Genomic DNA, 72,089 nt, shown 5'->3' on the forward strand with positions numbered 1-72,089 from the left:
CCCTGAAACCTATGGTTTTTTCAGTGAATATATGTATATATAAAACCCTTGATGGATTGATGGATCGAAAGCAGCAAGGTTAGGGATGCAATACTCACACACAGTCATTCACTGCAATTAAAATCTGGATATGGAACATAGCCGACTATGGCCGTGACATTTTACCTCTTTTATATACCAGCAGGTTTGACCTGCCAAAATTTAATGAAGGGTGAAGGCTTTATTAGTAATTACCCGGTGCAATAAACAACACACGACTCACAATTCAGACCCTTTTGCAAACGGGGATTTGCACAGGGGTCAGAAAATCCCAAATCACTCATAAACGTACTGTATTTACCATAACATGTACATTTGATGCACCAAGCACCAAAATCTACATGATATTCCCCAAAAACTTGAAATATGTGTTAATGATCAAATCAAATTAGTTCCTAACTCCTTGGTGTCGGATTTTTATCAGAAGAGATGACTCGGGTCTCTCGTAAACAGGCCCCATATTTACTACTGCGAAATAGTATATAGCATCGCCCTCCCTTTTCTTGTGCCTGGAAAGGACACAAATGAAAAATTACATTACCAACATGTCAAATGCCTATCTCAGTGGCTCAGGTGGTAAGAAAGCCTTAACTTTCAGTTTAAATAGCCAGGCAAAGGGAAGGGAGAAAGCCCCAGTAGACAGGAGAATAATAAGTATCGAAAGAAATAATGAAACAAATGAATAGAAAAAGTGCGAGGAATTACTACTGTGGCTGACATGTTGTGGACCCACTAGAAAGGTGCACAGAATAACATTAGGATTTTCTGGGGTCTGATGTGCGTTGGAGGTAAGTTGCTATTGCAATGGCCCACCCTGTTAGCTCATGGCAAAGAGTGGCAGGAACAGACCTGTGCATATGGACCGTAGAAAGAATGTCTACTTCCAGGGCCGGACTGGGAACCAAAACCGGCCCTGGCAAAGTGCTCGGCCGGCCACCCCGGGGCTTGGGGGGGGCCGCCGAGCTCGTTGCCAGAGCCGGTTTTCGGCCGATTTTGTTACTGGGCCGATTTTGCAGCTATGCTGCAAAAACGGCCCTGTAACAAAAACGGCCCCCAGGGGCCCAAAACCGGCCCCCACCCATCCGGCGCACCGGGGGATTGCCCGGTGTCTGCTACGGCCAGTCCGGCCCTGTCTACTTCCTGCAAACAGCAGCCAGAAAACTGCCAATTCATATGAGACACAAGACCCACATTCACGTATATGCCATGGTAAGAGACACACTACCTACTAGAGAAACCAGCAGTGAAGAAGAAAGGAAACACTGCCCACTAGAGAAGCCGGTTGTGAAGATGAAGAGAAACACTGCCTACTAGGGAAACCAGTAGACAAGAGAAGGGAAACACTGCCTATTAGAGAGTCCAACAGTGAAGAGGAAGGGAAACACTACCTACTAGAGAAACTAGTGGAGAAGATGAAGGGAAACACAGCCCACTAGTGAAACCAGTAGAGAAGAGGAAGAGAAGCATTGCCCACTAGAGAAACCAGCAGAGTAGAGGAAGCAAAACGCTGCCTACAAGAGAAACCAGCAGAGGAAAGAAAGGGAAACACTATTTGAGAAACCAGAAGATAGAAGGAAGGGAAACACTGCCAAATAGAGAAACCAGCAGTGAAGATGAAGGGAAACACAGCCCGCTAGTGAAACCAGTAGAAAAGAAGAAGGGAAACATTGCCTCCTAGAGAAACCAGCAGTGAAGAGGAAAGGAAACACTGCCCACTCACTGCATAATTTATAAAATATTAAGTGCCAGAGCTCTGACCAGGAGGCCACTGCAGTTTGTACCACCCATCACCCTTGTCATCACTGCCAAAATAACTACTAACCATCTCTCTCGCATGTAAATGCAACAATTTAGATTATTACAGGTCCCCAAAGCTAAAGGAATGGCTGCGGAGGCAGGTATGAGCAATTTTTATGTATATTGTATTCCTAAACTACTGTTGTTCTAAGTATGGTGTTGACAATTAGGTGCCAGTGCCTAGCACCAGAAATCAATTAAGTGCCAGTGCTGAGCACCGGAAAGCACCGGCTCAAATTAAGCACTGTGTCCACTAGAGAAACCAGCAGAGAAGAGGAAGCAAAACCCTGCCTACAAGAGAAATCAGCTGACAAAAGGAAGGGAAACACTGCCCGCTAAAGAAACCAGTAGTGAAGATGAAGGGAAACACTGCCCACTAGAGAAACCAGTAGAGAAGAGGATGGGAAACACTACTAGAGAAACCAACAGAGAAGAGGAAGGGAACACTGCCTACTAGAAACACCAACAGGGAAGAGGAAGGGAAACACTGCCCAATAGAGAAACCAGTAGAGAACAGTAAGGGAAACACAGCCTACTAGAGAAACCAGTAGAGAAGTGGAAGAGAAACACTGCTAGACAAACCAGTGGTGAAGAGGAAGGAAAACGCTACCTACTAGAAAAACTAGCAGTGAAGAGGAATGGAAACACTGCCTACCAGAAACCAGTAGAGAAGAGGAAGGGAAACACAGCCTACTAAAGAAACCAGTAGAAAAGCGGAAGGGAAACACTGCATACAAGAAAAACTAACAGAGAAGAGGAAGGAAAACACTGCCCACAAGAGAAACCAACAGAGAAGAGGAAGGGAAACACTCCCCGCTTGAGAAACCAGTAGAGAAGAGAAATGGAAAAAACTGCATACTAGAGAAACCAGTAGTGAAGAGGAAGGGAGAAACTGCCAGCTAGTGAAACCAACAGAGAAGAGGAAGGGAAACACTGCCCACTAAAGAAACTAGTAGAGAAGAGGAAGTGAAACGCTGCATACTAAAGAAACCAGTAGTGAAGAGGAAAAGAAACACTGCCTCCTAGAGAAACCAACACCAAAGAGGAAGGGAAACACTGCCCGCTAGATAAACCAGTAGAGAAGAGGAAGAGAAACACTGCCCACTATTGAAACTAATAGAGATGGCCTGCCTACTGAAAAACACGCAGAGAAGTGGAAGAGAAACACTGCTAGAGAAACCAGTGGTGAAGAGGAAGGAAACACTACCTACTAGAAAAACTAGCAGTGAAGAGGAATTGAAACACTGCCTACTAGAAACCAGTAGAGAAGAGGAAGGGTAACACAGCCTTCTAGAGAAACCAGTAGAGAAGAGGAAGGGACACACTGCCCACTAGAGAAACCAACAGAAAAGAGGAAGGGAAACACTGCCCACTAGAGAAACAAGTAGAGAAGAGGTAGAGAAACACTGCCTGCTAGAGACACCAACAGAGAAAAGGAAGTGAAACACTTCCCTCTAGATAAACCAGTAGAGAGGAGGAAGGGAAACAGTGCCCGCTAGAGAAACCATTAGAGAAGAGGAATAGAAACACTGCCTGCTAGACAAACCAGCAGAGAAGAGGAAGGGAAACACTGCCCGCTAGACAAAGCAACAGAGAAGAGGAAGGGAAACACTACCCGCTAGAGAAACCAACAGAGAAGAGGAAGGGAACACTGCCCGCTAGAGAAACCAGTAGAGAAGAGGAAGGGCAACACTGCCTACTAGAGAAACCACCAGAGAAGAGGAAGGGAATCACTGCCTACTAGAGAACCCAAAAGAGAAGGGGAAGAAAAGAATACTGCCTATTAGAGACACCAACAGAGAAGAGGAAGGGAAACATTGCCTACTAGAGAAACCAACAGAGGAGGGGAAGGGAAACACTGCCTACTAGAGAAACCTGCAGAGAAGGGGAAGGAAAACACTGCCTACTAGAGAAACCAGTAGTGAAGAGGAAGGGAAACAGTAGTGAAGAGAAAGGGAAAAACTGCCTGCTAGAGAAACCAGTCGAGAAGAGCAAGGGAAAAACAGCCTACTAGAGAAACCAGCAGTGAAGAGGAATGGAAACACTGCCTACTGGAGAAATCAACAAAGAATAGGAAGGGAAAGACTACTAGAGAAACCAGTAGTGAAGAGGAAGGGAAACAGTGCCTACTAGAGAAACCAGCAATGAAGAGGAAGGGAAACACTGCCTACTAGAGAATCCAGCAGAAACGAGGAAGGGAAACACTTGCCACTAGAGAAACCAGAGGTGAACCTCACACAAAAGTATCTACATAAACCAAGTGTTAAGATAGAGCTTTTTTTTTTTAGTTCAAAGTAGATATTCTCACTCCAAAGCTGGATGCAAGGGTGTACTTCACTCTAAAGAAGATTGTAAAATCCAGAAGCGAGCATGTTTTAGTAATAACCCGTAATTGTGAGTCATTTTATGCACATTTTGATAATTTCCACAAGGGAAACTACACAAATTGTGCCCAGACCAAATATCAATATGCCTGGAGTACTAAAATGCTATACACTAGGATGCTACTGAATGTATGCATTGGTGTAATAAGATCACTAGGGACTGCAGTAGGAGAGGCTCCATGAACTATAGTACTAAGAACATTAGGTACTAGAATCCTAAAAACACTCTGAACTTAAGTAAAAACAACACTGTATGGGGGCATTGTGAAGACTATCGACTGAAGCGCTAAAGTCTGCATGAACTGAAATAATGTCACTAGGTACTGGAGTATTATAGATAGTTTAACTGAGAGTAGTAAAAACACTAGTGACAAAAATATTAAAGGCACAATAACTGGAGTAATAACATAATGAACTGTAATACTAAGAACATTAGATATTGGAGTACTATAAGCTTGAGTAATATTAACTGTGTGGGGTACTCTGTACACTATGGACTGAAGCACTGAAGCGTACATGAACTAAAGTAATATTAACTATAGGTACTTGAGTTGCATAACTGGTATGAACTATAGCAGTAAGAACACTAGTGACTGGAATCCAAAAAGCACAAGAGCTGGAGTAATAACACTATTCACTGGAGTATGAGGCACACGACAACACTTCAATGCCAGCAGCTTTCTCTTCCTTGGATACTTCAACTTTTACCTAGAAGACTACACTGACTCAAGCTCTACAACCCTTTATAGAAAAGCTTGCAACCATGGCCTCACCTAGCCCTTAACAGAACACAGCCACACCTCCAGACATGAACCAGATTTTATTCTCAATCAGCAGCATCACTTTCGACAAACCAGCAACTATGGCCTGGACCGACCATGCCCTCATCAGTTTCAGCATACCTATCCCACACCACCATAGACCTACATCCACTGGAACCACCCGCAGCAGCTGTAAAGGCATTGCAGAAAAGTTGTGGGCTGCCACCACTCTGCACACTGGCCCAAGCACACCACCAATTAGCCAAAAGCCATGAAGGACCTCAACAGCTGGATGACCGCATGGTCCAACACACTGGCTCTCTTCAAGTGCAACCCAATGGCAAGACCCACATCACAGGCCAGCTGGCTCACAGATGAGCTCAGGCTGATGAACCTACACTGCAAACAACAGCAGGGTAAACAGAAAACAAGTCAAACACCACATATAAAAACATTTTCTATTAAGCCTTCGGACACTATCACCAGCAGATATGGAACACCGAGCACACATTTCTTGCAATTCGCATTGACACCTGCTAATAACAGCAAATAGATATTTGCCATCATCAAAAATGTCACTGTGCCTCCTGATGCCCCCAGCAACATCTCCCCCTCACAAGACATTTGCAACAATCTCTTGGAATTCCTCTGTAACAAAATCACCTCCACATTTGGCAACTTTGACCCTCAACTAGACCCTTTCGTTGTCAAAACTCAACTTCCCATCACAGCCGGAGAACGAACCCCGCCCTCGTGGCCCACCATCACCACTGCCGATATCGTTCTTAGCATGAAGGTCATCCTCTGACCCCGCCACTCTATCAGGAAAGAACTCCTACTGATCAGCAAAGCACGAATACCCATCTTCAATGCCTTGATCGACTCAGTCACATCCCCAGACACTAGCAAACATGCTGCTGTAATGCCCCTGCCGCTTACCCAGCCACATTTTTTAACTACAGACACATCTCCCTTTGGTCTATACCCCTCAAAGATCTTAAAGATACTAATCAACTGATCCCTCACCAACCACCCCAGCAACCACCATCTCATTGACACCAAATCGTCCAGATTCAGGCCTAACAACAGTACAGAAACAGAACAGTGCTTGTTGCCATCACAAACGATATCCGCATGATCCTTGATAGAGAAGCCCTCATTCCCCTGGACCTCTCTGCAGCATTTGACACAGTCTCACATCCCATCCTCATCAGGCGCCTGCGTGAGATTGGCATTCAAGGACCTTCTCTCTGTTAGCCTGGCACCTTACTCCTTGGAAGCCTGCAAAGTTACCTGCAGAGTGCTTCAAAGTCATTGCTCAGCCCTACTTTTTTCAATGTTTTCAAGATCTCTGTAGTCAACGTCATCCGCACACACTACAGCAACATCCTCACCTATGGCACAGTCACTCAAGGCATTACACAACTTAGGCTTCATCTACTCGAACAGTCACATCTCCTTCTATCAACCAACCAGATACCTCTGCTCTGCAAGTCTCCTACTCGCACACATCCCACGCAGACACAGAACAAGATCAGGGATGGCCATTGTCTTACATCGCATCTAAGGCAGGGAATGGCCTCCCGCACCACACCCTCTTTTTTTATAATTCAACAAGAAACTGAAGAGCTGGCTATTCAATTAACCGACCTATCATAGGCAGGGCTAGGCACACACACCTGATCAGCACCAGGATACCCTTGGAGGTGATAGTGCGCTTTACAAACACACACCATAAATAACACAATTGAATGAAGTACTAAAGCTCTTTTAACTGGAGTACTACGAACACTAAGAACTGGGTTACTAAAGGCATAATAACTGGAGTAACAACACTATGTACTCAAGTATGGGTGATACTACAACACTGCAAACTGGAATGTAAATAAACACTATTGATTGAAGTACTAAAGGTCTGTGAATTGGAGTACTATGAATGCTAGGGTCTAGATGGCCGCGGTACACCACGCCGCGAAGCCACAGGTGACCTGACCTTGCCTTGGCCACGCCCCCGTCAATGGAGGCTCACAACGGGAAAGTTACGGATGAAGTAGAGTGAAGCTGCTATGCGGCGATTTCATTCTCACCTCTTTCCCTCTTGCATTTAGTCCCGTTTTTTTTTTTGGGTTAAAAGATTTTTCTTACCCATAACGGAGGCTACAAAGTAAATGGAGAAGCCAGGGAGATTTGCTTCATGCAGGTTCACCGAAAAGGACGTGCGGGGAGCGGAGGTGAAGAGGCTGTTGCTACTGCTGCCGTAAAATGGGGAGAGAAGGATTCCAGCCTTCAGCCTTCTGCTGGACAATCGGTCACACTCTTGGAGGCCTACAGTAAGATTATACAGATATATGAAGCCCATTTGCAGGATTATCCTATAAACTAAAACAATCTGGTGGTACAGTGGTGCCTTCTGGGAGCTGGAGTCCTGGATAGCTTTCAGGGAGTTCTGACTGCATTTTTGAGGCAGACCGGGGCAGCTCCAGGGATATCAAGGCTATTTGGCATAAGGAGAAATAATCAGTCTCAAGGAGTGATAAGGCTTTAACCCTTTCTGGAGGACTATTAGGAGGAATTTTGGGAAAAGGCTTGGAGCCAAGTACTTTGACAGTGAGCCCCTAGTTATTCTTTGGACTGCTCCTTTCTGTGTGGGGTAAGATACTTTTGTGAAGCAGGTACACACGCTTCTTGTTGAAACAGCAGTTTATTAGTAGAATAGTACAGACCCCTGGGACACCTCTGCTTACAAGTCCAACTGCAACTCCTCTGCCACCGTTTACCAGCAGATGAAAGGATGTTGCTAGGGGACCACAGTATTCCAATTCATCATGACATCATGACAACCATGGTAACTAATACAAAGCAAGCTATGTAAAATACAACACATCTCCCCTCTTTATAATAAAATAAAAAATAAAAAAACTATGTACATACGTAATCTTTATACCTTGTAGGCATTGTACGTTGTCTTACATTTGTTCTGATAAAACTATGTACATACGTAATCTTTATACCTTGTAGGCATTGTACGTTGTCTTACATTCGTTCTGACCTTAGCAACAGGCAATCCAACAAGATCAGTATTAACTCTGCATGCAACAATATTTTGTTGAGTACTTGGAGGCATGACAATTTCAGTGTCAGAACATGGTGATACCTTCCTAGTGTTCCACCAATTTCCATCATCCAACTTAACACTGTTACCCTTAACAACAATAATCTTTTTGGGAGAAGACCATTTAGGCCGACCCTTTTTAGCCTTGTCTCCAACAAATACTCTCACAAACATTCCTTGCATGAAACAACGTTTTGGCTTCACAATGTTTTCATTAAAACGATCACAATAATTTTTCTGATATTTTTCCACTCTACTTCGCATTTCCTCTAAGTTTGCATTGTATATCCCCGCTCTATTCATCCAAGGTGGAACAGCCACAGAGCAAGGAATCCTTCCCTTAAGTAGAGAAAAAGGCGTTTCCCTAGTCACAGAATGCGGAGTAGTGCGGTACGACCACAACATGTCCTTTACACACTGCCTCCATAACTCATTGTTTTTGCATGCCAATTGAATACATTCAACCAGTACTCTGTTGAAACGCTCCACCAACCCGTTTCCCCTTGGATGATAGACTGGCGTGGTGGTGTGTCTGATTCCCCACTTCCTCAGAAAACTCTCAAATTCTTCCGATATGAATTGGGGTCCATTATCTGTAACTAGTTCAGTGGGGCAACCTTCCCTTCTAAAAATGTCTTCACAAAATGAAATAACACTTGCAGCCTTGACCTCTTTAACAAAGGCAACTTCTGGCCACTTTGAAAAATAATCTACCATAACTATGGCAAATCTCTCTGATGCATTTAAGATATCGAAAGGTCCACATATATCGATGGCTAATTTATCCCATGAACCTTTAGGCATGGGTGACGCACTTATAGAAGTTTCTTGAGAAGAATGAGTCTTGTCGCTACACGCACAAGCCATGCAATCTCGAACAAAACGCTCAATTTGCACATCCATACCAGGCCACCAAAAATCTACTCTAATCCTTCTCTTCATGGCTGACATACCCCCATGCCCTTCATGCATGATATTTAGTAATCTGTTTCTTAATCTCTCAGGGACCACTAATCTATTACCTCTCCTAAGTGTACCTTCTATCACATTCAACTCCGACCATATCAATTTGAAAGAATTAAGATCCTTATGTACCTTCCATCCTTGTTCACCACTTAAGGCTTTTATAACCATGCCCAGTACAACATCTTCCTCCATGGCCTTCTTCCACTCAACTTCACTGATGGCTGTACACACATCCTTAATTTCGGCAACCATCCATTCATCATCTTCCTCCTCATCTGTATTTTCTAACGGTAATCTAGATATGCAATCTGCATTTACATTCCTTGCACCCGGAATATATTTCACATCAAAAGCATATTCTTGCAAACGGTATAACCCTTTGGCTATTCTGGGAGTGGCCTTGCTTGCACCTCTGGTGGAGAAAAGATCTATCAAAGGTTTGTGGTCAGTATGTAATTGGAACTTAGTTCCCCACACAAATGTCCTGAAATACTGTATGCCCCACCAACATGCTAAAGCTTCTTTCTCGATGGTTGAATAAGAGTGTTCTGCCCCTTTTAGTGTGCGGGACGCAAACGCCACTACCCTTTCTTGTCCCTTCCGAGCAAAACACAGCACTGAGACCGCCCTCATCGCAGCAACAGACGACATTCGAACTCTACTGGACAATGGAGACACAGTCGCCCTCATCCTCCTCGACCTCTCTGCTGCATTCGACACAGTCTGCCACAGCACCCTTCTACAACGCCTCAATAACATCGGAATCCAAGGAAAAGCTCTTAAATGGATCACCTCGTTCCTCACCGGAAGAACCCAGAGAGTCCGCCTTCCTCCATTCAAGTCCGAGGCCTCTGAAGTCATCTGCGGCGTACCTCAAGGATCCTCACTCAGTCCCACCCTCTTCAACGTATACATGAGCCCCCTCGCGGCCATCGCCCGCCAACACAACCTCAACATCATCTCTTACGCGGATGACACTCAAATGATCCTTTCTCTCACCAAGGACCCCAGCACCGCCAAAACTAACCTACACGAAGGAATGAAAGAAGTCGCCGAATGGATGAAACAAAGCCGTCTGAAACTGAACTCAGACAAAACAGAAGTCCTCATCTTAGGTACATCCCCCTCTGCTTGGGACGACTCCTGGTGGCCGGAAGCCCTCGGAAAAGCACCCATCCCGACAGACCACGCACGGAACCTTGGCGTCATCCTGGACTCTTCACTCTCAATGAACAGACAAGTCAGCGCCGTATCCTCTTCCTGCTTCAACATTCTTCGCATGCTCAGAAAAACATTTCGCTGGATCCCCTCCAAAACAAGGAAAACAGTCACCCACGCTCTGGTCACGAGCCGACTGGACTACGGAAACACCCTCTACGCAGGTACCACCGCTAAACTCCAGAAGAAACTCCAACGAATCCAAAACGCCTCAGCCAGGCTCATACTAGACATCCCACGCAACGAACACATCTCTGGTCACCTTAAAGACCTCCACTGGCTACCCGTCAATAAGAGGATCACTTTCCGACTGCTTACCCACGCACACAAATCACTCTACGACATCGGACCAGATTGCCTCAACTCTCGACTGTCCTTCTACACCCCCTCCCGCCAACTACGTTCTTCCAGCCAAGCCTTCGCCACTGTACCTCGCATCAACAAGACCACCATGGGAGGCAGATCCTTTTCATACCTGGCTGCTAAAACATGGAACTCACTCCCCGCTTACCTTCGCCTCACCCAGAACCACCTAGCGTTCAGAAAGCAGCTTAAAACGTGGATATTTGACAAATAACCCTCCTCCCCTTCCTAAGCGCCTTGAAACCCTCTGGGTATGTAGTGCGCTATACAAATTTTATGACTTGACTTGACTTGACTTGAATTAGTACCGCACCTAACCCATTATTACTGGCATCGGTAGTGATGATAGTTTGGTCATTAGGGTCAAATGGCCTTAATGACACAGCATTTATGATGCATTTCTTGATAGAAACAAAGTTTTGTTGACAAGCATCAGTCCACTCGAATTTGACACCCTTCTTCATCAAGTTCCTAAGCTCTTGTACCTTGTCAGAAAAATGGTGAACAAATTTCGAGTAGTACTCTGCTAACCCCAAGAATGACCTGAGTTGATCTCTATCTCTTGGGGCGGGAGCCTTTTCAATGGCTTCAATCAAACTACGTTTTGGTTTTACACCCTCACTGGACAAAGTATGACCAAGATACTCCACTTCCTTGACACCAAATTTACATTTTTCTAACGCAATAGTGAGACCAGCCTCAGAAAGTCTGATGAGAACCTCTTCCAAGATCAAATCATGATTGTTTACATCACTCCCCCATACCAACACATCATCTTGAAAAACCACTACATTTTTAAGACCAGTTAATATTGATTGCATAACCCTTTGGAAAACGGCTGAAGCGGACGCTAACCCAAATGGCATGCGCTTAAACTGAAAAGCTCCTTCTGGAGTAATGAAAGAAGTGATGTGCTTTGAATCTTCGTGTAATAGTATTTGGTGGTATGCATTAGACAGGTCTAAAGTGGTGAAATATGTTCCCCCCTTGATAGTAGCTAACATTTCATTTATTCGTGGGAGCGGATACCGATCTATCCATATGTTATCATTTACATCTCTCAAATCAATACACATCCTAATATTGCCATTAGGTTTCCGGGCCAAAACAATTGGACTTAGCCATTCGGACGCCTCAATACGTTCAATAATATCTTCATTGCACAATCTGACCAACTCATTTTTAAGTTTTTCTCTTAAAACCAAAGGTACATTTCTTACCTTATGTACTTTGGGGGTAGCATCTGCTTTCAAAATGATTTTGTGTTTGAACTTTTTCAAACATCCTAATTTTTCACTGAATAATTTTGGAAATGTATTAACCCATTTGGAAGTTGTACTTGGTGAGGTTAGCAAGACTTGTTGAGGATGGTTAGGGTTCAAAATTATATTGAGTGCTCTCTGTTCCTTCCACCCCAAAAGAGATCTTCCTTGTTTTACTACAAACAATTTTGCTGTAATCTTCCTGTCTAAGAAACGCATCTCAGTTTCTATACAACCTAACACAGGAAGCTTTTCACCACAATACCCCTCTGGAATAACATCAGTGGACTGCAATTCATTCAAATCACCACCTAAACCTTCCCAAATAAACTTGTCTATGATAGTAAATGGGGAACAAGAATCTGCCCATACGTGTACATCCTTGTTCTTAATTTTGATGATGCATTTAGGAGGACGATAACTATCTTGTTTGTTAGTTTCACATTTGAGAACTTGACTTGACTCAATAACCATAACTTCAATATCCTCATTCTCACCCTCACTATCATAGAATAACTCCTCCTTATGAGGCATATCATCTTGAACTAATGCATTTACAGACTTAGATGTCGCAGAAGAACTAACACTTCTACACCATCTTGCAAAATGTCCTAACCTCTTGCATTTATGGCACCTTGTTTTAATTGCAGGACAATAGGTAGCATCTGCTGTGTGTTTCGGGCTTCCACACCTATAACAAACTTTAGGTTTAAATCTCACACCTTCTGGTCTGTTGGAAGATATAGGTTTGACTTCTACTTTTTTTGTATTCCTTTTTATGTTATGTATAGTATCATCTTCTTTTACTATTTTTGGGGAAGGTGTATTTAACTCTTTTACATATCTGGAAGTGTTTTCCATCCGTTTGGCTACCGACAATGTTTTATCTAAAGAGGGATCCTTTAAACCTAATAACTTTTCCTGTATTTTTAAATTAGACATTCTGTTAATAAGTTGGTCCCTAATTAGATCATCCCTCATATCATTAAATTTACACGTAACAGCCAGCATTCTCAAATTTGCTACATATTGTTCAATAGTTTCTCCTGCCGCCTGTACCCGTGAGAAAAACTTGTGTCTCTCCACCACTACACTGACTTTTTTTCCAAAGTTCTCCTCCAATGCTTTTAACGCAATTTCAAAAATGTCAATGTTACTGTCTCCAGAAGCTTCACTATCGGCGCTGGTTTCAGTCACAATGGCTTCCATTGCAGGTAATGTTTTCAAAACATTTCTTCCCTCCAAGCCTAAAAATTGTTTTAAAATTGCTAATTTTCTTTTTGAAACGTAATCGTCACCCCCAATCGCTTCTAAATAAGTTTCAAAAGTTTCCTTCCAGTGCTCCCATAACATGCATGGTTCACCAGGACTTGGTAGAAAATAAGGTGGTGCTGGAATCACTTGTGACGACATTGTTCACACCGTGTTGTGATGGATTTCCGATAAAATTTGAGTGATGCTAGGTTCCTTTTTTTTAAAATAAATATATAATATATTTATTAAATTTTTGCTTGTTGGAATAAAAAAAAAATTATGACATGTGCGTAAATAATAATTTCAAATGATGTGAAAATAAAATTTCTTTTAAATTCCTTTCCTTCCCTTTAAAACTGGATGCATAGCATTGGATCTTAGTCCTTTGTTAGTGTTCTTGCTCTAGAAACGAGAGAAATAACCATAGTCCCTCTTTTGTCTTTTTTTTTTTTTACACAGGATCCTTTGCGAAGCAGGACAAACACTCCAGTGGCTTCAAACGAAGAGAAACAAAAAGAATGTCGCTGCACGAACACTCCAGGTAAGTGCACGCTTGTTTCAATTCAAATAATGCTGATTGACCACTCGTGTGCGCACGTACGAAACAACATCTTTCGGTAGGATGAACTCCTCGATGTTACACAATGCCGCTTGTGGGACGCAACACCGCAAAAACCCTTGTTGCACTCTCACCAATCCTTCGACAGCACACCAGATACGGACATGCAGGCCAGCGCGTCAGCGCAGCACAAATCAAGCGAAACGCCCGAATTCAATAGCGGTGCAGCGCTGCTTGGTTAAAAGGCATAACACGTAGCTCCTCACAGAGTAACAGCTTGGCAATGCGATGTAAACGCAGGAAAGGTCTGTTGCTAAGCGCGCAAAATCACACCGTTATTTGTTAAAACGTGCCACATGCAGGATATCCATTAGCAAATTGAAAATATAAGGCAACAGTCATAGATGCTAGCTCTATCAACGATAAAGAGCTCTTAGTGTCACTAGAAACCAAACAAATAATAATCCAGGGGTCACTCACGGTCCGAATAAATTTTTTTAAAGCTGAATATAGACAATGCTTCCTTGTTGGGTTGCTTCCACGCTCGTCGCCAGTTTTGTGAAGCAGGTACACACGCTTCTTGTTGAAACAGCAGTTTATTAGTAGAATAGTACAGACCCCTGGGACACCTCTGCTTACAAGTCCAACTGCAACTCCTCTGCCACCGTTTACCAGCAGATGAAAGGATGTTGCTAGGGGACCACAGTATTCCAATTCATCATGACATCATGACAACCATGGTAACTAATACAAAGCAAGCTATGTAAAATACAACAGATACCTGCGGGGGAGTTGTGTGGGTTATACAGCGCAGATATCGGGGGAAATCTGCAAACACGCCCCAAAGTCAAAAACTGCATGTTACTTGCCAAAGAGACAAGAGAGCTAGCCCGCCTGGCGAATAAGCAAAATTTGTCTAAACTAATGGACCAGGACTCAACATTTGAGAGCTCGGATGAAGAGATTGAGGTGTGCTTGGGCCAGGTTGACAGTTCAGATAGAATTGGCAAAGATGAAAATATAAATATCGCTCAAACTGCACTGTCCTCGCAGCAGAAAAGCGATGCAGATAACAGGAAGAAAAAAAAGAAACAACCAAAGAAACTAGAGAAGCAAAACAATTTCCGGTATTTTTGAAGAAAGTGCTAGTATGTCAATCTCCCCCTTCCCCGGCTTCGGCTGTAGCTTTGGCCCCAGTTTCGGCCTCCACCAAAAGTTTTTTTGGAGTGCATGCGGCCAATTCAGGTTCATCATCCAACGTAGCGGAAGCTGTGAATTCCATGAGTCAAAAGGGGCCACAAGATAATCTAAATGCCATCCTCGAACAGGAATCAACTTTAGAAAATGCAAAAGGATTATCGCAACAGCAGCAGGGTGGAATCAATAATAACGTGTCTTTCCTGGCTCCACAACCACCTAGTAAGCCGCTATTTTCCCCACCTCCTTCACACCCTGAAAATTGTACTCGAGAGTCTTCATCAGAGGTGGAATCAATTTCAATTATGGGGCGATGGGAACTCAGCCGGTAGCCATATTAGATACCTCAACCTTCCTGCCTGATCTTAACTCCATTACAGAACCAACTAGAGAATTGCAGATGAATATAAAGGATATGCTAAACTTAATCCTACAAGAAATCCGGGATCTTAAACAAAATCAAAAAGCGGAGTTGACCTCCCTTCATTAAAGGCTAGATAAAATGGAGGAGGTAATGCTGAATTTTCCCGCAAGACTAAATGATGCAGAAGTCAGAATTTCAACTCTTGAGGATCAAATGGTTATCGTATCTGAAGAAGCAAAGCTAGTGGTCAAAAATAAACAAAACCTGGAAAATAAGTTGGAAGAATTGGAAAATCATTCCAGGAGATCGAACCTCCGCATTGTTGGTATTCCCGAAGGATTGGAAGGCTCACAGCCCCTCCAGTGGATTAACTCCTTCATGAAGCAAAAAAATTGTCCCTGAATTTGTCGGCGATTTAACAATTACCAGAGCCCATCGGGTTCCTGCCCGCCTGTTCCCCAACCTCTCTAATCCACGGACGTTCCTTCTGAACTTCGCAGACTTTCGGGTCAAGCAGATGATCTTGACCAAAGCAATTCAGCAGACAGTTTATTGTCAATGACACTGCGAAATGTCAAATCTTTTCAGATATGACTCGCTGTGGCCACAAAAAGGAGGAAGGAATTTGTAAAACTTCTTCATCTTTTTAAGGCGAACGGGGCACAAGCATCGATTGCTCAGCAATCCAAGCTTAAGGTTCTGGTTAGGGGGAAATTCTTCATGTTCTCTAGTTTAGAAGAATAACAGAACCTTCTTAAAAAAATCTCCCAGGGTCCCCCCACAGTTTAAAGGCTGATGGCCTCTCAACTTATGTTATTATGATAGCTGGGGACCTCAGGGTTAGCCTTGAGAGGTTCGAAAATATAAAAATATAAAGGAATGGGGGGGGAAGTATTTTCCAATGAATGTCTATAAAGGAAGGAAGGGGAAGAAGAAGGGGGGGAAAAATAAAGAAAACGAAATTCTTAGGCCTCTAGGACCTTAAAAGCACGATCGATTGATAGCTTGAGGGGATCCGTCGTCATCCCTCCTCCCCCATATTTTTTTTGAGAGAAGGGAGAATAAAAAGAGAAGGAGGGAATAGGAAAAAAAAAAACCCAGAAGGGTCTTAAAGAATACATTTTTTTTATATATATTTCAGTTAGTAGAGGACGGGGGGAAGCCGACGTCAAAGGTTAGGTCACCAGGGTGTAATTCCATGACACTCAACTTAGTAGGGAGGGGGCAATGTGGATGGTGTGGTGCTGGGTTAGGGGTCCACATTTTGGGAGGGGTAAGGGGCAGTGGGGTAGGGAACGCGGGGGGAAAAATGAAGTCCTGGTTAAATTCCTCTGTTCATCAAATTCAATCAGATATGATACTTTAGATGTGGTATTTGACTTTTTTTGTTCATCATTTGCAATTCAATATGTTATTTGAGGTGTGGTACTTGAGTGTGAAGTGGTGTTATAGTGGGCAAGTAGGTACTATGGCAAGTAAAGAAGTATTTAAGGTTGTTTCATTTAATGTAAATGGTCTTATTAATGGGAAAAAGATGCGGGCAATCGAAATGTGGATCAAAACTGAAAATCGGTCTGTTATATTATTACAAGAGACACATATCTCTACTAGTCGACTGTCTGATTTCTCTATGTTTAGATCATGGGCCTCCTATCGGGGTTTTTCCTCGTCCACTGCTTCACATAGAGGGACAGCCATATTTTTTAATAAGAATCTACAGGCCGAGGTAGTGAAATTTGAAACAGATCGAGATGGTCGTTGGTGTTGGATAACATGCACCTTCAAACAAATGTCTCCACCAATCACATTTGTGAATTTCTATGCACCTATTGAAGATCAGTCACAAGTTTATGAAGACTTGTTTCAGTCCTTAATCCTGGTCTTAGGTTACATCATAATGGGGGGTGATTTTAATATTCTTATGAACCCCCTAATTGATTGTTCAGGGTCAAGGAAAAGGCAGATGAAACCTAGATCTTTTAAAATAGTACAGCAATATAGCGCAACATTAAACTTACATGATCCTTGGCGGGTGGCTTTTCCTTCTAAGAAATCCTTTTCGTGTTGGTCGGGTAGATTTCAATCCTCATCTCGAATTGATTTGTTTTTGGTCTCCAGTAGGCTTTGTTTTAACCATTAGGCATTCCTACCCAATGGCTTTTCTGACCATGCTATGCTGAGTTTACAGATGGGGTAGTTGAAGATGTCAAATGTCCTAAAAGGTGGTCCCTGAACCGGCAATATTTGTTGGAAGAAGACTGGATAGGTTCCATGGCATTGGAGATTAAATGTTTTCTGACACGAAATGTCGAGACGGCATCATTAGCTGTAATATGGGACACACTCAAGGCCTTTTTTCGGGGCTTAGCTATCGGGAAAGAGGCCGACCACATAAAAAAAAGCTAAAAAGGTAAAAAAAGATCTGGAAAATAAAGTTCAAACTTTATATGCTTCTGTTCTGAATAATCCTTCCCCGACAAATCAAGACCTTTTGGTCCAGGCGAAATATGAACTTAGCTCCAACTACTATGCTCAAAGTGAGGTGTTGTTCCAGAAATCTAATCAAAAAATCTACGAGCAGATTAATTTTACTGGCAGGTTCCTAGCGTGGAAGGCTAAGGAACAAGCAGCTTCCAATCTGATTAAAAGATTAAAATGCCCTTTATCATGTACATGTTTCGAAGACCCAGCTAAAATAGCTGAAATAATGGTCCAACATTATGGCTCTATTTATAGCTTCGAGCAAAATGTAGATATGAGTTCTCTAAAAAAACATCTACTCGAGAATGATCTACCAAAACTTTCTGAGACTGAAAATCTCGGTATGGAAGGACCCTTTACGATGGAAGAGCTAGAAGGCGTGATTAAAAATCTGCCATATGGAAAGGCCTGTGGCCCGGATGGACTTCCACCCGAATTTTATAAGGTTGTTTTAAGTTCATTTGCAGAGTTTTTTCTCCAATTATTAAATTTTATGTTAGAAGGTGGCGAGGTGCCAGAATCCTTCCGTCAGGGGAATATAGTGAGTTTTCCAAAGAAAGGGAAAAATATTGAGGATCCAAATTCCTATAGGCCAATAACATTACTTAACTCGGACTACAAGATTTTGACCAAGCTTTTGTCACTTCGATTTATTAAACATGCCGCGAATTTGATACATAGTGACAAAAATGGTTTCATCGCAGGGAGACAATTAGCCACCAATACGCACTATCTTGCGGAAGCTCTTGATTATTTCGAGATACATAAAATACCTGCCTTGGTGATGTTATTAGATGTCGAAAAAGAATTTGATTTAGTGGTATTGCAGACTTTATTTATGATCTTAGACCATTTTGGCATCCCCAGCAAAATCTTGTCCCTGATCCGGCGACTATATGGCAATGCGGAAGCCAATATAATTATTAACACCTTAATAGCTGGTCAGGTTAAAGTGAAACGTGGCACGCGACAGGGATGCCCCTTGTCGCCAGTTCTTTTTGCATTTTTTATTGAGCCCTTGGCGGCTGCAATAAGGAACTGCCCAGTAATTTGTCCCCCAATTCCATCAATGTCAAAACTCAAGCTTTATGCTGACGACATAATGCTTCTGATTAAGCCAGAAATGGAAATCCAAACTAGAGTTTTTCAATTGTTTGAGGCTTTTGAGACATTAGGGGGATATCGCATTAACAAAAATAAAACTGAAATTATTCAATGTGGCGGGGTGATCAGTGATCTATACATAGATATTCGATTTTGTATTAATCCTAACCCGAAAAGATACCTCGGGGTGTATTTTTTGAATTTAGTCTCTGACTTGTACCACTTGAATTATGTGCCATTAATTCGGAAAACTCAAGCTCTGCTGTTGCGCTGGAGCTTTCTTCCCATTTCTATCTTAGGGAGAGTTGCACTTATTAAAATGTCAGTCTTACCTCTTTTTAATTTTTTATTCTCGACTATTCCATGTACTTTATCAAGTTTGTTTTTTACTAAAAAAGAGTCAATGTTTACCACTTTTCTATGGGCAAAGAAATCTTCACGCATTGCACTAAGCACCTTATACGAGAAGGAGGAACAAGGAGGACTAGCGCTTCCAAATCTCAAGGTTTACTATTATGCATATTTTGCACATTATTTATCGAGATTTAAGTCTCCTCCACAAGTACATTTTTTCATCAATAGTTTTATGGATCTTATGCTTAAAGAAAATCAGATTCAATCACCGCTTGCAATTTTTAAATCCCCTAAACTGGTTAGGTACAAGTGCCTCCATTGGGTATTCAAAAAACGACAAGCACTGTTTAAGAGATATTCTATCCCGGCTATTAACTCAGGTATTCTTTTGGCTGGGATATTCCCCTTAGTAGGGATCGCATCCTCTACTGAACTTACGTTAAAATGGGCTATAATAGGATTCCGCCAAGTAGGTGATTTTCTGCAAAATGGTCAATGCATGAAATGTTACAACGAGCTCCGAATGATTTTATTCTATTAGGATCTTATAACATTTTATACAAATTTTTCTCAGATTTAGATATTTCCCAATTGAATAGGTCAAGCCAGTTAGTCAATGATTTACTATTAGTAGCATCCGACAGGAAACCTGGTGAATGGAAACAATGCTTAACCTCGGTTAAGAGTTTGGATCTTGTACAGAAAGCAATCAAAAAATGGTCTGATCAGGAGGATGTTGAAATTTCAATGAATGCTTGGATGACGATTAATAGATTACATTTTAACACACTTAGAGGTGCAAATTGGCGTAGGATGCTTTTTTTCAGTAAATGGCTAGTATATCGCACACCTTTTGTTTGGCAGAAAATGTACCCTAATTATTCAGGTCATTGTTTCAGATGTATAAGTCACCCGGCAGCTAACTGGACTCATACTATGTTACAGTGCTCAAAAATTCAAACATGTTGGGAAGATGTCTTTGGTTTTCTTGCAATTGAATGTGATTTACAATGTTTAAGATATGATAAACTGATCCTTATTGGTTATGACCCAGATCTTCTACTCCCAGACCAGATGGTCAAACTGGTATATATCGCAATGGCAGTAGCTAGATCCCTTTTATTACAGAAATGGCGAACAGATTTAGTCCCCTTACTAATGGAATGGGTCAATAAGATGCGGGCGGTTAAGCGAAGCGAACGCATATACGCTATGAGAATAGGGGGTCTCAAAAAATTCACAAAAATATGGTCTTCCTATTTTGACTAAAAAGTTTTGGGATCCATCATTCTTATCATCCTTATATAAATCGGTGTCTCAAGAACCAGTGAGTTTGGAGGTAGGATTGCGTCTAGTTTTATGTACATGGACATATATCCTTGGGGGATTTTATTGGCGGTTGAGCCCTGGTTTTAGCGATCCTTTCTTAAATCTGTATGTATTTTACTTCTTGTATATGCAATGTGTTTTGAACTTCTTGTTGATATTTTTATTTTTTCAAGTATCAGATGTGTAAAGGTAATTTGCTTTTGGACTTCAATAAAAAAAAAAAAAAAAAATTAAAATTAAAAAATTTAAAAAAAGAATGCTAGGGTCTGAAATGCTATAGGCTCTATGAAGTGCAGTACTATGGAAAATAGGGCCTGGAGTATTAAAAGAGCCCTAGATGAGAGTGTGAAAGGTACTACACTTTAACATATTGAAGGAAAGGAGCGGGAAACTGGACAGACAGACGGGGAAACAGAAAAAAGCCTGGAAAAGGGAAAGAAACCATATAACATACAACCAAAGTCTCTTATTGTAGGAATCTGAAAAGGTATGAGGCAAGTTGGAGAGCAGCAGCAAATAAACAGAAGGCAGCAATCTGCATCACTGAAACACTGAATAACGGATGATGCGGTAGGTACACAAGAAAAAGCACAGAAGAGGCAACAGAGCTTAGCAAGCAGAACTCGAATCAGAAGCATATGGGTCAGGAACAGGCCCATTGTAGCAACAAGGATCCCCCACATACTTCTTCCTAAACACCAACGTAAAGGAAGCAGGCTTGGAGTCTGCATCTGAACAGCCAGAGCTGAAGCAAGAGGACGAATGCAAACTTTATTGGTGCATCTGGGTACAGAGATCGGTTGTACAAAAATAGTTGACAAGCAGTGGAAATTGAATAGGTCTTCCATTTGATTGAGTTAGAGCTATTGGCATTGTAAATGATAATGTTTTTTACCTATGTGTTATGGAGTGTATGTGTATGGTGTGTAGTGGAATTATGTGGGTTTGGATTGGAATTGTTAGTTGTCGAATTGTGCGGTGTGGAATTCGGTGGTGTGGAGTGGATTTGAATAGTGAATTATGTCGCACAGAGAGCAGTGGAATTATGTGGAAAGCAATTACATGATATTGAGTTTACTGGAATTATGTGGAGTGAGATTGTATGTTATGGAGTGTAAATATGTGGAATGGTATTTTATGTTTTGGCGTGGTATGTACCAAAGTTCAATTATGTGGTGTACTGTTGAATTTTGTGGCATGATGTGGAATTCTGTGGTGTGGATTGGATGTATGTGGTGTGTTGTGTAATTGTGTTGTTGAATTGAATTATGTGGTTTGGTGTAGAATTGTGTGCTGTGGTTTGGAAATGTGTCCCAGAATGCATTGCAGCAGCTGGCATTTCCTTGGTGGAAAGTAATATGTCCTGTAGAGATGAATTCTAAAGACAAAGATCATGAAGGAGAAGAAACCAGTTCTTCTCCTACCTGAAGCTGAGCTGATCTACACGTGTGGCCATGTTTTGTTTTAAATATGCAAATTGCGTCGTAAGCCAACCCTGGTCGGCAGATTTGGAACATGGAGCGGTCGACTGTTTCCCAGGTTTCTTTTTCCCAAAGGCAGATTATAAAATAAGCTTTTATAACCTGGCAGGTTGCAGTTACATTTTCATAAGTTTCTACCTCTGTATATCCAGTTTCTGAGACTATGCGAAGGACAGAATGTATGCTTTAGAAATGCCAATGACAACACATGCTCTCTCTGCTCAGCCACATCTCTGCTGAACCTTCTGTTGTGATAGGCCACAGCGAGCCACTTGCTGAAGCTGTGGAGAGCACCATTTGCTGCCACGGGCAGCTTTGAAGTTGTTTATAAGTTGCTTTTTCAGGCAGTGTAGCCTTGTATGCAAATTTAGGTTGTATGCAAATTTCAAAAGAAGCTTTTCTGAAAATAGTGCTCTCATGTGACCTTTGAAGAACAATGCAAAGTGCATATTGTTTCTAACACACTGCTTTCCAAAGCACCTTATATAACTGATAAAGACACTAAAATATTTGCACCAGTAATGAGAGATGGTATTTCAGTCACTATACTATTATACACGGCACTCAGAGCCAGAGGGTTAATTACAAGGACGGGGAGAGGGGGCTCCATGCCACGCTGATGTGCATAAGCAAACAAAAGCGCGCAGCAGCCATATCTAAAGATGAAGCACGGCGTGCCGCTGAGATATGGTGCAGAAACCAAAAGCTGGCCTCTGCCATATGTGAAGATGAAGCACGGCGTGCCGCTGAGATATGGTGCAAAACGCAAAAGCTGGCCTCTGCCATATGTGAAGATGAAGCACGGCGTGCCGCTGAGATATGGTGCAGAAACCAAAAGCTGGCCTCTGCCATATGTGAAGATGAAGCACGGCGTGCCGCTGAGATATGGTGCAAAACGCGAAAGCTGGCCTCTGCCATATGTGAAGATGAAGCACGGCGTGCCGCTGAGATATGGTGCAGAAACCAAAAGCTGGCCTCTGCCATATGTAAAGATTAAGCACGGCCTGCCGCATTGATATGCAGAAGCAAACAAAAGTGAACTAAAGTGAAAACGCAAAGCCCAGCGTGCTGTCTAGATACAGAACTTGGTCCAAGAAAAAACAAGGTAGTCCTCAGAGGAATACCTAACCACTGAAAGCGTAAGGAGACAGTACTTGGACAGTGCTGCATGGCAGGAAAGCGGAAACACAAAGGAGGGAAAAGAGGAACGATTGCCCAGTAGCAAGCAAGGATTTCCGAAGGACAGTGGCACAGACGAATAAAAAGCAATGGCAAGCAGTGGGCGTAGTTTAACTCCACAAACCATCTACAACAGGTCGCTAAGCAACAGCACAAGTGCTGTTACGCTCGACCTAAAAACAATGAAAAAGTTGTGAAACCTACTGGTGTCTCTATAGAATCGCTGTGGTCTGATAAATAGAAAGCTTGAGGCTGAAGAAACAGTCACTACTGGGGGGGGGAGGCGTGTGTGACAATATATTAGAAAGACCAGGGTCACTGTGACTCGTTGCTGAGTGGATCATACCTGAGTCCTATTCTCTGACCTGGGTGGGGGGGGGGGCAGCAAAGGGACTGTGGAATCCTGCGTTTGGTCCTGTGCATTATTCCTCAGTATGGCCTCCATGTTAGCCGGCCAGATCCATCATGCTCAGACACACCTATTATGTGGTCTGTGTCTGCTCTTGTGTTTGCGGCCCACACCCTTCCACCACAAGTCTCTGATCGACAAACCAAGGTCTGGCCCAAAGCTGAGAGGAGATGCTACTTAACGATCACAGCCACTGACTTTGGAACTGGGAACCGGGTTCAAATACCAGCTTTGGCTCAACATCCTGTGATTGTGGGCAAATTACCTCTCAGTCTCAGATTCCCATGACTATTAAAAAAAAAAAACAAGCATCTACGTTTGTGCAATATATTCTTACTATTAGAACTCTGGTGTAGCACCTGGAAAATCAACCTCCCAGAGTAACCGATAGTGAGGGTACCATTACATCTGAGGACCGAGTTAACAGGTATTACAAGTGGGACCCAGACTGTTCCCCAAGAATGGAATTTGATAATCTGATTTCCCTGGACACTCCTCATTTCATACCTGCTCTCTTATCGAGAGAATAGCGGCCTTTTTGGAATTATAGGGGCACCGTAATCAGCCCTTGGAGGAAGAGGAACTGCTGATTGTAGACCAGTGGAGCTTTCATCCACTCCACCAGCACCCAATCACAGGAGCTTTTATCCACTCCACCAGCACCCAATCATAGGAGCGTTTATCCACTCCACCAGCACCCAATCTCAGGAGATTTCGTCCACTCCACCAGCAGCCAATCACAAGAGCTTTTTGTCCACTCCACTAGCACCCAATCACAGGAGCTTTCATCCACTCCACCAGCACGCAATCACAGGAGCTTTCATCCACTCCACCAGCACGCAATCACAGGAGCTTTCATCCACTCCACCAGCACCCAATCACAGGAGCTTTTATCCACTCCACCAGCACCCAATCACCCACTCCACCAGCACCCAATCACAGGAACTTTCATCCACTCCACCAGCACCCAATCACAGGAGCTTTCATCCACTCCACCAGCACCCAATCACAGGTGGCGATCTGCCCACCATAAGGCTGTCAGTACCAGAGCATCAAGAGGCGTCTTTCTTGCTGGGGGCCTGCAGGGTTGGCAGTGACAGACATGGTGTAACCAGGCAGGAGAAATCACCATTGGTTCACAGGTGCGGGGAGAAAGACCCTTGCATGTAGAAACCAGGTTTTTTTTTATTTTCAAAAACACCCACTTTGGCGGTTTGTTATGGAAAAACCCCAAAAGAATGCAAGGGAGACTGTAACATATGAGGATACCATGGCTGAGTTATGTACGAAAGTTTTTTACCAATATGGGCAAGTTGGATTATTTTCTAAATCCTCTTACTACATCAGCAATTTCACGGAAAGAGCTTAAAAAAGAGGGCTTGGTTTTTTTAGAGTCAACAAGAAGTGCTGTGGAGGTCTTAAAACCCACTGTTTTACAACATCAATTAATTTTAACATCTTTTAATATTCAACCCTACTTGATCCATGTCCCAGGTAATTATGATAGATTTTTATTATCCCGTTTTAGATTTGGACTTTTTCATAGATTGGTCAGTTTCCCAACAATCAATGATTGGTCTCATGAATTGTCTCCCTGCCCTTGTGATGAAATCTCCCCCCAAAGTACCATGCATGTTGTATTGTTTTGTAAATGTTATCATCAAGTTAGGCGAACCATTTTATTGTCGTTTTTAAGGGTGATTGGGCATCGGCAATGTCGCCGTGCCATGTATGATATTCAACGCCTGGATAATCATCTTTGTGTTGCAACACTTACGCTGTATCTGAAAAAAGTGAAACTCATCAGGAAAAGGATGATTTTATAATGTATTTTCCTGCAACCCTTGGGTACTATGTAATTTTTAATTGAAGTTTTTATGATTTAATGTTTTCATGTTTTTTCTATGTATACTTTTATGATTGTTGCTTACAATCGAATACAGTTTTTCTGATCTGATCTGATCTGACTGTAACAATATAGAAGCATCGTCTGCATTCCGTTTGGACGACAGTGCATCCTTCAGATCAGTGAATGCTTTTTTGGCAAAGGGGAGCCCCAGTGACAGAGCAGCTACTTACCGTCACACTTCCTACAAGTGTGACAGTTCAGACCATTTCAAGCCCCCGAAGCTTTAAGAATGGCTTGGGCGGTAGGTAATAGTCATTTTTAATATATTCTGAATTAATAATTAACTGCTGATGTAGTAATATCTAATTAACCAGACAGCGCCACCTTGTGGCAGATTGTCACAACCTCCAGTGCTGACAATTAAGTGCTGGTGCCGAGCACCGGAAACCACTGGCTCAAATTAAGCACTGGCAACAATAAACATCTGTTATTACGTGCCAACAGACCGTTTTGGGTGAGCGTACGCTTTACCAAGAAACATGTTATGTTACTTTATGTTATGTTATATTTGTAGAATTCAGCAAAGGGAAAGAATGCTAAGAGACTTTCTTGAAGGAAAGTGAGTGGAAGTAAAAAGCAAGCCATAGAGTCTGTGGCTACCAATAAAAGTGCAGTAATACCTGGTGATCATCATTAGGACAGGTGACTTTGAGGAAAGCTTACACTTGGACAGATAAGAGTTTCCTTGTTGTGCACTGAACACAGTGTAAAATGCATGATACCCAGGTAGAAAAGATTCAAACATAGTGTGCTGCGGAAAGGGAAGGCACTCTGGCCTTTACCAGGCCAGGTGACCTGATCAGGTTCCCAACAGCTGCCGCTGACTCTCGCTGCACGGTTCTGTACACACTGGAGGGGAGTCCCAGGCAAAATGCAGAGCCATAATCCGGACATGAGAATACAAAGGCCACTCTTGTAAGTCACGCACAAGTATTGGGATTGTTTTCAGCAGATAAAGATGCTGGAGGCAGGACGGAGTGCATGGATCGGATTAGCGACTGAGAGATCTGTATCACAGTGCTTTAAATGGGAAAAAATAAGTGCAGGTACTCATTAACATGAGTTAGAGGTGTGGCAAATGGGCGGGGCTAGGGGCCGGGCTAAGGGCAAGATATGATGATACATAATGACTTCTGTACCAGTTGTAGCATATATCAAAAATCATGAGAAATGCGTTTATGTAAACAAATCAGGTTAACTCATTACACAAAATGAAAGCCAAACAGGACGATATGTTAACATCTCCTTGTTTTGTAATATTTGCTGCTTCTTAATGCCATATGTTATTTGTTGTTGTTTGGCACAATACTATATATTCTCAAGCGTGCACACACACAGAGAGCGAAACAAGCTGAGATGAACACAAAAGCATTCCACCCATTCCCTTTAAAATATCTCCTGAGAGTGTCCTGATTCTCTCCCTCTTTCCTCTCTTTTCTCTCACACAAAAATAGGCACACACAGGTCGGCAAGCACACAGACATATAAATATTTATGTTTAAACGATTATTAAATTTAACAAGAAATGCACAGGATTTTTGACTACACAAATTTGTGTTAAAATTTCCAAGCCCATTCATGATTTCAGAACTCAACAAATATCTGGTATTTTTATGTGAAAAAAGTGGCAATCCTAACTTCACCTGTCACCTCACTTCTATACATTCACCCCCCCCCCCCCCTTCCTTCTATGTTCATCTTAATTTACCCTCAACCAAATCCATTTGCCAGTTGTCCTGGAGCTCATTCCTGGAGTGCTGCAGCGACCCCTGCTGTTCATTTCTCGATAGGAAGGGCCAGTACTTAATTTGTAAAAAAAACTAAGTGCCAGGGCTCAAATTCTTATCTCAGAACCTCGTTTTCAGCGCTGCCGAATGCAAGGTTGACATTTGTTTCATCTACCACCAGAAACTCTCTCCCTTTTTATCTCAGTTTTGCAGGTACTTTTCAGTCCTACTTTTTCCCCTAGTCTCTATTTTCTAGTTGTTACCTTCTTGCATCTTTACCCATTTTTGCCTTTCTCTCTCATTCTAACCCAATCCCTACAAATAAGTGCTACTGCGCATCACCTGCAAACACCAGCTAAAATTAAGCACTGGAAATAGGATTTGTGGTGGTAATGTGGGCCTAGACATTGGCTCTCTGGGCCTGTCTTGATTTTTAAATGTAAAAAAAACACGCACATATTTGTTTCCGAGGCTAAGTTGACAATAATTGAAAGTCTTTCTGTGTAGCCGAGCATGTTCAACAAGGCCCGGTACAGGAGGAGGCAGAAACGGACATTCACTGGCAGATTCACAGTGAAGTAAGTGCATCCCAGCGGTCCCATCCAGCCCATCTCCGGCAACAAAGTGCCCACGAGGCTGTCCCAGGAATTAGATATATGCAATGGCCGGTCACCACTGCACAAGACGGCGAAGGAAACAAGAGGTCCAAAGTTAAGGCTCTATTCGTAATTGAAAACAGAAGGCACAGTGATCTTTATCCGCCTACCTACCCTCACCCACTGCGTACATTTCTGTAGCACTCATGACACAGGCAGTGTCTGAGGGGTGAGAAGAACTGTGGGCTCCGCCCTACTGCCGGCTTAGCTGGGAAGACACAGCCCTAGGCCTCTGTGCAATATTTTGTTGCTAGGCGCTAAGCACACAGGCTAGGGTAATGTGCACATTTTCGTGTGTTTGTCATGTTCCTTCATCGTCCTGGGCTTGCTGTTTCGAAGCTTGCCTCGCCCCAGCTGAGTCACGAGCCATCCCCTAGCAATAATTATCCCTATATGCTCGGGCAGGGTGCAGGCCTTTTGACGAAAAGGGTAAAAGTGAAAGCAGCTCGGAAGATGATTTAGGAAAATACATTAACCCTGCTGCGTGCATAACTCTTTGAAAAATGATCTGCACCACAGCTGCCTGCATAAAAGATAGCTACAGTGCCGGCCCTGGAAAATAAGTGCCGGTGCTGAGCACCGGAAACCACAAGCACAAATTAAGCACTGAAGGGCTAACTTTATACCCATGGAGCCAGTACCCAGGTCAGCCATGTTGTCATGCAAAGGCAGTGATTAGTGTTGGAGGGGCACACAAAGGAAAGCAGCCTCTGTGCTGAACAAATAGATGAAAAACAAGCATTGGCATAGCCAATAGGTCTCGCTTTTGGGACCTTATAACTATTTAGTTATGCAGCACAATATCCTTGGTGCAACAACATCAACTGTTGCATGGCTAAACACTTATAAGGTCCCAAAGGCGAGACCTATTGGCTACGACAATGCTTGTTGTGATTGCAATCACAACAGTCCTGGGCCTCTAGTCAAGAATCGCATTATGTAGGCCCACTGATATATCTAGGATGATGTAGATGATACCTCGGATAATCACCAAAAGCTTTATTTTTACGTTTTCAATGCTGCTGCTTATTATTTCTTCTTCACAATTACTTTTGTCCCCTATTCAACCCCAATTCAGTCTCTGGCTCTGAGAGTCTGGTTTATTTTAGCTCCTCACTAACGTTTTGGTGGTCACCTATATTTTATTTATTTAAAACAAATAGAGAAACTTTAAATATTGTGAAAGATTCCCTTGTCCGTAAAACATGTTTACTAGCATCAGAAGGGAAGAGGGAAAACTTCCCCAGGCCCCACATGTGCCATAGGCTGTGGGCGCCAGTGGTATCTGTCATTATAATCGCAGTCTTCTTTATGAAGCATTTCATGCCCATGCTGCCAAGCCCCGCTTGCAGTTGATTGGCTGTGGGCACGAGCGTGCATAAGCCTCCTCTCCCTCGCTCTACACCTCACTCATCCGGGCCCCCCGCCTCTGGCGAGGAAGAGAGAGGGGAGGAATGAGCCTGAAAGGCACTGAGGAAAGGTTCTGGAAAGACGGGTGACTCGAAGGGAGAGACAAAAGGTGTAGAGAGAGAGGTAGAGGGTCGGGAGGTGGAGAGAAAGAGGGTAGTCAAACACAGGAAGTCAGAGAGCTGAGAAAACGAGAGAAGGTAGAGAGAGGAAAGGTAAAGAGACAGATGTGCTGAAGTGCGTTGTATTGGAGAACAGGAGAGTGGGTGGGAAGGGGTGGGGAGAAGCAGGTAGCTGAGAGGCGATGTACAGTGAAAGTCAAAAGGAGAGATCATTAGAGGTAGAAAGGAAACAACCCGGAATAGAAAGGATGAGAGGGAGGTTAGAGTTAAAAAGAGGCCCGATACAGAGAAATGGCTGTGCTATACACAGGGAGGAAAGAGGTGGTCAGGTACATAGAGGATAGATAGAAAGATGAGGCACACAAATATTTCATGGGACAAAAAGAGATGCGGTAGAGAGAGCAGTGACGTAGAGTGAGAGAGAGGATGAGGGTGAAGGTGATGTAGGTAAACCGAGAGGAACAATAAGAAAGGCGAGGTAGGGATAGAGATGAGCGAGTCATTGAACGCTCGAGCCGGGCCGGAGCCTGACCCTTGGCTCTGGCGCAGCTCAAGCCCAAAACGAGCAGAGCTTTCAGGGGAGGCTGTAAGGCTTAGTGACTACAAATCCCGCCAATGTAACATGGGGAGCACGGTCCGAACCCGGCCTGGACTCAGCATCCTGTCAATCCGGCACAGCTCTCCGTTTCATGTTTAAAAAAAAAAAGTGTTAAGTAGTTTGTGCCGAAGCACTCCTATTTCCATGGGAAAGTTCGTGCTATGTGACATAGCTAACAAGTCCGGGAGTGGTGCGCACATACGCACTTTCTAAAAGGATTTATTTTTAAAAAGCATGGCGAAGGTGCATGTGTGCATGCGCGTGCATCCTGCTCTTTTTCAAAGCACATACTCGTGCTTGTGGCACGTGGCTGCGCACTCCCGCAAGCCGTATGCCACCACAAGCACGAGTATGTGCTTTGTAAAAAGAGCTGTACGACAGCTAAAGGTCTCCTATGCAGTGCATGCGCACTGCGTAGGCGAGACCTAATAACGGCTTTGGGGAAGGTAGAGGATTGTGTGGCGCTGCCGCTCACTTTAGCACGGACAGTGCATTTCCCTAAATGGGACAGGATTACTGACTGGCAACCCCAGCCCATGTCACACGCCTGATGGAGGAAGGGGGTGGGGGGACCTTAACACTTTACGGCTAATAGCCGTTGCGCACCTGATCGACAGTGCAGGGTCTGTCTAGACCCTGTCCTGTTGATCACAGCATGACGCAAGGCAAGCCATCTCAGACCCCTGCATTCTGGGGCCATTCAAGTGAGCGCTGCTGGAATCTCCAGCAGCGACTCTGCAAAAGGCCACTGAAGGGCTCAGTGACTTGCAAGCTCCTCCGAAGCAGAGCGGCGTCTGCCCTGAGCTGGAGGGCATACCTAACCGGAACCTGCTGTGCTCTCAATGAGGGTACCGGTACTCTCCCTGACCTAAGAAAAGTGCCGGTACTGAGGGCCAGAAAATTCTGAAGTGCCGGTACTCAGTACCGGTGAGTACCGACCCATTTAAAGCACCGTGTATCCAGAAATAAGCGTATGGTTACCAGTTCAGTGACTGAGTTTGGAGAAGGACTGAGTGACGGGGGCCAAAACCATCAATGACTATCAACCCCCTCACTGGTCACAGACATAAGCTTGGTCCTGTTGAAGTCAGCTTGAGCCCCTTTTAACCCATCCCTGACAGAAAGTGAGACATTTTGGGACGCTGTGAAGGGTGTGGCTCACATCTGGATCACGCTGGATAGTGCTTGTCGTATTGCTAGCATTGTTAAAGACTCTGAAACAGTAGGGTCAGGTAAGGTTTGTTAGCAGCTGGGCATAGGCATTGAACACCACGAGAATCAGGTCAGAGCCCACAAGAGGCGGGAAAGAGTCAAGACTTAAAGAGGGGTGGGGATGAATCATGGGGCCAATCACTCTGAACAGAGCGACTCCAGTTTAAAACGTTTCCTGCGAGACATATAACTGCTAGTCTCTCCATCAGGATGGGTTGGTTGACCACGTCACCCACAGAGAAAGGTGCAAAGAACTGGAATCTGGGGCGTGTCTTTTGTAGTCAGTTCAGCCATGACTGGAGGGGTAGGTGCATTTTTGATAACATGAATAACAGTGGGAACAAGCCCCTAAATAGAGAACCGGTGCAGGGATTATCTGGAGAACTGAATTTCAAATGAGAGCAGACAAGCCATCCCTGAATCTGTGACAATGAGGAACACTTTGATGGTTTCCGGATTTTAGTGAGATTTTGCTGTTTGAGTTCAAGTGATGTTGTCTCAAAGCAATTGTGATGCTTGGATTCTGTAAAGTGTTCACTTTTGCAGGTTTCAGCTCATATGTGATCAATGACAGCTCACTTTTACAATCAGGAGCAGCCCTGATGATAGGGATCAAGAGAGCAGCTTTGTCCCACACTGAGATGCTTTTGCACCTGCAAAGCTGGAGTTTGTACATGGGATTTCCCCCAGAAGGAGCCACCATCAAAGCTCAAACCCATGGTAAGGAGTTTCCCAGCGCAGAGACAGGGGCTGGTTCTTTTTCCAGCCACTCCTGATGTTAACTGAGTTCATAGGAACCAAGTGATTGATGGTGAATGTAATCTGAAAGTAGGTCAGAAATTTGTTTTGGGCAAAGAAGTATGAACACCAGGATAAAAAAAAAAGAGAGAGATAGATAGATAGAGAGAGAGAGAGAGAGAGAGAGAGTGCGAGAGGAGAGAGTAATGACAGATCAAGGTTACTGTCCGTGACTACTTGTACTTTAGGCCGGTGGTGCTACGCCTCCTTGGTTTTCAGCCTGTTAGCATGTTTAGTCTGTTTGTATGCACACTTCAATGTCATGCAGTGCGATCACAGGGGCCTGGCAGCTTAGCACTGCCTGGTGGCTATCTATGCATGTGCACAAACACTGCAGGAAGGTTTTCCCTTGCAAAAGCCATGATTCACATAAGAGGTGCAGTTGTCTAGTGGCACCAATGCAGTGTGGGCTTGGCGCTGCCGGCTGTATCTCCAACAGAGCCTAGTCTGAGGCCCATGTAACTCACAAGCAGTCGCCCACCCTTTCCCTCTACTCACAACAGAAGGCAACACCATTATTTAGCAAGTGAAAAGGTCAGGTTAATGAGGAATCATTGTTTATAACTGCCCTGGTGCTCCCCGGCCTCGCCTTCTAGAAGTGTAATTGTAAAATTACATTGCAACACTAAGCGGCATATGTACAAGCCCCTATCGCCACCACAACGTCACCTACAGTGACGTTGTGGTGGCGATAGGGGCTGCGCCTTATGTACAAGGCAGCGTTAAGCCACTTAACGTGGCTTATTGCTGCCTTCTACATAATGCCCCCTTTCACGCTATGGTTAGCCTGAAAGGGGTGAGCAGTGGGTGTTGAGGTGGGTGTTCCACCGCAACACCAATTAATTTTGAGGCTGCCCCCTATGTACAAGGGGGGCGTACATAGGAGGCAGCGCCAAAATTAGGACCAGGTAAAACTGGTCTTAAGATGGCGAAACAAGGAGAAATGCTTTTTTTCTCCTCGTTTTTACAAGGCAGCACACATGGAAAAAGCATAATGCCGTTCTTTGTTTATGTGTAGGAAGGTGTCCGGTCCTGTACATAAACAAACTTTTTTTTTAATGCCATGTTGTCAATTTCAAGTGTGCTGCATGAAGCAGTATGCATGGAAGTGACAGAATGGCATTTAAGGATTGCTTATGTGCAGGAAGAGACACCTTCCTACACAAACAATCCTCCCCTGCATGCAGACACCCTTGCACCATGGTGCAAGGGTGTCTGCGTTGGCGATAAGTTGCTAAACGTAGTGCCATCGCAGGGGGAAACTCAAGGCTGCACCACATTCTTGTAAATATGTGCAGCCCTGCATTTGCGAAGTGGCGATGTGAGGCATTAAGCCAGGAAGCTAACGCCTCTCTCTGCCACTTCACTGTACATATGGCCCTAAATATGTTAAGTTTTCATTGTTCTGCATTTGCTCCACTACATCAGAACTGGAGCCGCACCGCCACTCTCAGTAAAAGTGAACAATAAATACAAGCTTAGACTGTGTTCCTAAAATGGTCTAGTCTGACCCTTTGTGATGTGACAAACTACCATGGAGACATTAAAATTGTGGTTTATTTTGATCTTATTTGAATGTCTCTATTACCACGGATGACTATATATTCATTTCTCCTGCCCTCTATCACTTTTTAAGTCCCTTAAGCCTTCATTACCAGGATCTATTAGTCTGTCACAGGAGTTGCCGGGTACGTCATAATTATAAATTGTGCTGTTTCACGTGGAGATTTAATCTCATCACAAAACGCCAGTGAAACATGCACAAAGTGGCATGGAAACAGTACCAATGTCTTCATGTTATTCCCCAGAATCTTGCAATCCCTGTCATTTCCCCACCACTGGATTGAGCCCTGTGCACCTCCCACCAGGGCCGGTAATCCCAAGGGAGGTGTGTGAGGACAGCCCTTCACTTTTTGTGGGGTGCCAGCGCTCTTACTCACTCTCACTTAATACTTAAGAGAGCTTTCCAGCCATAATCTTAGGAGCAGCTTCTGTTGTGTGCTCATATTAGGGTGGAGGCTAGCTCGCTCCTAGTGCCCCGTGCCTCTGGTTACCCTCCCTAGGGCTTTCCTGGGGTTAGTGTGTTTCAATCCCAAGGGAGGAACATGTCAGAGATTATAATAGGACAGTGTTAGCAGAGGCTATGCTCAGATCCTGAAGATGATGAAGAAAAAAAATGGAAGCATGCCATGTTGTTAGATGAAGAAGACTGGCATATGTTGAAATTCGGAGGCATGCTCTGCGTTTGGCAATTGTATTCTGCACTGCCACATAAACTGCCAACAGTCCAATGAGTTACCAGTAGGTTACTTGGTTAAAGTCGACTTGGTGCCTCTGAAATTCCAGTACGGCTGGGACAGAGTAAGTAACATTTAGGGATACTTTGATGTCTGGATCCTAACAACACAGATACACTTGATGTGCACAGGCGGCAGATCGATGTAGGACCCGGAAACAAAAACTCCACATGGCCCAATAATCGTATTAAGAGTTGTAGAATAATTTGTATAAGAGTCTATGGATGCAACACTGTAATATCTATATGTGCAAATGTAAAATGACCAACAAGTTTATTTTTACAAATGAAAAGATTTAAAAAAACAAAAACAAAAAAAAAAAAGAGTTGTAGAATAAAATATTTTAGTTTTAGCACTTCTTCAGCTGGACAGCATGTGTTCTTTAAGCACTTGAAGGAAGAGACAGCACAGGCATATGTTCAAAACTGACCTTGGCAGACATGTCCACTGCAACACCCAACTAAGGGTGTGTGAATTCACCTCGTTCTATCCTCACAAAGTACCTGTAATTCATGCAAAAACTATGACTGGCACGCACAGTAACCATAGATCAATGGGGTGTGCCTTCTCATGAAAGTTAGGACGTTCACAAGCAAGTGTAGGAAAAGGAGTAAACTCTACTATCTAGGGGTAGGCCAACAAGTGGCAACTTCTCAAGACCTCACTTGCAGAAAAAAACTCCACTTCCTACCCCTCTGATGAATTGCTTCCAGCTGTCGATCAACTTCAGCATGTGACTATCCACACCAAAATGGGCATATCATTGTGTTTGGATATGTTATATAGTGAAAGTAAAAGTTAGGTATCTTATGTTTTGTCGGTGGCATTATTGATCCATGCATGAGGCCTATTTATGAGGCACTTGGACTCTACTAATCTTGATATTGTCTGCCCAGATGATGTTGCGTCACATCACTGGTGTCCCCTGTCCACCTTTGAACTACCCCGCGACTTCCCTCACTTTCCGTCCACCATTACTTACACCATCAAAGTACTTGGTAGAGTCCTTCCTTCCAATGTGGCTTTCCACACTGGGTTTGCATTCTCCCAAGACAGGAGCATCTTGCTTGAAGTTGAGTTCTACCATAGTCAATACTGATGTCTCTATTTGCAACCCAAGCCGACCCAACCTCTACACAGCACAACTGTGAATCCAGGACGGTGACGTAGGCATGCAGTTACCGGCACACGTGGCCATGAATTGCTGTATGAAGTGCTCTTAGGTGCACAGTGTTAGCCACCTCATTTCACGGGTAGCGTGTTTGAGGAGTAGCAGCATAATTGTGGCTCCACCCTTACACGCCACAAATGTATTACATAAATAACCCGTCTCTTAGGACATGTTTTCTTTGAACCCTAGCAATACTAAGGTAAATTGCTGCACTTGACATTACTATTGAAGTGCATTCATTGTAGAATTAGAGCATTGATATACACTGTGTACCTTGATTCATTAGATGACGTTTACTTTTTTAGGTGATTTAATAGAAACCAACCTCATACTATGACATTTTATTTACTGTAGAAACTAAAAGGATTTATGTAATGTGTGCACTAATGTTTCATATTTGCATTTAAATAAAGTTCTTAGTCATACCTAAACACATATATTCAAGATTCTAACTGGATGCCACATGAAATATAAATCTAATCTGCTGACAGTTTTATTCATTTACGTTTGAAAGTGCGCACGCATATTAAATGTGCACCATTGATTTAATATATTAGGTCGTCCTGACTAGGCCTGTACTTCTTTCACATAAAATACTATTTTGCATTTAAATAATAACAATAATATCAAAACTTATAAAGTTAATGGCTACTTCAAGACAAAGTGTCCCAACGCTGCAATCCAGGCCTCAATGTGCTGCAAACTCGCAAAAGAAACATATCAATTCTGTCGAAACAGTCACGTTTTCAATCTTTTTCTATAAGGGAGTTCCATTATCTGCTTGCGAGTCTTTTCTTTGCGGGTACGGTCACATGGTTTGATAATTTGAGAATAAATACAACATGTACTGGTGATGGAGAGAGAGAGAGTCTGAGAAGAAGACCTTGATAAATGTAAATTGATACTTGTATAGCGCACTACTCACCCGCAAGGGTCTCAAGGCGCTTGTACGAATACCACTGTGGAACCCATCCTGGCTTTTTCCTGTGAGGCGTCCACTTCTGGGTACACCCAAGGTGGAGGCCAGGCATCCTTAGCGTTGTGGGGGCCGTTGTGGAGATTAAGCAAGCTATTGCCCAGAGTTGTCGAGTGGGACTCCATGATTGGAATGGCACCGAGGGGAGAATTATCAGGTCCGTGGAATTTTTGAGCCCAAGACCCGCCGAGGCGGGGAATTGAACCCTGGTCCCAGGCTAGACCTCTGCATCAGGGTCTGCCGCTCCAATCAGTGAGCCACACTTCTCCATAAGGAACATGGAGAGCCGGAGTGTTATATGAAAGGTTCTATTCAGCACTGTTGCAGCGTGGCAATGGGCAATGTCATTCCTATATTCAGCCTTAGATATTTTCCTAATGTATCAGATAACAATGTGAAAATGGAAAGGAAAATGAAGCCCCTGATCATGCGAACAGAAGGGTGTTGCTCTGGAGATTCAGGTGCAAATAATTGAAGTTCACACTGTTTGAGGTTTCGGCTACTTTTCTTTTGACTTTGAGAGGTTTGGACCGCTAAGCTTTCCCTTTGATTCTCTGCTGAGTGTGGTTTAGGCTAACACTCATTTCACTGTCCCAAGAAGACTCTTGACCGAGCTTCTGAAATGCTGACACCTTCCTGTACTTTCCCGCATTTTCCTATTTTTCTGCATTTTCCTGACTTTTGAGAACTTTTTTAACTATTGAACCATCCTCTTAGTTTGGACTATAACTTAGATGATTTTCGAATTTACTTATGTATAGAAGAGAGATGCAGAACTCTTCCCTCGAGCATCAAATCCTGTTGCTGAGCTTTTGTATTGCTGTGACTGAGCTACTTGTTTTCCTTATACTTGTACGCCTAAACTTCTCTAGGAGGTTGGGTTTTCCAGTTGTTATTCTGTACCTTTATAGCATTGTGCTGAGATTTGTTTATCTTTACTTGACTGCTAACTTGTTATTAACCTTCTTAACTATACTCACTGATTCCTGGTCCTTATTGTGTAGCCGAATGGGTTACATCTTTAATTGAAATTGATTGATTTCATGCTAACTCTCTTCATCTCTGGGCGAAGAAAAGATCCATCGTAGGACAAATGGTAAGAGGGCTGGCCCAGAGCTCTGCACCAGAGGTGGCTAAGGTGCAATACATAATGTCAGTCGCTCACCATTAAATCCAACCAGACTTCTGCTAAGTGTATTTCTACTTTCGCCAGAGCCCATGAGTACTCCTCATTAGTGGAAAACTAGCTGCTCGAGCACATTCACTCTTTTATTGAGAGCACATATGCGACCTGTTTACTTCAGCTGTCCGGGACTTGTATTCTGAAGCAATCACTCAATCTTGATTTTTGTCTGGAGTTCGGTCTCAATAATCTACATTTCAGTGGAGTCTAAAAATGCAATGTGAGAATTGATGCATTGGTTCGCAAGACTGACACTTTAGTTATGTTGGTGCAGAAATCCACAGACAGAATGTTGGGGATTACTTTGTCCTCCCTTATCATGCATCTAATCAATGCATTTCAAGCCTATGACCCCTGGACAGTAGAAATGCATTAACTGGTGTGTTTGGCTACTTTGCCTTGACCTTGATATTTTTATCCATACTTCTGATTGTCCTGGGTAACCTAAGTTGGAGGCTGATTCAATGATAAAAGTTGGCGTTCTCCACCGTTGACCGGCCCTCACCAATCAAGAGGCTCCACAGTATGAGGTCCTGTCTCAGGCGGTTGAGTGGATCATCTTATATTTTTACTTATAGAATCAAAGCAGTGACTTTGCCTCCTTCCGATCTTCCTATCAAGCTCCTAGTGTAGCGCCCCCAGGTGTTTTCTCTTAGCCTCCCACTCTTCAGTGTGTACATCGCACCATTGGATGCCTAGACACAATATTTTAGGTAAACATTTGAGGCTTACACAGACATCATGCTACCCATAATCCAATTTGACCGTACCATAGTGGACATCAGACCCCCTTCCAGAACTGCGTGGTTGCCGTAGCAGCATGTACGCCATGGAGGTCAACTCCAATACAAAGGACATGCTGGTTTTAGGGGTAGATTTTTCCACCTCCTCCAGTGCTAGATGGTTCTCAATTTTGGGTCTGTATCTTTCTCCCGTGAGCACGCTTTGGATATTAGGAATGCTGTTTGATGATTCCCTGTGTTTTGTTTCTAGATCAATAAGGTACCTTCCAACTCGGTTCTTCTGCTTAAGACTGGTCTTGCGTTTGCTTCTTGCAGTTAATGAACGTATGATAATCCAGGCTGCAATTTCTTCACACCCGTATAATGGCAAAGCTCTTTCTCTAGGCCACCGTACACTCCAGATCTCCCTCCACAGGAGCACACCTTCTGCACTGCAAAAAGGACCAGTCATGTAGTGTGGGCTGCCGAGATGCTGTCAGTCCGTCTGGTTGGACTACCTCGCCATAAGAGACATGCATTTACACATTTCTCTGCATAGTCCACTAGTAAGCTCGCTCTTTATGCCTTCTTCAGTTTCCTGATAGATTGTTCATGCCATACTCTGCATTCCTCACCAATTGTGCTCTCAGGTCCTTCTGGACTTAGCATTTGTTTGCATGAAGCTTGTGATTCTAGACTAGAACTTGAAAAATGCATACAGACAGTAGATTACTTATTTACATAGATTAAAAATACAGATGAGCGATTGGTTCTCATGACAAAGATACCTACCCATGATCACCTCCGGGTCAGAGTGCAGAACAAGTTGATAAAACATCTCACCGCTGGCACAACTCCATTCCCAGAAGGCTGTTCTATCCAAACCCAAAGCGCAGAGTGCAGACTCCATCACAGTTCAGACTTTTACACTGACAACTGTAGTCACTGGGAGCAACCTTCACTCTGCTGGCTGGCACCAAAACATTTTCTGAATATGAATCAGCAATGTATGTAGAAGTACGCACACCTTTTCTCTCACTCAAGTGCATAAATCCTCCCGATAGTCATGCATCTCATAATCAAAAGGTTCCCTTTCTCACACACATCTTCCTTGTTGGTTCTAGCTCAGGGGTGTCCAATAGAGGAAGAAAAATTAATTAACCTAATTTTTGTTACAGTAGTTCTTTCTAGTAAATGTAGGTTCAAAACATCCATGTCCCTCTGATCTTCGCCTACCAAATGGATTCTCCCATTTGGCTTTGCTTTGTTTGAAGTTCTTCCACCAGATTTCAACAATCTCTTATGCACAAACTTATTTATACACATTACTAATGTAACCACAGAATTCTGTATTCAATGACCTTTCTTGTGGCTATCGTCGTCGAAATGAAAGAATATAACCCCTTACACATGCACAAGTTGACACAGGTGACTTGTCCCGATGCTACCTCCAGGAGACGATTCTGCTGCACTTGTGCATTTCATTCTTAGATGGAAGCAAGAGGCCGATACTCCATGTTTGCAAGGACTGCACTGGAGCTAAGTGTCTCTCTGCAATCCCTGCACAGACATTTACTAAATCTCCAAAGGAGAAAGAGGTGCACAGGTGATACATATAGAGCTATGTCATGAACTGTGTGTTCCACAGCAGAAATGGTTTCCGTTCCTCCATTTGCAGAAGTGCAGCCGCGTTTGTGTGAGTTATGCGCCCATCACCGGCCCCTGTTGTGATTGGCTCAGATGCTCATATTACATCTTTCATAAGTAAGTGCATATATTCTGAAATTGTTCCTAAAAGTGTTCCTAACTGAGAATATGGTATAAACACAGCAGGTCATTTTATCCCATATGCTCAATTGGAAACAATCTCACAAAATGCATGAGAACTGCTGAGAATTGTAATATGCGCACGCGCACTAATCACTGCAGTGGGCCTGGGTGCAAACTGATGAATAAATGCATACATCACTAAGACTGTGCTAATGGAGGTGTACAAAACAAGAGCCATATTTACAAAAAATGTCCAACATTTTTTAATGTCAGGGATGTACCGTCTTCACAAGAATACGGTGCACCCCTGTGTTTCCCCTAGTGCTTACGCAAAAAAAAGGTGCTTAGCGCCACTGCAGGCACCCTGCTGCCATGTTGCAAGGGTGCGTGCACTGCAGCGGTGATTGTTTATGTGCAGGAAGGGCCACCTTCCTGCACCTAAACAATTAATAATGGTGATTTGCTCTTTCTACGTGTGCTGCATTGTGCAGCAAATATAGAGAGAGCAAAAAACAAGGAAAAATTCATAATTTCTCCTCGTAACACCATGCTAAGACCAGGTATTCCCTGGCATTCATTTTTGGCGCCGCCTCATCCTTGTAAATCCGGGGCGGCATCAAAACGCAATTAGCGCTGCGGTGCAATGACCACTGCAACACCCATTGCACGCACCTTTGCTGCAGAGGACTGCGTTGGAAAGAGGCATATTTACAAGATGGTGCTATGCCCCCGGAGCGTCAAAAAAAGTGATGCCCTGGAAGCGAATGGGGCTTGTACATATGCCCCTAAGTTCTAAAGGAATCCATACTGTTCATGGCGTGGCCCCTAGAGGAGGTCCCCCCCCGGTGTGAGACAGGATGCCAGGGATTGAGTTGAGCAGGCGGAGCATTCCTCTTCTAGTTCACCTAGTGGCGGCAGCACATTTCAACAAAAGGACTGAAACAACCCCTTTTGTGCCAGTGTATGCAGGGGTTTTCATAGGCAAAATACTATTTGTCCTGGAGCGCCGACACTGCTCACCCTGCTCCAACCCCCCGTCTGACACCCCTGGCATGTGTCTTCCTCTTGAAGTCTCCTTTGTGATGGAGTGAGAAGGGGGAATGTTCTTGCAGGGCAGGAAACGGTGCAGTCAAGTCCCTGTTCGACTTCCTGGCATGTCCTGTCATGTCTCACCAGTGCCCTTGACAGCTTCTGAGACACCTGAAGGGGCTCCATGTTTTGCTGATGTACCTCAGCTGAACAGCTCGCTGTGCCTGCCTGTGGCTTCACATCATTAATGCATCTCCACTCATAGTCGAGGGTGGATCCTGCCTCTTTGCACCAGGCTATGAGCAGACTGACAGCTGGTGTCACCTCAGGATAGTTTCAGGGTGGGGCAGAAGCCTGTTTACCATGTACCCCAGGAGGAGAGGAGCCCTATAAGCTCTCCTTGATAAATCCCAGTCACTACCCCATAACTGGCCCATGTTTGGCCCTCAGTGCATGTACTGTGTGTGTTTCCTATGGAAAGCACACGATTTGTTGCACACACAGTGTTTATTCTTCAGATCTTTCCAAACAAATTAAGCAGCCTCCACTCCTGGAGCCTTCGCTCACACAACCTGCAGTTCTTGAGAACGCTGATTCCGTAATAAGTAATTCTGCGACTTTTTAATTATTATGCAAAGCCACAATGCAATGTTTCAATGATGATTAAGAATATTGACCATGACTGGGGTGGGCCTTCACCTACTTGTCTTTTCAGGATTGCACATTTTCTGTGGGTGGGGTTTCAGTCCTTCACACAAACTTCCTTCCAACATACATTGTACATAAAACAAAAACCACAGTACAGTGTATTCATTAGATTTAGGGAAAATGTCAATACTACCATGTGATGTATTTTCTATTTACCTTTTAGCTGTGATAAGTAACTTTTATAGTCACACCACAGTGAGTCTACAATCGCCTAATCTGACCATGGATAAAAGTTCACCGTTTTGGGGACGAGTCAGGTTTTCATTCCCAACTCACAGAGAGCAGAGCCTATGTTGGTCTGTTTATTAATCAGTACTTACAATATTTCCATGTTCCAGCTCTCCTGACTAATTGATCAGTCTTTGTGACGAGCACTCTTTGACTATCATTTGCCTTGTGTTTAACCATATTCGGTTCTAGCTATTGATTAAATTAGGGCTTAGAATCCACTGTCAATGGCATCTTATATGTATTAGCATTTTGCATATTTTGGATTTATTGACTAGTCAATTCCTTATGCCACTCTATATTGATTCTTAATTTTAGGAAACCTTCATGGTTTGTACTTGGCCTTTCTCCTGTGGATTTTCCGGAGTGGATTTCTCTTTAGTCTTTGGACAGTTCAATGACTTAATGTAGGGCTCTTGTCTGGGATCCACTCACACATCCCCCAATCCATCAATTGGCCCTTTTGATGTAAAAAGCATTGGCAATGTTTTGATCATATGTATAAAGTGCATCCATTTCCTACCAAACGTGGACCTCTTTCCAGCACCAATTTCTAATTTCTTCTTCCTACTGCTTGATGCTGGGCACCATCTAGCGATGGGCAGAACTGGACTGGACAGCCTGGCCAGTTTGTCCAAAAACTGACTTTTTAATGCCTGCCCAGCAAAGAGCCAGAGAAGAAGTCTATGAAAAAAACACTGGTGGAGTTTAGCTGGCATTTTAAAATAAATAGATAATTTTGACTTAGGTTCACCCTGGCTTTCCCTGAGGGAATGTCCTCCTTAGTGTCCATTCTCTGTTTCATCATACCTGTGTTCAGAACAGCACATTTGGTGCTCTACCGTATCCTATTTGCTTGAAAGTGCATGTCAACTAGCGCGTACAAGTGCTGAGCATTAAAATAATGAATTAAAGATTTGAATTTAAGAAAAATATATAAAAGGCACCTGCGGAAGACTGGTAAAAATGACTTGCTTTGAGAAGAACCCAAATGAATGTAACTGATAGGGCCTGAGGGACAGTTTGCTTTGGAGGGCCTACAGGCCAGAGGTGGGACCTATTCCCAGTCCTTGGACAGACAGTGAATACTCTGTGGTGGGTTGGGCTGCCTTTTCCCAAGATAACAAGAGCAGGCTGTCATGACCAGTGCTTAATTTCAGCCAGTGATTGCTGGTGAGGTCCACCAGCGCCAAATTTTTAGGGACACTTATTTTTTCTCAACAAACTTTGATCCAGAGCAAGAGAGAGAAAGACAAAAAAAAGAGGGAAAGAAGGAGGGAGAAAAAAAGGGTAAACAGTGGCAAAGAAACGATGCAACAATGAAAAAAAACACAAGAATGACATAATGAGGCAGTGAGTGTCTGTTGGTGGATTGCAAGAGTCATGAGGTAGAATCAAGACTACACAGCCTTAGTATTCAACATCCTGATCCTCGATAGTGACAGCCACAGACTCACAGACTTCTGAAAAAAACTTTGGGACCCAACACTTGTTTTGTTATAAACAAAGGGGCCTATTACGATGGCGAGCGGACCACACGCCACCGCAACAGAGCACCGGTCCGACCGCCAAAGTTGCGGCGGTCCCGCCATGCAAATTAGGATGCGCCTGCCACACTGGCGAGGGCATCCTCGACATTAACATTGCGGCGGGCGGTGCTGTAAGTAGCACCCGCTGCAATGTTCATGCCCATGTTGTGCATTGCCATGCACAACGTGACTGGCATCGCGCGATGCCTGCCACCTTGTGCATGGTAATGATGGGGGGTACCATGGGTGCCCCCAGTGCAGCCACCCACACCCCCCACCCCCCAGCGGCCCACAATGGGCCCCCGCAGTGAATTCCCTTCATGCCTTTCTGTGGCGGTGTCTCCGCCATGGAAAGGCATGCATCCTAATATGGATGGCGGTGCCTGCAAGTCACAGCCACCATTACCTATTTATTTTCCGTCCAGCTGGCAATCTGACCAGCGTAAAAGTGGCAGACGGTCTTTCCATCTGCTGCATTGCCCCTCACCATATTAATATGGCGGGGGTGAAGATGGGTCATTTGGCGATCCACCGGTGATCATAATGGGCCCCTAAGTACTGGACATGACAACCATGCCCCATTGCCTCATGCTAATTGCGAATATCTGCAGGGTGGGGCAGGTTTACACAATTTTTAAGGCTGGTTTCGTTTTTCATTCTGTTGCTTAGTATTGTTATGTGGTAAATACCACCAGTAGGGGTCATGGTATTCAGCTCATTGTTGTGTTTGTGGGTTCCTTTTTCTTTAAGTATGTGGTGTTTCTTGACATTCTTTTGATTGACACCTTTTATGGCTCTCAGGGGCAGAATTGGATGTGATAATTTGTATCCCAGACGGTTATGCGGGATCAGGGGATATTTGAAAGTCATGTCGAAGAGTGGACATGAGAAGGCCATAGCTTGTGCCAGAGAGAATATTTTGAGTCAAAAGAGAAGCAAATAAAGATATGATGTAATGAAAGGGGTTAAGAGTTGTGTTAGGTCTAGTGGAAATTTAGTGCATGTGAAATTGCTTGGTGCTTTGTTAGGGAAAGGACATTTAAAATATGGCCCCATACATACAGTTGTAGAAGTGATCGGTGATGGTTGTGCACTGAAGTTAGAGAATGGTCAAAGGTGGCATTGTGAATGGATTGTTCCAGTGAGAAGTGCTGAGGATGTGTATGTAAAAGAACACGCGACAGGTGTTGGTGTTCAGTCTGTGGAGGATCAGGAGGGAAGTGTTGAGGGTTTTCCAACATTAGGTGAAGAATGTGTACAAAAAGCCACCCAACCACAAGAAGACTTCTGGGCCATTATTTAGAAAGATGAGTCATCAGATGAGTCATTTCCCTGTTCTAGGAGCACCTAACATTTATAGGGGGGCCCTTCTTTATATACACTAGAAAGATGACTCATCAACATGTAAAGGGTATGCCTATTAGATTTAAGAATATTTGTCTTCACTTGAATAATTTAACAGTGCACTTTAGCTGCTTTCATTTGACTGTAGGATTAAACTGATTTATTTAATTTTCCTCATTAGCTTTATTCTTTGTCTGTGTTGTTTTGTTATAAGTTTTATTTAGTTTATTTTAGTTTACGTCATTCACTGTTTATTTGGTTAGTAAGACTTTGTTGAGGAGGGAAATGTGTTATGCTTATGTCCTGTCATTATTTTCATGTTGTAAATTTCCAGTATCCGTGACGTCAGTGAGGTCATTAGAATTCTGGAAGGCATTGACGTGGGACACAGTTATGGAGGTGGAGTTGGAGGTTAGCAGTTGTTGAGTTGCTGCCTTGTGTGGTTGCATCCAATAAAATGGACTATATCTAAAGCTTGGGAGCATTTAATCTTCCCTTCATGGCGTACGTTTTTGAGAACTACATTGTTACTATTGATCGAAAGGATTTCCCTCCTGAAATAAAAAAATATCTTTTATTTAGCATGCTAGGTGATGCTGTTCAAGAGATTTTTGACAATTTGCCCAAAATTCCACCCCCAGCTGGGCCGTTTATTGCAGGGGATGTATATACTGAGTCTATTAAATGCTTGGAGAAAAGATTTACTGGGCATCCAAGCATTATGTTGGAGTGGTTTCGTTTTTTTCAAAGGAAACTATGTGCAGATGAGAGCAAAGAAGAAAATACATCCCATTCACAAATTTTAGCATCAAAATGTGAATTTGGTGAAAACCTTTACACTTATCTGAGGGAAAAATTAGTTTTCAACTCTTTCTGTAAAAAAAATCCAAGAAGGATTATTGGCTTGCAAGAATCCTACGTTGACAGAGGTGTTAGACATTATGAAAAAACGTAGAATGTTATTCCATGTCTGCAAAAGCCATAGCTGCTGGTTCACTAAGGAGTAAGGCACTTTGTGTCATTTCTGATAAACCAAAAGATACTGGGACAGATTTATGTTCCCTGGCGCATCCCTGCAAATCAGCATGGATGTGCCAGGGAAGATGCGTCACGCAAGTTTGCCCTTGCGCCACCGCAGATGCGCCGCATTTACAATGCGGTGCATCGTGGCGCAAGGACAAGCAGATGCATGACGTATCTGCCGGCGTAAGGTTGGCGCAGTGCTGAAGTTGTGTCGCAAGGGGACGCAACTCCAGCACTGTTCCAACCTACCCTATCCCTAATCTGGTGCGTCAAGCCTTACGCCTGCTTCAAGCAGGCGCAGGGTTTTGACGCATCAGCGTTGGGAAAGTGACTCAGTGAAATCTTATAGATTTCACTGAGTCACTTTCCAGGGGCGTTCCTGCGACGGAACGCCCCCCCCTGTGTCGCAACGCCCACATGAAACCTGACGCAGGTTTCACGTGGCACAGGGCTTTACACCGTGACGCATCTCCATAGATGCGTCACGATGTAAATCGGGCGCAACGTGGCGCAGGGTTTACGCTGCCGCTGCGTCACAAAGTGACGCAACGGCGGCGTAAAAGCGGCGCAAGTCCCACTTAAATCTGCCCCACTGTGTCTGACAAGGGGAAACATGTATATGCAACAAAAGAATCCTGTGTGTCTCAGATGTGGGTCAAAATCTCATCTTGAAAATAAACCTATACATCTTGCTATTGGGAAGACATGCAACAAATGCAAACAAATTGGACATTTCCAAGGAGTTTGTTGGTATAGCAGGAACACTTCTATGTTAAGGGTTAATGTAGTTGAGGATTTGGAAGATAATTTTGTTAGCAACTAGGGGCCACATGTATCAAGCTATTTTCCGTTTACAAACGGGCTTATTCACAGAATCTGCCTGTTTGCAAATCCAATGCTTTTCCAACGCACCGACCTTGATTTTGCAATTCATTAACCTGCTACCGAATTGCAAAATGGGTTTGCTATTCAGTATTTGAAAGGGGCGTGTTTAGGGCGTCCCTTCCAAACACCGAATCACTGCGGTTTGTATGGATGTTTTGCGACCAAATATCGGGCACAAAACATTCGAAGTTCACCATCAGAATCAATCTGATGGTAAACCCATTCGCAAATGGGAATGGGTCCCCAGGGACCCTTTTCCCTTTGAGAATGGTGGTGAAAACATTTTTTTTAAGAGCAGGCAGTGGTTCCAAGGACAACTGCATGCTCTTAAACAATTAAAAGAAAGCTTTACATTTTTTTCTTTTAAACGCAACCCATTTTCCTTTAAGAAAAACTTGCTGCATTTAAAAACAATGGGCATGGTGGTCTGACCCCAGCAGCCCACCATGTCCATGATTTTAGAGATTCCTAATAGTTCGCAAATTGCAATCTACCTTATTAATAATCATTAGATAGGTCGATTTACAACCCCCTAGGAATCACTAAATGAAACTCATGGAGTTTCATACATTAGGAATAGCGATTACCTAATTGCGATTCACTGTAAATCGCAATTAGGTAATCGCTATTCCCAATATTTATATATTTGTCCCTTGATGCTTATAGTTGATAACTAATGCGTGTCAATTCATCCATATCCTTTAGAGCACTATTAGGTATGGTTCTTATTGGTGAAGTTGGATTGCAAATATGGAGGACTCTGGGTCTTTCATGACGATTCTATTCAATATTACCTTTTATTAAGGGGAAATTTAATAAGGAGTTGATGAGGTCTAATGTTCATCCAAAGGCCGTTGGTGGCCAAGATATTGAAATGTTGGGATACTTTCAGGACGCCTTAAACTTTAAGTGCTGCATACATTTCTCTACGCTTTCTGTAGCTCTCAGAGGACTTGATAAAGTAGATTGCCGTGATCGGGGTAGATTGGGTATCATTTTTTAAACTTAGCTGTGCTAATCCTATTGTTTTGGGTGACATTCTTATTTCTACGATCGAAATGGAATAGGAAAGCACTGGGAAGAAAATAAATCTATTTCGGACAAATATTCGCACATTTTCAACTGTAATGCTGGGTGTGTCAAAAGGGTCGAACATGACTTCAGGTTGAAATGGGGTGCCATTCCTGTTAAACATAAAGTCAGGCCTGTACCACTCAATGTTAGAAATTAATTGAAGCAATCGTTGGATGACATCAGTGGTGGCTCCTCCGTTAAGGCGGAGGAGTGTCGCCCCACTGCTTTCAACAGTGGAAATCAGGGAAAAATAAAATGATAATAATCCCTTGTTTTTATCCTTTTATTTGTTCCTACTGTGGCGTCTCTGCTGGACGGATGGGCTGGCCTGCCCTCAGAGCAGGGTGGAGGAGAGGTGGGCACACTGTAAGTGCACAATGACTGATTGGCTGGCCCTCTCGGGCTGGCCAAACAGTAATTCGTATGTGCATGTTCTCCACCAGGCTGCATTACAGCCTGAGTGGAGAACATGCCCAGGCTCCATTCACTGGCTGAGCACTGAACCAAGGCACTTAGACCAATCACCATGCTGCATTCCAGCATTATGATTAGCTGAGGGAGCCTGGATGTGGTTCCTGTTTCTGGCTGGGAAAGATGTGACAAGGAGACGGAGTAGAGACGCGGCAACGGCGGAGGAGGGACGTGGCGAAGAGGTACTTTTTTATCTTCATTATATTTACAACCCTCTCCACCCTACCCCCTGCCCCGCCACCCCCATCCTTGCCTGCCGCCACCAGATGACATGTGTGAAGATGGTATCATTCAGTCTACAGACTACTCTGAATGGGTTGCAGCTATAGGTTTTGCTAAGAAGAAATCTAGAAAGTTGGGTTTGTGTGCTGACTTTTTTTGTTTGAACAGGAACATTGTGGTTGATTGTCATCCTCTAGCTAGGATTCAAGATAGGTAATGGCAGTCAGTGGCTCTACTTGCTTATCCATCATTGATCTCAAGTCACCCTACCACCAAGTTTCATTGTCCAAACGCTCACGGGCTTTAACACCCAGTGGCGCCTTTAAATACCTGAGTCTACCATTTGGGCTGATGTCAGCTTCCAGTGCTTTTCAAAAACGAATGGGTTCTTTGTTTAAAGACATCAAAGGCATTAAAGCATTTCAAGATGATATGATATCTTGATCTTTGCTAAGGATATTTATAACAAAATCTTATTCTGGGACAGGTCCTGTGTATTCATTGTAAAGAAGCATGACTATATCAAAAGAGAAGTGTTCATTGTTAGTTAAAGAACTTGAATATCTTGGTGACATACTTTCCACTGTGGGAATCAGGCCTAAAGATGATCTAACTAATGCCAGTGTCAATGCACCACCTCCTACTGATAAAGATTCATTAAGATCGTTTTTAGGCCTGAGTGAACATTATGCCAGTTTTGGCATGGGTATGCATTACTGTTGAACCTTTAAGGCGTCTTGCATGGAAAAGTGAGAACTTTTTGTGGGCAAAACAACAGGATGAAGATAAAGGACATGATTAGGTTTGCACCTTCCTTACAACCTTCCTGTGGTGCTGGTAAAAGTTCAGCAATTGTGGATGCCAGACCAACAGGGCCGGGTGCTTTTTAGACACAGAGTTACACTGGAGTAAAAAACTAACTATCACCTTATTTCACACACCCTTAAAGATTCTCAGAAACATGTTAGTACAATTGAGAGGGTGGCGTTTGCTCTCACTTGGGCTGTTGAGAAGTACAAGGCATAGTTGTGGAAAAACACTATGAACTCATCACAGACCACAAACCTCTTGTGTATCTCATGTCTGGGAATGGTACAGGGTTAGTTTCTACGCGTCTGATACATTCGTTATCAAAACAGCAGGAATGTAATTTTAATATTAAACACATTCCTGGTGGAAAAAACCTTTGTGCTGACTGCTTGTCACCGATGCCTGTCAGAAGTGAGTCAGAATTTGGTATAACACACGAGGATGAATGTGTTGTTTCTATCATAGATTATTCAGAATTTTCTATAGGATATGTGAGTTAAAACGAGTGGGTGGAAGCGTGTGCACAGGATGCTGTACTGTGTGAAGTGAGCAAGTATGTGGCTGGGGGTTGGCCGCCATTCAGAAATCTAGCTAGAAATATGGTTCCTTTTCAACAGGTTTCTGCAGAACGGTATGTTAAGAAGACAAGGGGGCATATTTACTAGGACGGCGATAAATAAACGCAAAGCGTGCTTAGCGCTTGTTTGTTTATCGCTGTCTATCGCAGGAATTTATCACCCTGGTAACGCGTTATTAACAACGCGTTACTCCAGGGCAAAATTCTTCCAGGGAAATGGGCCAACATTGCTGGAAAACCAGCGATGTTCCACCCAAAACGGAGATAGCCCTGGTGATGCGACCCTGTGGTCGTATCACCATAATCCACCTCCCATGTTAACTATGCCTTAGTCAGGAATTTAACAGACGTTAAATTCCTGCGTTAAGGCATAGTTAACGGGATTTAAAATATCGCTACCCCTCGTTGATGATATCACGAAGCTGGGGTAGCAATATCTTCCCATGGCGAGGCGTGTACAAAACGGGAGCTGAAACAAGGAAACATGCGCTAGCGTGTCCTTGCAAATAATGCAATATAATTATCGCCGCTTTTCGGCCGAAAACAGCCGCAAAAGCAGCGATAATTATGTCACCAGCCCTTGATGATATGCCCCAAGGTTTGTTTCCTCCACCTGAAGCTTTGAGAAACAAGTTGATTGGCATCCATTTCCGTCAGGGAAACAAAAAACTCCTTCGAAAGAATTATTGGTTAATATTAAAGTCCCTGCATACAATGAGTGGGAGAGGCCATAGTGCCAATTCATTATTTAAGCAATTAAAGACAGCAGGGTCGTACATAACCGAGCCATACACAGAGGAAAGTGTAAAGGAGCCTGAGGGGGAGCAACATTCTACATATACGAGCGACCAAATTTATCTGCACTAGACCGAGGAACACTACACCCACCCTTCCGTGTCAGGATAGCCACTCTCAGAGTGCGTGCCCCTTAAGAAGTGCAGCATACGGCTTGAAATCCCAAGCCATTCAAGACATTTCGCTGTGCAGTATCTATATGCGTCTCTTGAATGCAAATGATATCTGCCCTCAACATTCATAAATCAATGGCTACCCTCTGTTTTTTCAGCCATTCATTAAGCCCACAAATATTTATAGTAGCAATGCGTAAATTACTCATAAAAAAGGGGAAACACAAAAGGCTATGCTATGTCCCCCAATAACTTTCTCTATTTTCTTACAGAGCCGCTGCTTTGACATGCCTGGACCTCGGTCCACTTGGCACAACCCTTATCCCTCCCCAACCTCCCCAGCCCCTACCCCCTCAGCTCTCCGTCACTATCCCCCTGAAAATATCCACTCTCCCCCCATCCCCACACTACCACAGCAGGTCAATGCTGGCCCTAATGATGCCACCCATCCCCCCTCCCGGCTCCAGCCTACCATAAAGAGCCCATCCTATCTAGTGAAAAAGAGGAGAAAAGCACAGAATGAGAGAACGAGAGAAACCCCCCATGCCTAATACCTGCCAACAACAAGATGCAAAACTATCAGACCACCACCCCACTACTATCAGCCAGCAGGAAAGAATACCCCTGGTTACATCAATTCATATATCTAGTGAAGGAGCCTTCCCATCTCATGCCCAACTCAATCCTGCCCAGAGCCTCTGGGTCCAGCGGAGATCTCTATTAGAAATTCTTTGTTTTTTTTCTTCTGATCTTTGTATTACAACATAAAGACATAAAAACATGACAGTCATAGTCAATAATTTCACCATGTGGTCGTATATAATACAATATAAATCTCAGCAGAACCCCCTCATTACCCTCTCCGATACAATTATGTCGCATCTTACACTTAAACTTCCGAGCCTTAACACCGCAACAAATGAATTTAATCTTCTTCGACCTGAGTAGGTCTGGCAACGGGTGTGCAATTGAGGGGAGTCCCCCACCTCTTCTTTACACAACGCCACCATACAGGACAGTACCACCTTCCAATAATCCTGAATAACCGAGCAGTCCCACCATGTATGGAAAAATGTACCTGCACTGCTGCAACCTATGGGGTATTTTGGTGAGGCCAGTGTACCCATTTTGATCAGTGCTGTACAGGCATAGTATGTTCTGTGGAGAAGTTTGAGTTGGACTTAGCGAAAACTGGAGCGTAAGGCCACCTTTTTTGGGGACGCCATCGCCTCCTGCCACTCATTGTCATCCAATTGACCCAGGTCCTCAGTTCATTTGTGTTGTACCCTCATACCTTTGCTAAGGTGTCTGGGGGATTATACAGTATTTTCTGGTATGTGAGGGATATTGCTTTTCTCTACATAAAAGCCTCAAGGAGTCTGTCCTGCAATGGTCAGGCTTCAGGGAGGTGCGTGCCCTTTGGAATAGCCTTTTTCAGCGTGTTTTGGATCTCAAGATAATGGCAGGTCTCCGTGGACGCCAATAATATTCCTTCTGCAAATCAGCAAAGGATTTCACATCCCCGCCGATCCACAGGTCTCCAACCCTTTAGATACCTATAAAATCCCATTTGTCAAACCCTTGGTGTGATGGCAAGTAACCCAGCTTCACTGATTCCCATAGCGTTGTGGTCTGAGTAATTTTATCTCACCAACCCAATGCCGCTGTCGCCTCGTGCCACACTTTGATGTTCACTGAAGCGGAGGTGAGCGAGGGTATGCCCTGTCTCCCGCCATAGATGGCTCTGAGGTAGCCCATTCATAGCATATTGTGTCTATCCATCTTATAGGTCGGTTCAGCTTGGGGAATGACGGCTCAGTGGTTCACTACTGAGAATTGTGCTGCCCAGTGATAGCACTGAAGTGCAGGGAGTGCTATTCTCCCATCTCACCATCCCCTAGTCAATTTCTGCAAGGCTATCCTCGGGGTCCCTCCATCCCAAAGAAGGTTCCGCATAACTGCCTCCACTACTCGGAAATACGTGAGTGGGACTGAATACAGCACATTATGGAGGACCTATTTGAACTGAGGCAGTGCCATCATCGTATAGAGGGATGCCCTCCCCCCAAAAAACGGGCAGGGACCTACAGTTCTGATCATCATCTCTGAGATGCAGCAGGGGGGTTCCAAATCACGTTCTCAAAAAGCCTCAAAGTCCCTGGTAATATGGATTCCCAACTATTGAAATCCCTCAGTGACCTCCCTAGCCTTAAATGACTTGGAGAGAAGCACTGCTCACCATGCAGGACATATATAAATGATTTCTCCCTCTTAATGGAATAGCCCGAGTATTGTTGGTACAAGGCAAAGCTATGGAGTATCCTGTGTGGTGTGGGGAAAGGGCTTGCCACATAGAGAAGGATGTCATCTGTGTATAGGGAAATTCTATCTTCCCACTACCACACCATTTAAGCCTTCTAATCAACGGGTCTCCCAGTTTCCACACCACCACGGGTTCTTGCACCAAGGCGAAAATAAGTAGGGAGAGAGCAGCCCTGTCTCATGCCCCTCTGTAATTTAAAGGTCACCGGTTTAGCTCCATTTACTGTCACATGTGCCAGAGGATCTGCGTACAGGAGATGTATCCATGCCAGAGTCTTTGGCCGAAATCACAGTCTCTCCTGGACCACAAAGAGAAATGGCCATTCTATCATGTCAGAACCCATCTTTGCGTCTAGCAACACCACCAAGGCACTTTCTTGAAAATACTTTTCACTATCCAACACCCTGTGCAGACACCATAAATTGAGGACAACATTTCTCCCAGGCATGAAGCCCGAATGGTCGGGGTGGACCAGGGTGCCAACCATGTGGGTTAAGCAATTTGCCAGCACTTTGGCCAAAATCTTGCTCTCAGCATTTAACAGGGAAATAGGTCTGTAGGATGCAAAGCTATCGTGTGTTTTAACTGCTCTGTGGATTTCCACAATATTAGCAATTTGTTGCCTCTCTGGAAGTCTCCCAGCCTCTAGACTCTCTTGTTACAGTTTAAGAAGATGGGTGGCAATCTTGGAGGCTTTCAATTTGTATAATTTGACGGGAAGACCATTAGGACCTGTGGCCTTTCCTGAATTTAGGGACCAAAGTGCTTGGATTACTTTACTCTCTGTAAGGTACACCTCTAATGTTTCTCTATCTGCCACTGTCAATGTCATATGTGTGGTGGATGTGTATATTTGTGTGTAGTAGTCAACAAAGGCATTCACAATACCTTGTCTGTCTGAAACTGGCTTCCGTCCCTCTGTAACAATTTCAAACATCCACTGTGATGCTGCCTCTCATCTATCTAACCATGCCAGGAATGTACCCGCCATTTCCCCCACTTCGTATAATCAGTGCAAAGTTGCACGATATCTAGTTCTGGCTACTTCCTCCATAAGGTCTCTGTATTCTTTACATTTAATATTCAATCTACATTGCGTCTCTGTGGGGTCTGCCAAGAGCATCTCTGCCTCCAGCACTTGGATCTAGGTTTCTAGCTGCTCTAACTGTGCCCTGTTTTCCTTTTTTTGAGCTGCGTTCAGTGAGATGCCCTGTCCTCTGATCACCACTTTGAGGGCCTCCCACAGCACCTGGGTCGAGCTCACCGTTCGGACATTCTCCTTCAAAAAATGTTCTGTGGCCTTCTGTATTTCAGCCTGTATATGGGGCATCATTAGGTACCAGGGATTGATTGGTGCCACCCGCCATTCAGGGGTGGCCCGTCTACCATTGACAGCGCAGACCAGGAAATGGTCCAAAATCCCACATGGGAGGTGACACACATCACCAAAGACCGAAAACTACTCGCCAAGCCAAATATTTAGTCTATCCGGCACAGGCTACCATGTGCTCCAGAGTGGAAATTATATTGATGGGCCGTTGGGTTGTGTACACGCCATATGTCTACTAGGCCCATAGCCGACAGGAAGTCCCCTAGGGTCTTACCCGAGGGGTCTCGTTGTTGCACCGGCCAGCAGTCCACCTCTCTGGCAGCATTACAATCACCTCCCGAAATCAGTTCCCCTATGCTGAAGTCTCATAAGAAGCATCCCCACACCCGATAATGCCGCCGAGTGAGGCTTCAGGGGAATATAAAGGGGGATAATGCTGAAAAGACAGACTTCTCAGTGACTAGCGAGTGCCACAAAATGGCATTGAGGATCATGTATAATGTGTTGTGGAATGAAAGGAAAAGAATTACAAAGCAAGATCCTCACCCCTCTAGAAACCCTAGTATAGCCGGCGTGTGCCATCAGTTTGTAACCCCACCTATTCAATTCTCCGTAGGATGGGCCCTGCAAGTGTGTCTCTTGGAGGAGGACCATATCAGGCGAGTGTCACTTCGAGTAATGTAGTACCACTCCCCTCTTAATCTTGTTCCCCAGCCCATTCACATTCCAGGAAAAGATTTTAAAACTAGATAGTGTGGGAGTCGTGGTCATCAGGTCTGATAATAGGTATCTTAATGTTGTTGTGGGGCGTCACCCTGCACTGGGGAGCTACGAGCACAGTCAGAGGTACTCAGAAGCACAGAGAGGAAAATGTCTTTATGTCTCAGCGGGGTCTGCCATAAAACTTATTGTCGGACCTAATGGGATAGGCATTTTAGGTCATCATCACAGTCATGTATGCATATACACACAAAAGAAAACCAAACGTATAAACTCTCCAAGTTAACTGTCCCCCATCACCCACCCCGCCTCCTTGCAACTTGGACTTCAAACTGCCCACCCACCCCACTATGCAGAGTGCCTGTGTGTCCCTTCCCTATTGCATCAGAACCAGAGATCATGGCCCAACTGGGGCGCCCACCCGCCGTCCCTCACCCTTTAAGCATAGTTAGTCTTTACCACACTGTGATAGTTCAGATAGGTCATCATTAGTCTTCAAGAAGTTTCAGGAGGTGGCTACAGCTACGAATTACCACAGAGTCCCACTTCTTCAGATGGAGCTGGGTCGTCTCATGGGGTCACAGCATCTGGGGTCTCCTTTTCAGCTTCATCCACCTCGTAGGTTTTGCCATTGTCCCTATCGCCGTTGCTACTTGTTGTTGTTTTGGCAAGTCCCAAGCATCCGCCGAGGTTTCGAAAAACCAGGTCTTCCCCTCCGCCACCATTCAGTTTGTCCGGGAATAGCATTGCAGATTTCAAGCCTCGATTCCCCAGGGCCTTTTTGACCTCAAGGAAAGAGCGACGCAGTCTCTAAACTTTGACCGTAAAATATGGGAAAAATGTGACTTTACCTTTTTCCAGTTTAAGTGGGGGGCCGGCCTTGCCATTTGTAAGATAACATCTCTGTCTCTATAAATAAAGATTTGCACCACTATAGGACAGTGTGGCACCCAGGGCCTCAGCAGGCCCCCCGAACCCGGACAGCCCACTCTACCGAAAAGTAGTTATAAAGACCTTGCAGCTGTAGGTGCCTCACGACCAGGTCTTCCATGAAGAGGTCCGTATGTGGACCATCTGCTCGCTCCAGCACCCCTAAGATCCTGATGTTATTCCTGCGGTCCCTACCCTCAAAGTCGTCCACTTTCACTTCCAAAGCTGCAGTTACAGTGTGTAAGTCTTTGAATCGTGTCTCAGGTGATTTAGTGGTTAACTGGAGGGTGGTAATGGAGTCTTCCACCAGCTTAACGCGAGAGCTGAGGTTACGGAGATCCTCATGCATCAAAGTGACTTCTTTGGTGACCGTGTCAATTTTGTCCTCCAACGCTATGCACACTCCTTGTATTGCCACCATTACATCCTGCAGCATCAGGGCCATCCCCAGAGCCCCCATAGCAGTCACTGGGGCAGCTGCAGATGAAAGTTTCCTGGGCAGACAACGTACTGCCTAGAGCCCCAGTAGTGGCTCGTCCCCAAGTGGGGGGGTGGGGCAGGCCAGGTCAGAGGAGGGAGGTGGGGAGTTTGGGTAAAATACAAATACATAAAAATAATTACCTGAAGGCTGCCGCCACCTCTCCCGCACATCAGCTCTTCCTGCTTCAGGCTCTGGGGCTGGTTACAGGCTCCCAGTCTACCCAGCGGCCAATCCTTAAGCTGCTTTCACATGAGAGCAGTTTCAGGATTGGCCTGAGCGTTCGCAACTTATGCTCCCAGGCAGACTGGGAGCCTGTGCCTGCTCTCTTCAGCCCCAGCAACGCAGCTGAGGCTGGAGAGCTTCATGAGGGGGTTGGCCTGCCTAAGATGGCTTGCCAAACCCCTCATGCACAGTGAAAGGAGTGCCCACCACTCCCTCACCAGTAGTGTCATCCCTGGACCCGCCTCCAAGACTCACCAGAGTCGTGAGGCAGGTCCATGGGATTTAAATAAAATGGTGCAGAGAGAAAATATTTAGTAAAAAATATCGAATTGCACAAATATCGTGGCAAAAATATTGTGGGTCAGGAATATCGACAAGCAAATTCTTGTGGTCAAGAATATCAATTTTAGGTAAGTTATATCGATGTAAAACATATCGAAGTGCTTAATATCGTTTGCAAAGATATAGTTGTTAAAAATATAGATTTTTTATTAATGTTATGTATTTTAGAATATATTTTATATGTGTGTGATGTTTGTTTTTTGTATAAGAATTGTTTGTATTTTTATTATATATGTTTACATTTTAGTAGTTATAAAAAAAAAACTATTCGAATTTTGCATTTTGAGTTCTGTAGCGGGGTGTGGGTTTATAGGGAAATAGAGTAGGAAGTAATTTAATTATATAAAATGTGTTGATTATTTTTAGTAGTTATCATTATTATATTTTTTTAATTTACGTTTTTAGTTCCGTAGCAGGTTGTGGGTTTATAGGGGAATAGGGTGAGAAGTAATTTAATTATATAAAATATGTTGATTATTTTTAGTAGTTATTATTATTTTCTTATTTGAAATTTGCGTTTTTAGTTACATAGCGGGTTTTGGGTTTATAGGGAAATATGGTGGGAAGTAATGTAATTATATTACATTTATTGAATAATTTTTATTTATTAATATTTGTTTAATTGAGATGTTATAGTGTTAAATGTGTAAATTAATCTATTATTTAATAATTAGTTGTTAAATACTGTTAATTAATTAATTAGTAATTGATGATGGTAATTTTGTAATTAATTTCAGGTGTGTGTTGAGGTATTTATAGGTGTAAATGGTGGTAAGTAATTTATTTTGTATTGATGAATTATTAATTTGTTGTTAATTAAGCTAAATTCATTAATTAGTAATTAATTATGGTAATTGTGTAATTAATTTAGGTGTGTGTTGTGGTGTTTATTGTTTGTTAATATTTGCTCCTTTTAAATAAATATTGTTTATAAATGTATTTATTAATTTATTTTATATAATATTTGTACCTTTTTGTTATATGTAATTAATATTATAATATGTGTTCATTTTATATGTTTAATATATTTAATCGTATTTTTTTAAAATATTGTTTATTTATTTTTAAGATTATTTAATTCTTTTCAAATGTTTAAATGTTATTAGCAATTTTAGTGTTCTGCTATCCAACACTTTCCCTACTGTTGCACTCACTGGCTTGGGTATTGTAATTTTTACCCCTCCGCTAACCAGAACTTTCCCTACTGTTGCACACACTGGAGTGGGAATAGTAGTTTTTACCCCCCACTATCCAATACTTTCCCTACTGTTGCACTCACTGGGATGAGAATAATAATTTTACCACTCCCCTATCCAGCATTTTCCCTACTGTTGCATTCTTTGTAGTGGAAATAGTAATTTTTACCCCTTCGCTATCCAGCACTTTCCCTATTGTTGCAATCACTGGAGTGGGAATAGTAATTTTTAACCCTCCGCTATCTAATACTTTTCCTACTGTTGCACTCACTAGAGTTGGAATAGTAATTTGTATCTATATTTTTAACATCGATATTTTTAATTCTATATTTTTGTACTTACCTGTTTAAGTATAGGGAGTCGATATTTTTGCATTGTGTTTTTGTTTTCAATATTTTTAGCATCGATATTCAGTGAACCAAATAAAATGATAATAGAACGGGTTTAAAACTCATTTTATTATCGTTTTATGTACTGGTGGTTGCAAGGGCGGGGCGGTGCTCCTCCGCCCTAATGGAGTGGCTGCTGCTGTAGAGCCTCTGCCGTGCCACAGTCAACTTCAAGAGAGCAGGCACACTGCAAAATAGCAACAAGAGCCCTTTTATTTTTCACATCAAAATTTCCTGTTTCAAAGGCCAAGTCTTGCACGGCCTGCCAAAGGTCAAAGGTGGGGTGTATGTAGGGGGGGAAGCCCCCACCACCAGTTTCTTCAAGGTGGACACCTCAGGGACGGAAGGGCTAAGAGTAGGCTCACCGCAGAGCTCTGAACCAACCTGTGTCTTGAGCTGATCCCCTCTTGTCTATTTACTCTGAGGAGCAGACTTCATCCCTTCTACCGGGACCACTTTAAAAAGTTGGGGGAACGTGTTGCAGTTCACGAGGAGCCCTCTCACCTAGCCGGGCGAGTCTTCGAGTTTCAGGCTGCCCCCTCTTTAGACAATTGAAATATGCTTTCGGTAGCCTTTGTTGCAGGGGGGCTTCTTTCACTGAGTGTCCCAGTCAATCGCACCTGCATGGCTGCTTCAGGTCACACCCGCTCACTGCTATGGCCAGAGGGCCCACCTCTCTTCTTGGCCGCGAAGAGCAGCTCCCCACCTTGTCCAGTCTTGCTGCATTCACGCCAGAACAGGCCTCTGCCCAGTCAGAGTAGGCCTCTCCACGTGGCCATCAGCACACCAACAATACGGTGGAAGCATGGACCCATCCCATCATTGACGTCGGTGCCACCGATTGTCCCAGACAATGTCAGGTCACAGCCCACTGGATAACAGTGTTGCAAAACGATGATGTGATGGATGATAGGGGGGTTCCCACGGCTGGCTGCCACAGCCCCTTCAAGATGCGCCCATCCCTGTTGGCTGTTGGTCATGCCCTCTCTTTTAGAAATTCTTGTGCTTTTATTTCTGGAGGTACATGTTTGAGGTTTTCCATTAAAAATAACTTTTACGCCAGCACGATTAAACAAAAACACCTGACATCTAACCTCTGAAAGGGAGAAAACATCTGACACAAACGCCACCTCCTTTCTACAGTGGCATGACACAAATCAGGGTGCTCAAAAAAAGTATGACCCTCAAAAGATCGTCTAGCTTCGGACCGTGCTTTTTCAAATATTCCCTGCTGGAGCAAATAATTTACCAAAAAAGACCAGAATCACCTTCAGTTTTTCCACCTAATCTGCTTGTCGACTGTTCCTCATATTCAGCGGAAACCTGTGCACTCACTGCACTTTTGTGTCCCAGTCCCAATTAGAAAGATCTGGGAAGGCCCCTTTTAGCAAGCCTAACATAAATGCCCTGATATCATTCCTTTCAACGTCTTTGGCTAAGCCTAAAAATCTCAAGTTATTTCGCCTCTGGTGATTTTCAAAGTCCTCTAACTTCCATTGAACATTGACCATTTGTGACTCGTATTCTTCAACATGCTCTTGTATCTTTCCAACATCTTCTTCCACCACCACTGTCTGATCTTCCACCATGGCAACTCTATTGACCATTTCAGAGCATATCTTATTAACTTTACATATCACCACCAACAGCTTTTTCGTTTCCAGATGAACCCTCTGATTCTCGAGTCGGGCTTTTCCCTGCATCTACGTTAACTTATTATAGATGAGCTCCATAGAAGGGGTATCTGCAGCTCCTAAGCCCACAGAGGTCCCATCCAGAGACTGGACTCCTGCCCCGGGCCAATGCTCTTCATAAACTTGTTGGGTAGCCGAATAATCCCATTTTAACTGCTGGGTGACACTTAAGACAGAGTCTGCTCCTTTGCCGGAGGATCTACTCTTTTCTGTTCCGTCTCTTCAAGGTCGCTACTCGTTTCTGAGTTACTGGTTTATTAAAACCACTGCTAATGCTTCCACCAGCGGCTCTTGAACTAGAGTCTTCATCAGATAGCACATCGCTTAGACCAGACAAATCAGACTCATCTATGAGTGAATAAAACTTATAGTATTGCTCTGGGGAGACATCATCAGTCAACAAATTGGGGCTCTTCAGGGATTTCTCGATACCAAAAACAAAGATATCTGATTTCAGAGCATTTTTCCCTTTTCCACCTTACATTCCCCCTCTCCAAAGTACTCAAAAGCTTTGCAGGCACCCAAGATTCTCCCCCTTGCACTGTGCTGTCCTCCACAGCATCCATCAGGTTGTGAACCAGATATTCAGGAGTAGCAACTGCTCCTGTAGAGCCCCCAGCCTGCAGGGGCCCCATAGTATTACTCACAGCCTCCTCTGGAGTCTGAGATTTAGTCTGTCCACCGGCTCCCTGTGAGATTTCTGCTTGATTCCTTCAGAGACTACCATACACCCGCAGCGGCAAAAATCGCAGGGATTAGTGTCTGCCTCAACCCAACCTGTCCTGGCTTTCCTGTAGCACTCTGGAGCTCTTTCTGCGGTCCCAGCGTGCCTCTCATGTCTCTTGGCTTCTGTTTCCTGTTGGCGTCCAGCTCCACGTCCACTGCTTTCCTTCCCATAGTGTGGCATGGGAGAGGCTGTGCAGCTGTGCACGCCAGGGCCATGTCTACACATTTCTTTCTCCTTCTCCTTCCCTGGCTTGCTCAGCCTCAGCAGCATGTTCCGCCCTGACCATCCTCTTAGCTTCCCTACTGCAAAGCCGGTCAGCCTCACCAACGGCGCCACCAGATGCGCATTCACCATCTTACTGCAGGACCAATCTGGTAACAAAAAAAAAAGCAGGCAAATGCTTTCTTCCGCATATCATGATACAGTGATCATATGCTCCTTAATTCACCACCATTCTGACGCTGAAGTCGCGGAGAGCGGGTCATGCGGCGTCCTAGGTAGACGCTATCTTGCCCCTCAAGGAATTTGCTTAGCTAATGGGGTTCTCAAGGAGGGCTCTAAACTTTATCAAGGCAGAAAGTCTAAGGTCTAAAGATCCTTGGTAAATCTGGTGGTAGATCATGGACTAGTGGATGTCTGGAGGTAAGGGTATTGTCTGACCCTGGTTTTTAGATTTTCCTTTGCTCCCCACCAGGTGCATGCACGGTTGGACTATATTTACATCTCAGAGGAGCTGGTAGGGAACTCAAAGATCATCAAATACCCAAAGGTTATGTCGTTTCCTAACCCATTGGTGTTGGAGATGAAAATGACCCTTCTCTCTACTCCAGGTTGTAGCTGATCATTTGAAAGGCTACTGCTGCTGGACATAGATTGTATAAAATACACGACGGAGTAGATTCCAGTATTCAAGGCTGATAATTCTGGCAGTGCGTCAGTAGGAGTAATTTGGAATATCATTAAGGCTATGGTGTGGGGAGAGACCTTGAGGTTTAGTGTTTCGTGTCAAAGGAAAGGAAACTCCAAATGACGGATTTGTATGAGACACTGGCAAAGGCGGAGGTCCTTTTGATCGATGCAGCATCAGCAGGATTGGAGATTGAGACTGCACAGTTGAACGTGTCCATTGCCAGAGCCGCAATCACAGATATCTCTACAAGAAAAGCAGCGGATACATATACCATCTGGAGAGAAATGTTTTATGAGTATAATGAAAGGGTACGGCAGTTTTTGGCAAGTGGAACAAGACAAAATATCATCCAGGGGCAGATTAAGGAAATTTGGGATCCTCAGTTGGGTTTAATAACTGACTCAGAAGGAATACGGGCCACCTTTCAGTCATTTTACCAACGGATGTACTCTAATGATGTGGAAAAAAGAGGTAGGGATATGGAGGGTTATCTGGATTCAGTTTTTGGAGATGTTATATCGAGGACGACAGGGAGCTGTTAGAACAGCCTATCACAGAGGAAGAAATGGGGCTGGCCATTGCTAGCTTAAATTCAGGGAAGGCTACCGGGATGGATTTTATACCAGGGGGAGTTTTATTAGACCTTCTCAGCCACCCCTAAAGGGCATATTGGCGATTTATTCCAGCCAGTCCAGAAGGGGGCAGATCCTCCCAAGTAATGTGCTATGGCCAATATAAAAGTCACCCTGAAGAAAAAAACTGGGCTAATATCGTCCGATTACACTGATGATAGTGATTTCAAGATATATTGTAAGGTTTTGGAATTACAATTGTCAGCAGTGGTTAGCCGGCTTGTCTCCCCAGCATTGATTTATTCCAGGAAGGGTGACAAGTTCAACTGACTATATTCGCTGGGTTATTTCTCTATTTGATGCAGCGGGAACATCAGGAGACCCTATGGCATCAATACTTTTGGATGCGGAAAAATTGTTCAATAGGATCTCCTGGTCCATGTTCCATTCTATTGTTTTGCTTTTTATATCAACCCTCTTATTAGGCGAATACAGAATAACTCTGCAATTTTGCCAATGCATTCTGCCGTGCGGCTGACTCCTCTTAGCAGGGGGGGAGGCACCGGCCTCTTCAGCAACACGCGGGGCTCTCCTTCTGCTCTCGGGAGTCCCGCCAACAACAGGCCACCTCCACTTCACCCGGGCCCCCTCCTGGGACCCGGGACTTCGACGTGGAGCCCGCGAGGCTCAGGACGGCTTCCCCCAGGCAGGGGGAGGCAGATATGGCTTCCGCAAGGCTCCGCCCACACCCAGACAGACTGCCTGGCTTCCTTCGCTCGGGCCGCGGCGGTGCTTTGTGGCGGTGATCTCTTTTCTCAGTGGCAATGCGGGGTAGGCACCCGCTGTGAAAAATAAAGCATAGATGCGGGGTGGGCACCCGCTTGTTTCTAATAAGCAGGCAAAGCGCCTCAATAACGCGGGGTGGGCACCCGCTGTTTAAATATGCAAAAATACAGCCATAACGCGGGGTGGGCTCCCGCTGTACTGCAAAAATGCCCACAATGCGGGGGAATTGAAATATAGCGCTCACCAGGAGCTAGAAAGCACCAAAAGCTTCATGGATAAAAGGATAGCGCTCCCCTTCTGGCAATCAAGAAAATAGGACCCACTCGAGTGCAGGCAGGGAAGCACAGTCAATCCAAAGATAGTGCTCCCAATGCGCTAGACAGCAGGCAAGCTAGAATTGCAGCGCTCACGAGGCGTTAGGGGCCAGGAGAGCACAGTCCATGCAGGGTGAGATCAGCAGGCAGTAGGGCAGCTCACCAAAAATGAAGCAGCAGTTCCTGGGAACAGTCATCCTCCAGTAAGATGGCAATCCTCCCAGCACAGTGGTCTCCACTCCAGCAGACTCTCTCCTGGGTCCAGTAGAAATGTAGAGGAACAGAGTTGGGCACAGGGGCCAGCACGCAGGCCCTTGTGGCTGTACCTCCTGGCAGAGTGTCCCCTCCAAACCAGAGTCCAAGCACAAGCACAGCACATGGAGTCTCTGCTCCTCTATATATACACGCCTCACCCCACCTACTGGAAAAAGGGCAGAAGCTTCTGGAAGGTTCTCTGGGGAAACCGGTCCCAACTGATTTTGGGGGAGGTGTAGAGCACCCTGTCACTTCGAGAACTAGACCAGCAACCCACCTCAGGCAGGCAGGCACAAAGCACACCAAAATGGCGACTGTGGAAAGTGACATTTCTAACACAGTGAAAATAAACCTGCGTACACCATTGCACAGCATTTATTATTCCCATCTCACACATACCAAACATGGCATAAATATATTTTACCAGTTGGCAGATGGCCCCTAAGGGGGGGATTCCTAATGTCAGCCTATGGAAGGCTGAAAGCACGCGCACTTTACACCAAACTCCAGTGCCAAAGTGCTCAGAGTCCTGAAACCACCTACTTCATGTTAGGAAAAAACTAGGGGGAAGGCAAAAAAGTTCTGGGATGACCCTGCAAGCAGGGCGAAGTCCAACAGGCAGATATTGAGAAGATCGTAGAAATCAATCTGGCTCCTTTGATCCAAAAGACTAAGTTGCATTTTGGGAGATGGAATAATTTAAGGCTGTCCTTAATAAGGAAGAGTAATATAATCAAAATGATGTTTCTACCTAGAATGTTATACTTAGTCCGGGCTATTCCTTTTGAGATGGGGAATAAGTGGTTTAAAGAACTGGATGGGATGTTATCATGCTTTCTCTGGGCATACGTAAAACCCAAAATGGCGTTAAAATGTATGAACCTCCCAAGAAAATGAAGAGGCTTGTCTGTTCCGAACCTTAGATTATATTATTGGGCCTCAGCAATACAACAGATGACCACCCTTCTGCAAGTTAACTAGTTGGGGGGGAGGGGGAAATAGCATTCTCATGCTATATAAACTTTTGCTCAGAGAAAAGTCCTGGGGTTGTTTGCTTCGGCAGATTGAGTTTGATTATTTCAAGAGAGTGCAGTTTAAGACATTGGGTGAAGCATTCCGTATTTGGGCAATATTTAAAAAAGCGTGGATATGGTCCGTCTTAATTATTATATGCCTGTGCACAGTAAATCTCCTTTAACTAGGTTTTTTTTGGCACTCCTGTGTTAGTTGGCGATTAATATAGACCAGGGGATTTTGTTTCAGCTGGGATGGTTGATACTTTAAAGACGATAATGCAGAAATACAATCTTGAATGTAAGGAACTTTATAAACATTTACAGATCTGGGATTCTTTGAGAAAGAAAGGAGGGGGCTTGTAGGGTTCTTTAAGGTAGAGATCGTTGAGAAAATAATTTTTTGGGAAACCTCAATGGGATCCGTGTATCGTGTATTAAGCAGCTTGATGCAGAATGATATAAACATGCGAAAGGGTGGCAGGAAAGATGCATACACAAGTGAATGATTTGGCTAATTCGCTAGATTGGGCTCAATCCTTTTTAGTAGCCGCCAATTTACAGGTCCAGCATGTTAAAACTTGCTTTAATCTGTATATAACTCCTGGGAAAATAGCTAAATGGTGGGGGGGGGGGGTGGGGGGGGGAGGTGCCAGGCACGAGGTGTCCGAGATGACAACTGTATTGGACAGATTTGGTGCATATGGTGGCCGGTTGCCCAGGATTGGGGAGTCTTAAAGATGAGATTACTGAGTTTTTGGATAAGTGATTGAGTGTGCAGATTGATGTATGCCCTCAATTGGTGCTTCTTGGGGTTCATAATGAAGTGGTGCCCAGTAAAGCTCAACCTTTTATGTTTGTTACAATGGCAGTACTGAGGCTGTGTTCAACAGCTTGGCTGGACCCTCCCCCACCTCTCGTTTCACCAACGCAGTTGGCACGGCTTTCAGCGATCTATCATAAGGAAAAAGCTGCGTATGCACGGAAAGGCAAAAATGTCGGCAAAAAAGGGATACAGGTATGGGCACCCCTGAGTGAATGTATTTTTTTAAGGGCAGCTGGAGAATGATTTGTGTAGATGAGCTCGTTTAGGAAGCTATGGATTAAATCTTACATTTATTGCTGAACAGTATGCAATCATATTATGGTCTTATATATGTAGGGGGGCCATGGCTTGAATTTTAAAATATTGACGGATGCACGTGCCTCTTTATGTTTTATTATTGTGTAAAATGTATTTATGTGTTTATTGCTGCTATTTGAATTGATTTATATTGCTTGAAATGTCTGCTTGGCTGGGGGATTTGTATTCAAAAGCAACAAAAATAATAAGAAAAGAAAGTATTATTGGTGGTCAAATATGGATGCCAATGTTGAACAAGTTGTTAACAAATGCCCCAAATGCCTGCTGTCAAAAAAACACTGGAAAGTAAGTAAAGTCAAGCAAAAGTTTAAGGGGCATATTTACAATAACTGGAGCATCCCTGCATATCAGCAGGGATGCGCCAGTTATTGTGCGCCACAGCTCCGCCACCATGGATGCGCCGCATTTACAATGCGGCGCACCATGGGGCAAAAACGGCACAGATGCGTGACGCATCTGTGCCGTAAAAGTGGCGCATTGCTGGAGTTGCGTCGCAAGCAGCTCCAGCAATGCTCTGGGGGGCCCTGTCTTTGAAATGCTGCGTCAATCCTTACGCCTGCTTCAGGCAGGCGCAGGGTTTTGACGCAGCATGGGCCTAAAAGTGACTGGATGAAATCTTGTAGATTTCACTCAGCCACTTTTAGGAGGCGTTCCTGCGCTGGAACACCCCCCCCTGTGCAGGAACGCCTACATGTGGCGCAGGGCTTTACAACGTGACGCATCTCCCAGATGCGTCACGTTGTAAGTACCCCGCACCATGGTGCAGGATTTGGTCCGCCGCTGTGTCACTTTTGACGCGGTGTAAATGAGTCGCAAGGGGCTTGTAAATCTGCCCCTAAGTCTTTTCCGGCGCAACCATGGGTCAAATTGGATATTGATTGTACTGGGCTTTTTAATGTTTTACCATGGGACATGAGGTTTCTCATTGTGCTTACAGATAATTATTCTAAATAGGCTTGCCATGATTCTGTACCCTTGCCCACTACCAATGATGTTATGAATTTTTTAGAGGATGTATTTTCTAAAGAGGAAGTTCCTAACATTTTAATTTCAGATAATGGTACTCTTTTCATTTCTAAAAATGCTGGGATTTGTTAAGCAAACATTGTATCAAACATGAAAGGACACCATTCTATTTTTTTAGCAGCAAATGGTTTGGTGGAGAGATCAAATCGATTCTCCAAATAGGGTATACAAACAGCATTAAAGTCTAAAATGGATGTTCGAAAATATTTAAGAGAGAAAATGTAGAGTTACGTTAACACAGCACATTCTGTGACTAGCATCTCACCGTTTGTTCTGCTCAAAAGGCAAGAAGCGAAAACTTGTCTCACGCCGGTATGGTATGACAAAGATGGTGATGGACCACACATTGAAAATGTAATGAAGAAACACTCCAGTGGTGATGAGAGTGTGAGAGAGCATGTCAACAGTAGGTATAAGTTGAAGATTGATGAGTCAACTGTTGGTAAGATACAAAAAAATCGAAACCGGAGAGTGGTTTTTGATTGAAAAATCATACCAAAAAAAAGACGAATTACATGTTTTTTCACGCGTCGTTTCAGGTTGTAAGAGTGTCTCACACAGCCTTGTTATTGGGGATGGTGGAACAAAGGAGCCGTTGTCAAGTTACAAGTTCATTAAAAGAAACTTACAGAGAGTGGAAAGAATGATTGTAGAGGTGATGATTATTCGGTTTGGGAATTGTGGTGTGGGAAATATCAGTGTACCTATTGAACTGACAAAGTGCCGAGGAGACCGGTCATGCCCAGTGCTTTAAATGGAAAAATAGAAGTGCTGGTACCCTGATCTAGAGTACCTGCTTTATTCTGAGAAGTTACGGTACTCTCCAATTAAAAGTATTAGTCACTCTTGAGAAGTGCCGGTACTCCCCCTCTCAAAATAAGAAAAGTGCCGGTACTCAGTACCGTCCCATTCAAAGCACTGGTCATGCCCTTCAAGTATAAGGATTATACTAGTGTTTTATCAGAATTATACTCAGTTGTGCTTGTGTTTATATATACATATATATATGTTTAAAAAAAATATATATATATATCACAAAACCAAGGTTGCCCCCTAGAAGACACCACACATGGAGGGTTGGTACACACAAACATAAGAGGCAGCCGAGATAGCAGCAGTGCTCAATGCCTTCCAAATTAGCTGCCATACGCGTTTCGATCACACCCTGTGCTCTTGAATTTTGATCACTGGCTAAAGAAATGAGAAAACGGCCTTTGCTCGGCTGAAATGAATTTATTTAAATTCAAGTCCCGTCCCAATGAGCGTCATCAAAATAGCTTCATGGTCTTTGTAGTCCATTAAATGTCTTTTGGACCTGATGCAGAAATATCATCCCAATTGGGTTCCGTTCCTCATTAAAAAATTCTTTTACCTCCATCGGTTGAAATGTACAAAGATAATGAAACCAAATGGTGTTGAAAGCATAACCAGCATCACTGCTCCTCAGCCAATATATATCGCTGACAACGGCACCCTCCGTTCCTGCTAGCACTCGTGAATTCAAGCACCAAGGAACCGCTGCAGCGGCAGGGCATCTTCGCGGCTGGACAGGCCGTTATAGATCACAAAACCAAGGTTGCCCCCTAGAAGACACCACACATGGAGGGTTGGTACACACAAACATCAGTGGCAGCCGAGATAGCAGCAGTGCTCAATGCCTTCCAAATTAGCAGCCATACGCGTTTCGAGCACACCCTGTGCTCTTGATCACTGGCTAAAAAAATGAGGAAAACCGCCTTTGCTCGGCTGAAATTAATTTATTTAAATTCAAGTCCCGCCCCAATGAGCGTAATCAAAATAGCTTAATAGTCTTTGTAGTCCACTAAATATCTTTTGGACCTGATGCCGAAATATAATCCCAAGTGGGTTCCGTTCCTCATAAAAAAATTATTTTACCTCCATCGGTTGAAATGTACAAAGTTTATGAAACCAAACGGTGTTGAAAGCATTTCCAGCATCACTGCTCCTCAGCCAATATATACCGCTGACAACGGCACCCCCCGTTCCTGCTAGCACTCGTGAATTCAAGCACCAAGGAACCGCTGCAGCGGCAGGGCATCTTCGCGGCTGGACAGGCCGCTATAAATCACAAAACCAAGGTTGACCCCTAGAAGACACCACACACGAAGGGATGGTACACACAAATATCAGTGGCAGCCGAGATAGCAGCAGTGCTCAATGCCTTCCAAATTAGCTGCCATACGCGTTTCGAGCACACCCTGTGCTCTTGATCACTGGCTAAAGAACTGGCTAAAGAAATGCTCCTCAGCCTGTCAGCCTCCTCGGCCTGTCCAGACGCGAAGATGCCCTGCCACTGCAGCAGTTCCTTGGTGCTTGAATTCACGAGTGCTAGCAGGAACGGAGGTCCAAAAGATATTTAATGGACTACAAAGACCATAAAGCTATTTTGATGACGCTCATTGGGGCTGGACTTGAATTTAAATAAATTAATTTCAGCCAAGCAAAGGATGTTTTCCTCATTTCTTTAGCCAGTGATCAAGAGCACAGGGTGTGCTCAAAACTCGTATGGCAGCTAATTTGGAAGGCATTGAGCCCTGCTGCTATCTTGTCTGCCGGTGATGTTTGTCTAGGGGGCAACCTTGGTTTTGTTTTGCTTATAACTTTGGTGTCGTTTGATGAATCTTCATGACATTTTCCAAACTAATTCTTTGTTCATATCAGCTCCTATGTGGGAAATTTGGGGGTGATTCGTCAAGGGGGGGCTGAGAAAAAAGGGGGTCCCAAAACGTGTTTTCTCCATGTTAATTTCCATAAGAAATTTTAGACAAGGCTACAGGTCGAACGGGTGAACGGAATAACCTCAAATTTGGCAGGGAGAAGGGTCTTGGTCTAGAAAGCACGCTTTTGTTTATTTGGTGTAAATCCATCCAGTAGTTTTTGAGAAATATCGATATTTACAGATATCGATATTTGGGAATTCTGCCATCTGATTGGCTGAGGTGTTACGAGCACGAGCTTGCTGCTTATTGGTTGTGAGCGCTAGGAGCGGTTGCAACTAGGAAGTGTTGGCCGCCATTTTGTGATTCTGTTGAAGCGAGTAAGTGGTAAAAAGGGTGAAAAGAGTAGGAAACAGGAGGGTAGGAGCGCTATGAGGTCTGTGGGGGGTTAGGGTGTGCTACACAGGGACTGTGAAGCGATGTATTCACCCCTACCCATGTGAAAGTGCTGTTTTGCCCAGAGTGAGATGGTGCTGAGGTGAGGTGCCGGTACACTCGGGGATGAAACCGTGAGCTAATTGCTGTAAACTGATGTGCTCTGGGCGCTGTAGGATACTGGCCGCTGTAGCATAGCTGTGCAAGTGGTGTTAGTATGGATTTAGAATATAGTGGTGTGAGCTCTGTGGGGTGGTTAGGGTGTGTTAAACAGGGAGTGCAAAGAGAAGTATTCACCCCTAGTGTTGTGAAAGTGCTGTTTTGACCAGAGTGAGATAGTGCTGAGGTGAGGTGCCAGTACACTCGGGATGAATGTGCTCCTGGCACTGTAGCATACTGGCCGCTGTAGCATAGCTGTGCAAGTGGTGTTAGTATGGGTTTAGACTATGGTGGGAGTGGGAAGCAAACTACTCACCCCTACCGGTCTGAAGCCTCGAATGGAGTGATTTAGCAAGCAGGAATAAATAAATAATCGTGAAGAATATAATGCAGAATGTTGCAATGCCACAGAAGACAAATGGTGAAATCAGGTGTGTTTAAGAAAGTGGCTGTGTGGGATAAAGCGATGGAGTCTGCAAGTTATACAAAAAGTGTCTCTATGTAAGTGCCATAAATGGAACCACTGGTGCAAGAGCTAAGGCATCCAGCTGAGGCAAACTCCAACCGCTTCTGCTGTATTCAAAGCTAAGCTTCTGCATTAGTCAATTCCACATTACATGTTACAGTTCCATGTGACATAAACAATACCTATTAGACATGAATGACTGTAAATTGTTGAATGAAAATAAAGGTAGGATGCGATTTACCACACTGTGCCAACCAGTTCCTAAACAATGCCGTGTTTTTTGATCTTGATCGCCAGTTTGTGAGCAGAGGCTGAGAATGAGCTAATTTGTGTGAAAGGCAGAGAGACGTGTGTACAAAGAATAGATATGGTTTCAAAATGGAAGTCAGGTTTAGGCTAATTTAGCAAGTAAATAGCGTATTTGCATAGGCCATACATCATCCATCCCTGGTTAGTGTGGAGAGGTAAGGGTCAATAATGAAAACAGAGTTCAAATGCCTAACCATACTTAGAAAGTTATTATATGAAAATAGTTCAATTGAAGTGTATTAAAAAATTTTATAGGAAAAAGTCAAAAAAGTTGGAAAGAATCAATCCAAGAAAAAAGTGAATTTCTTACAAGTCTTGGAGATTGCAGTCCGGAAGTTCTTCAGCAGCTTCAGATGCGTAATGTTCCAAGAGGCGATTGTTGGAGCAGCAATTTAAATTGGTAGGCAATCTGCGATGTTGTCAAAGGTCTCACGTTGCAGGAGATCTTTCGCGGCTGCGCAGAAATCCCATTCCGCCAGGATACCTTTTTGCGTTGCATCCGCCATTGCTCCACTGCCCCAACAATCAAGTTCATGGTTTTCAAGATACTCCATTACCTGCTGGATATCGGGAGCATTTGCTGGGATGTTGGCAAGGCATAGATCCATTCGCCAGTCGATTGGGCAAGTTTTGCAATAAAAAGATGGTTGCACGCAGATTGTATATGTGTAAATAAATGTCATGTTGTAGCTGGCTCCG

The sequence above is a fragment of the Triturus cristatus genome, chromosome 11 (assembly GCF_964204655.1).
Source record: "Triturus cristatus chromosome 11, aTriCri1.1, whole genome shotgun sequence".
NCBI lineage: Eukaryota > Metazoa > Chordata > Amphibia > Caudata > Salamandridae > Triturus > Triturus cristatus.